The sequence below is a fragment of the Maylandia zebra genome, unplaced genomic scaffold, assembly GCF_041146795.1.
Source record: "Maylandia zebra isolate NMK-2024a unplaced genomic scaffold, Mzebra_GT3a scaffold02, whole genome shotgun sequence".
In the NCBI taxonomy this organism is placed as follows: Eukaryota; Metazoa; Chordata; class Actinopteri; order Cichliformes; family Cichlidae; genus Maylandia; species Maylandia zebra.
Genome location: NW_027490032.1, coordinates 2,829,981 through 2,901,242, shown reverse-complemented (window position 1 = coordinate 2,901,242; position 71,262 = coordinate 2,829,981). Strand labels below are relative to the sequence as shown.

At 40.2% G+C, this 71,262-nt stretch overlaps 4 protein-coding genes, 1 long non-coding RNA gene and 1 pseudogene across 6 annotated transcripts; 2 read left to right on the top strand and 4 right to left on the bottom strand.

Annotated features, from left to right (window-relative positions):
• The first annotated feature begins 13,209 nt into the window (after positions 1 to 13,209).
• Positions 13,210 to 16,249, top strand: LOC112434605 (uncharacterized). The gene is made up of 3 exons (XM_024802073.2): positions 13,210 to 13,476; positions 14,663 to 15,001; positions 15,240 to 16,249. Exons 1-3 carry the CDS (start codon positions 13,413 to 13,415, stop codon positions 15,440 to 15,442), a joined length of 606 nt encoding a protein of 201 aa, XP_024657841.2. The 5' UTR covers positions 13,210 to 13,412; the 3' UTR covers positions 15,443 to 16,249.
• A 5,908-nt stretch (positions 16,250 to 22,157) lies between these two features.
• LOC101466991 (outer mitochondrial transmembrane helix translocase) lies at positions 22,158 to 34,663 on the bottom strand. Of its 2 annotated transcripts, none has more exons than XM_014414458.4 (11): positions 34,609 to 34,659; positions 32,137 to 32,275; positions 30,922 to 31,017; positions 30,645 to 30,765; positions 27,758 to 27,958; positions 26,546 to 26,652; positions 25,652 to 25,741; positions 25,080 to 25,130; positions 23,415 to 23,539; positions 22,984 to 23,108; positions 22,158 to 22,385 (listed from the first exon to the last, which is right to left on the bottom strand). In XM_014414458.4, the coding sequence occupies exons 2-10, from the start codon at positions 32,257 to 32,259 to the stop codon at positions 22,985 to 22,987; spliced, it is 1,038 nt and encodes a 345-aa protein (XP_014269944.3). In that variant the 5' UTR covers positions 32,260 to 32,275; positions 34,609 to 34,659; the 3' UTR covers positions 22,158 to 22,385; position 22,984. The 2 variants fall into 2 exon arrangements, with proteins under 2 accessions (XP_014269944.3, XP_023011427.3); XM_023155659.3 differs by having other exon boundaries at positions 22,159 to 22,385; positions 34,613 to 34,663.
• Positions 34,664 to 39,571: 4,908 nt separating this feature from the next.
• On the bottom strand, positions 39,572 to 39,815 carry LOC101466450 (costars family protein ABRACL pseudogene; annotated as a pseudogene).
• Positions 39,816 to 43,498: 3,683 nt separating this feature from the next.
• LOC143415662 (uncharacterized) lies at positions 43,499 to 45,618 on the bottom strand. The gene is made up of 2 exons (XR_013096097.1): positions 45,488 to 45,618; positions 43,499 to 44,316 (listed from the first exon to the last, which is right to left on the bottom strand). It is a non-coding gene; the product is annotated as an uncharacterized LOC143415662 (long non-coding RNA).
• A 637-nt stretch (positions 45,619 to 46,255) lies between these two features.
• On the top strand, positions 46,256 to 48,038 carry LOC143415712 (V-set domain-containing T-cell activation inhibitor 1-like). The gene is made up of 2 exons (XM_076881103.1): positions 46,256 to 46,690; positions 46,929 to 48,038. The coding sequence occupies exons 1-2, from the start codon at positions 46,306 to 46,308 to the stop codon at positions 47,114 to 47,116; spliced, it is 573 nt and encodes a 190-aa protein (XP_076737218.1). The 5' UTR covers positions 46,256 to 46,305; the 3' UTR covers positions 47,117 to 48,038.
• A 3,864-nt stretch (positions 48,039 to 51,902) lies between these two features.
• LOC143412324 (protein NLRC3-like) lies at positions 51,903 to 70,077 on the bottom strand. Its single transcript, XM_076881075.1, has 10 exons — positions 69,917 to 70,077; positions 69,708 to 69,821; positions 67,701 to 67,779; positions 67,334 to 67,538; positions 65,389 to 67,192; positions 63,376 to 63,549; positions 62,476 to 62,649; positions 61,202 to 61,375; positions 55,654 to 55,700; positions 51,903 to 55,481 (listed from the first exon to the last, which is right to left on the bottom strand). The coding sequence occupies exons 1-10, from the start codon at positions 70,072 to 70,074 to the stop codon at positions 54,952 to 54,954; spliced, it is 3,459 nt and encodes a 1,152-aa protein (XP_076737190.1). The 5' UTR covers positions 70,075 to 70,077; the 3' UTR covers positions 51,903 to 54,951.
• Positions 70,078 to 71,262: the final 1,185 nt, after the last annotated feature.

Sequence of the window (71,262 nt, the reverse complement as noted above, 5' to 3'; positions counted from 1 at the left end):
GCAGAGCCTCTTTTCTATGGAAAGACCTGGCATTTTTTTTTAGACCGTCTTTCAGTGTTTCCACGGCTCACTCTGCTAAGCCATTGGAGGCAGGGTGGTAGGGTGCTGTGCGGATATGTCAGATCCCATTTCTCTCCATAAATTCTTGGAAAACCCCACTTGTGAACGTGGGCCCATTGTCCGTGACCACTGCCTCAGGTAATCCATGTGTTGCAAAGATTCTCCGGAGTGTGTCTGTGAAGACTGGGGCTGTGATGGTCGGTATTATGTGGACATCCAGCCATTTTGAATGCGTATCCACCAACACCAGGAACATGTGGCCCAAAAAGGGGCCGGCAAAATCTAGATGAAGCCTGGACCATGGACGGCCAGGCCACTCCAATGGGTGGAGTGGGGCAGGTGGTGGCATTTTTTGGTTTGACTGACATTGAGAACAGGTTTTTACTTTGTCTTCCAAGGCACTGTCCATTCCCGGCCACCACACGAATGACCTTGTCAGACTTTTCATTCGCGAAATCCCTGGATGAGCCTCATGCAACACTTCAATGATCTGTGACCGACCTAGAGGCGGAACAATGACTCGGGAACCCCACAGGATGCAGCCATATTGAACACTGAGCTCCTGCTGACGCTTGGCATACGGTTTGAGCTGATCCTGCTCCACTGTTGCTGGCCAGCCCTGCAACAGCCACTGTTTAACCTGAGATAACTCTGGATCCCGTTCAGTCCATGCTTTGATGTTTTTAGCACAGACCGGAGAGTTCGCTAACCTGTCCAGCAAAAACACCGTTTCTGGGGGCAAGTTCGACTGGTCGGGGACCTCAAGGGAGGGGGAGGCGGTTGAAAGCATCTGCATTCGCATTTTCAGGTCCCGCCTTATAAACAATGCGATACTGGTATGCCGACAGTGTTAATGCCCAGCGCTGAACCCGGGCTGAACCCATGGGTGGGATGCCTTTTGTTTCACTAAAGAGACTCAGGAGGGGCTTATGGTCTGTAACAACAGTAAATGGACGGCCATACAGGTACTGATGAAATCGTTTCACAGCAAAGACTATTGCTAAGCCTTCCTTCTCAAGCTGTGAATAGCCCTTTTCTGCTGCTGTGAGCGTACGTGACGCATATCCGACCGGTTTCTCTTCCCCCTCTTCCATGCGATGGGAAAGAACAGCTCCTATGCCATACGGGGAGGCATCACAGGACAGGACCACCTCCTTCTCCGGATCAAAATGCACCAGGAGCGGTGCCGATTGTAACAGTTCTTTTACCTGTCTGAAGGCCTTCTCCTGTGCTTGGGTCCACCTCCACTGACTGTCTTTGTGCAGTAGCCCATACAGGGGAGCAAGCATGCTGGAGAGGTCAGGCAAAAACTTCCCATAGTAGTTCACTAAGCCCAAGAATGATCTTAGTTCAGCTACATTCTTTGGACTCGGGGCTTCTTTTACTGCACTCACTTTCTCTTCCAGTGGGGACAGGCCCTGTGCAGAGATGCGATGACCCAGGTATGTCACGCTAGGGGCTTCGAAAACACACTTACTGCGCTTCAAACGCAACCCAGCTTCTGAGAGCTTCTTCAACACCTGCTCAAGGTTACGCATATGCTCCTCTTCTGTTTTACCTGTAACTAAAATGTCATCCAAGTAAACAGCAACACCAAGAATGTTTTGCAGAAGATTGTCCACGGTGCGCTGAAAGATAGCCGGACTGGATGCAACGCCAAACACCAGGCGGTTGTACTTGAACAGCCCCTTGTGTGTGTTTATTGTCACATATTTTTTTGATTCCTCATCCAGCAGCAACTGCTGGTAAGCATGACTCATATCCAACTTTGTGAATGTCCGACCACCCGCCAATGTGGCAAACAGGTCATCCACTCGAGGCAGAGGGTAGGCGTCGAGCTGAGAGGCTTGGTTTACTGTCAGTTTGTAATCACCGCATATACGCACCCCTCCGTCCTCCTTCAACACTGGTACAATCGGGGCTGCCCAGTCCGAGAACTCTCTTGGCTCAATGACCCCTATCTGTTGTAGTCTCTCCAACTCTTCTTCCACCTTGGCCTTCATGGCGTATGGTACAGTGCGTAGTTTGAAAAAGCGTAGCTGGGCAAAAGGGTCCATACACAGCTTCACAGTGGTGCCCCGGAGAGTGCCCAATTCATTCTTGAACACATCTGCATACTTTCCCAGTAACTCTGCTATTACCTTTACATACCTGATTTCCCTCCAGTTCAGGCGGATTTTCTGCAGAAGGTCACGACCCAGCAGACTAGGCCCCTCCCCTTTCACCACCAGTAGTGTTGCTGCAGCTTCTTGACCCTGATATGCTGCATGCACCTCTATAGCACCAAGCAGGGGAATGCATTCACCCGTGTACTGTCTCAGGCTTATCTCAGTCGCTTGGAGAGCTGGTGCCCCGCCCGAGTGCCACAAGCTGTGGTAGGTGGCTTGGCTGATCACCGAAGCTGAAGCCCTTGTATCCACCTCCATTTGTAGCTCTTTCCCATTTACCTGGATAGTGGCATAGATGGGCTCCGCACAGCACTTATTAAAGTCAACCAGATTAAACATGTTGAAAACACACTCATCCTCCTCAGGCACCATGCCCTGCAGGTGATGCGTGTTTAGTTTGTGTTTTGTCTCCCATTCCTTCTTTGATTTCTCCTTAGTGCCCCTGCATTTCTTGGCTAAGTGCCCCTTTTTCTTGCAGTTATGGCAGGTACTGTCTTTGAAAACACAGTCCTTCGCAAAGTGTGCTCCCCCACACCGGTAACACTCCAAAAGCTCCCTCGGTTTGCCCCTCACATGATGATACATGATGCACCTCGGTTGAGTGCATATTGTTGTTAGCTTTCCGAATATCTTTAGTGTGAGTTGAGCTGCCGTTTCTATTGCCTGAGCAATTTCCAAAGCTTTCTTAAAGTCCAGTGTGGGCTCCCCTAACAACCGACGCTGCATGCCATCATCATTTATACCACACACCAACCTGTTGCGGAGCATGTCATCCAGCACGCCTCCAAACTCACAGTGCTCCGATAGCTGTCTCAGCTCCGTCACATACGCAGCCACCAAAACTCCCGGCTTGCGTGAATGAGTGTGGAATTTGAACCGCTGAACAACCATGGAGGGTTTCGGGCAGTGATGATTTTGCACCAACGTCACCAGTTCTTTCCGAGGCGTCGTCAGGTTACGTATCAACTTGTAGGTCCTCGCTCCACACGCACTGAGAAGAACTGACCTTTTTTTTCCTTCGTCCGAAATGTCGTTTGCCAAGAAAAAGTGTTCCAGCCTCTCGACATATTCAATCCAGTCGCCGTCTCCCTCGGTGAACTCCGTGAGCAATCCGATCGTAGCCATAGATGCGAAGCGGTAGTCCGACTGCAAAATCCGTAGCAAAAACTCAAAACTGTCCGCGTTCGGCTTTTATCCTCGTTGCCAAAAAGGTGTTATAACCTCAGGATAAAAATGCTCGGAAACTCAAGTGCCAGTTTTAGGACGTTTACTGACCACTTTTAGAAACAACCACAGCTAGTCGCACACATACAGGAAGCTGTCCCACACATAACATTCCGGCAGGGAGAACCCTGAAAAACCTCTGAAGGTTCCGGGGTGCAACGCCCCCAAACATACATTAACAACAACACTGTCTATAACAACTAGATTTTGTTTTTTGAACATTTAATCTCTTGTCTTGACTATTTTACATGAAGTCTCTGTGATTAAAAGGTATGAAATGACCCATTCAGAATAAATTCATTGGCAATCAAGTGTAGGCCTCAAAAATGTTCTAGACAGGCAGACTCTCAAAAGTAAAGAGGCTCTCCAATCTGTGAAAGTGCATAAAAAGATTGTGAAATAATTCAGAAAGAAGTTCCTCAACATCAAATTGCAAAAGCTTTGCACGTCATCATCTACAGTGCATCTGTCATGGTCCCTGTGCCTCCCCGGCCAGCCCAGTGTGGCCACAAGTGTTTGTTGTTTCTCTCTCTCTCTCTCTCTCTCTCTCTCTCTCTCTCTCCTACCTGTCTGCCTGGGCGGCGCTCTGATTGGGCTCCCGCCCTTGGCCCACGCACCTGCAGCTAAACTCGAGTGAATTGCAGTTGATCTCTGGGTCTTTTTAAGGCTGGGGCTCTGAGCTATTCGTCGCTGGAATATTGAGTAACCCTCGTCAGTATTGCCTGGCTTCATTGTGAATCAGTTATTCCCATGCTTGCCGCCGACTTACCCTCGTCTATGTTTATAGGTTTATCTGGACCCGCCCGTTTTGACTCCTGGACCCCGTGAGTGTGAGTGGGTTGCTCTTGTGAGGAGTGTTTGGACAAGGAGCGGAGCAAGTGTGAAGAAGTGTGTTTCCCCAGCCTATTGATCCCCGGGACCCTGGTGTTCCCCCCCCCTTCACGTGTACATAGCGCACCAGAGTGATTAATAAAGTATTGTTGAACCGTGCTACCTCAGTCTGTGCCTGAGTCCGTCCACCACCGTGACAGCATAAAAATATTCAGAGAAGTTGGAGATGTCTCAGTGTGTAAGGGACAGGGCCAAAGACCTTTATTAGATTCTCATGGTCTTCGGACCCTCAGATGACACAGCATAACTCATCGGCATGATTGTATCTCTGACATTACTAAACAGTCCCGTTTACACAATCCACCGTGCCATCTGCAGATGCCAATAAAAGGCCAATCATGCAAAAAGGAAGCCATATTTGAACATGGTCTAAAAGCGCCTTCGTGTCCTGTGGGTTAAGACTCATTTGAAATGGACTGTTTCAAAGTGGGAAAGAGTTCTGTGTTCAGATGAATCTAAGTTTCTTCTTGTTGGTAATCATGGACACTCTGTCCTACAGGCTGAATAGGAGGGAGACCTTCCAGCATGTTATTGTCAAGGTCTGCGGTGGCAGACCATGGAGTTGTGGGGAAAGTAGGACACAAATGCAGGACTCGCTTATTTAATAATAATAACACAACAATAAATCCCTGTGCAACTCCCGTTCCATGTCTTCTCCCCAGTGCTTGTGCTCTGTGCTCCCCCGACGGGGCTGATCAGGTGCAAGTATGTGCCATTACGCCTCCAGGTGTGGCAGGTCCCCACAGTGGGAACAACCCTCCAGGCCCAGTGTCCAGGGAAAACCAGGACACCTCCACACACACAAGGGACAACAGCAGAATACATGGACGTCATCCTGCGACCCCCAGACAAACCCATTAAAATATAAACAAGTCAATAACTACTCATGGACCATGACAGTTATCAGCACTGAGTTCAAAAGCCAGCATTTCTGATGGTATGGAGGTGCAATAAGTGCATATAGTATGGGCAGCTTGTATGTTTGGGAGGGAACTATGAATGCTGAAAGTTTTAGAGCAACATCTGCTCCCCTCCAGATGACGTCTATTTCAGGGAAGGCCTTGTTTCTTTTGAGCAGGACAACACAAAACCACATATTGCAGCTATTACAACAGCATAACTTTGTCAGAGAAGAGTAGAACTAAGTCCTTCTTCACTGTGTTTCAAAAGAAGCTTCATGAAGGGGGGAAGGGAGCAAAGTTATGCTTCACAGCATAAACCACACTGTGAGCAAAGAGAGTTGAAAGGCCTCCCACACTGATACTGACTGTATGAGATGCATCTCATTCCAAAGACAAACATGTGACAGTCTCATGAAGTTAAAGAGCTCAGGCTCTGCTTACAAGCTGCACATCAGTTAAAAACCATAAATAAAATTTAAAAACCATACAATAAACAGACAAAGAAATAAATATAAATAACAATAAAACAAATACATAAATGAAAAAAGAAGATAAAAATAAATCAGTATATATTACAAATGTGACTGAGCCTGTGCAGACCCCTCTGTGTCAGGAAACATCTCCATCCTGCTGTGGGGTCAAGCGATCAGTTACTGAGGAATTTGCTTAGTACAGCGGAAATATGAGATTAGAAAGGAAGCACAACTCACAGTGTGCATGTGAACACACATATGTATTCAGACCACCTTCACTTTACTGGCATGAGTTATGTTGTTTGCTGAACCAGTTTCCAGTTAGCATTGTGTGCCAGTGTTTTGGTCTTGTCCCATGGGGAGGCCCTGGGGCTGACAGGCTGAGAGATTATATCTGTCAGATGGCCTGAGAACACCTTGGTGTTCCCCCGGACAAGCTGGAGGAGGTGGATGGGGAGAGGGAGGTCTAGGCTCACAGGCAGAGCACAGCGAGCTGAAATCTCTGAAACCGACTGGCCTTCACTTCCTACGAGACAGAGAAGCTCTTCTACCCCTGTATACGGGAGGAAACAGGACTGGACAACCGTGAATAGGAAGGTTAACAACAAACCTCCAAAACAACTGAATGTGAAACTGCAGAACAGATTTTGCTCCACTATCAAAGGACCCTGGATCTATATCGGACAGCCATCCATCTAAAAGTAGCGAAGTAAGGTCTGAAAATCTGTTGAAAAGTAAAAGGCCACAGGGAAAGCTAAAGGCTAGGCCTGAAACTCTGATTGTGGGTGACTCTGCCGTAAAGGATGTACAAAGGATGTGTGGTAAGAACACTAAAGTCCTCTGCTTTCCTAAGGATATGGTCCAGAACCTGAAGGAGAGAATTCCTCAAATTGCAGAGGAATATCCAACTGTGACAAACATTGTTCTGCATACAGGGTCAAACGATGTGTCCAAACAACAGTCGGAGGTTCTGAAACGGGACTTTACTGGATTATTAAACACTGTAAACTCTCTGAATGCAGCTGTATTCATCAGTGGGCCTGTACCGCTGGTCAGAGGAGGAGACGAGAGATTCAGCAGGTTGTTTACACTGAATAAATGGCTTATATCAGCATGTACTGACCACTCAGTGCATTTTATCAACAACTTTAATATTTTTTGGGAACGCAGGCATCTGTTCAAAGCAAATGGATTTAATTTTAACAAGTCAGGGGTGAAACTGTTCACCTCCAACTTGTTTTATTCCATACGTCATCCATCTGTGCTTGGTGCCAAGGCTGAGATAAGCGAGGAGTTTTCTCATAAAGAGGAACAAACAGTACTCCAAGAACAGACAAAGCCCAGCAGAAACCTTGAAGAGGAGCCTCATCTGCCCCCACCCAGGAAGAGCCTCAGAAAGGAGAGACATCTGAGGCAAGAAGAGGCAAGAAGAGGGGTCCCTATTTGCCTCCAACTCTCTCAACAACATCAACGACCAGGACCAGGGACCACGACCTTCCCCAGTCCCCCAAACCCCTGACAGGCCATCACCCTCCTCCCCCTCCCTTTCTCCTCCCTTTCTCCCTCCTCCCCACACCTGAAATTCACTGAGGAGATGATGGAGCGGGTCAATGCTGGGCTCAGATCTACCCCCCGGCCCAATCCCTTTTTGTCCCCCATAAACCCCCCACCAGAGCAGCCAAAGGTTCGCCATCGAGCCCCGCCCTCAACAGCAATCGAAGTCACATTGCCCAGCCTCGCCCCCCTTAGTTCCTCCTTACCACCTTCATGCTTTGTCTCCGCAGTCTGATGTGTGGAGGGTCCGGACTGCGAGGATTATGGCAGTGGTGACTCTTCCCAGGAGAAGCTGGGACCCTGTTTACTAGAAGGTTTTAAAATCTCTGTACTTTTAGGTGACAGAAGGAGACATGTGGCCTGGTCAAAACACAGAGAGCTGCACTCTAAAAGATCTTTAAATATAGTAAACATACCTTGTGTGCCACAGACTGCTCCCAAACACGAAGGGGCAAGTAATGCCTCTAAAACACTTAATTGGCTTTATTAAACATTAGATCTTTAGCTGGGAAAACATTTTTAATTAATGATTTAATCACTGAGCACAGCCTTGATTTTATGTTTTTAACTGAAACTTGGTTGGACCAAAGTAACAGTGGAGCTGTTCTCATCGAGACGACCCCTCCTAACTACAGTTTTATCAGTGAGGCCAGGGTGAGCAGGAGAGGAGGGGGGGTTGCTGTCTTATTTAATGAATCATTTCAATGTAAGCAGCTATCTCCTGGAAGTTTTCAGTCTTTTGAATATGTGGCTTTACAGCTGAAGGCCCCATCCAAAGTTGTGTTTCTTAATGTTTACAGGCCTCCCAAATACTGCACAGACTTTTTTAATGACCTCGGTGAACTGCTGTCTGTGATCTGTGTTGATTTTGACTGTGTAATTATTGTTGGGGATTTTAACATCCATGTGGACAACCCTCAGGACAAAGGGACTAAAGACCTGAGCAACACTCTGGGCAACTTTGGGCTGACTCAGCATGTAACAGAGGCCACACATAATACAGGACACACTCTTGACCTACTGATCTCCAAGAGCCTGAGCATTTCAAACATTACTGTGTCTGATGTGGGCGTGTCTGATCATTACTGTGTTTTCTTTGAAAGTAAAATCTCAGCCCACACAAATATATCAACAACAGTGATCACAAAACGGTGTATAACTGAACACAGTAGTGAGATCTTTAACCAGGTCTTCCCCTTAACACCTGACCTGTCCAGGGGTCCAATCAATGAGCTCGTCAATAGCTTCAATGCTAACATGTTAAATGTAATGGACACTATTGCTCCCATTAAGGTGAAGGTTATCTCTGGAAGGAAAAAGTCTCCACGGAGAAACTCCACACTGGTGAAAAATGAAAAAAGAGAGTGTAGGAAAGCTGAGCGCAGATGGAGAAAAACAAACCTCCAGGTTCATTATGACTTCTATAAAGAGAAACTTCACAATTATAATTTACAACTGAGGAGTGCAAGGAGGTCCTACTTCTCTGACATCATCACTAAAAACAGCCATAATGCTCGGGTCTTATTTTCTACAGTTGACAGGCTAACAAACCCTCCTGTGTCAGTGGCAGCTGAACTTCATTCGACCATGGCCTGCAATGACTTTGCCAAATTCTTCACAGAAAAAATCCAAAAGATTAGACAAGACAAGCAGTTGGTACATCAACAGCAGATCCAGGATATGTACTGTGTCCACCAAAAAACTGTTTAAACACCATGAAACAGTTTCACCCGATTAACAGCAAAGACCTGGAGGACATCTTAGGTCAACTGAACTCCTCCTCTTGCTGTTTAGATGTCCTGCCAACAAGTTTTTTCAAAAAGGTCTCAAAGACTTTGGAGTCAGACCTGTTACAGATCGTCCACTTTTCTTTAATGTCAGGTGTGTTTCCAGAATCACTAAAAACTCCTGTAATCAAACCTATACTGAAAAAGGACAATCTTGACAAGACACAAATGAACAACTACAGGCCGATCTCAAATCTCCCGTTTTTAAGTAAGATCATTGAAAAAGCAGTTTCTCAACAGCTCATTTACTTCTTAAAACAGAATAACTGCTATGATGCCTTCCAGTCAGGTTTTAGACAGAACCACAGCACTGAAACCGCTCTGACCAAAGTGTTTAATGACATGTCTGAATACAGACAGTGGAACAATGTCAGTCTTAGTTTTACTGGATCTCAGTGCAGCATTTGGTACAGTTGACCACAACATATTACTCAAACGACTGGAGAACTGGACAGGTCTTTCAGGAACTGTACTAAACTGGTTCAAAACATACGTAGAAAACAGGAAATACTTTGTATCAATAGGTAACTTCACATCTGAGCAGACAAGTATCACATGTGGAGTTCCCCAAGGTTCCATCTTGGGACCCCTTCTGTTTAACATTTACATGCTCCCACTGGCACAGATTATAAAGAACAACAAAAAAAAACTATCATAGCTATGCAGATGACACACAAATATATATCACAATGTCACCAGGAGACCGAGGCCCTGTACAGGCTCTTGGTAAATGCATTGAGGAAATCAATGACTGGCTGTGCCACAATTTTCTCCAGCTAAACAAAAACAAAACTGAGGTAATAGTCTTTGGCGCCAAAGAAAAACGATTACAGGTCACCAGAGAACTTCAATCTATACATCTAAAAACCACAAACCAGGCGAGAAATTTGGGTGTAGTGATGGATGCAGACCTAAACTTAGAAAAACACATTAAGACAATAACAAAGTCAGCTTACTATCACCTCAAGAATATTTCAAGGATAAAAGATCTGATGTCTCAACAGGACCTGGAAAAACTAGTCCATGCATTCATTTTTAGTAGGCTTGATTACTGTAACAGCAGCTTTACAGGTCTACCTAAAAAATCAGTCAGACAACTACAGCTCATTCAGAACTCTGCTGCTCGAGTCCTCACTAAGACCAAAAAAGTGGACCACATCAGTCCAGCTCTGAGGTCTTTACACTGGCTGCCTGTCCGTCAGAGGATAGACTTTAAAGTCCTGATGCTGGTCTATATGGTTTAGGACCAAAATACATCAGTGACCTCCTGACCCAGTATTCAAGGTTCAAGGTTCAAGGTTCTTTATTATTTGTCACATGCATAGTTATACAAGTATAACACACAGTATACTACATATATATATGTAGTATATACACTGAGTGAATGTGCAGTAGTAGCAGCAAGCAGGTGAATTCTGTACATTAATATGAATAAATATCTGACTATTTTACAGGATAGACAATATAAACATATTTAAAATTAAAGGAATTGAAATGTACATTGTGCCTTGGTTTAGTGTCTGGAAGAGTCCTGTCTCAGTCAATTATAGATGATGTGAGAGGGCGGGTGTGTGTGTTTAGGGCACGGATGGCTTGGGGATAGAAGCTCCTCTTGAGTCTCTCTGTCCTTGCCCGGAAGATGCGGAACCTTCTACCAGATTGCAGAAGTTGGAACAGTTTGTTGCCAGGATGGGACGGGTCCTTCAGTATCTGCGCTGCTCTAGTCAGTATGAACCTTCCAGATCCCTCAGGTCATCTGGATCCGGCCTTTTATCAGTTCCCAGAGTCAGAACCAGACACGGAGAAGCTGCATTCAGCTTTTATGCTCCTTATATCTGGAACAAACTCACAGAAAGCCTCAGATCAGCTGAAACACTCAGTTTATTTAAATCCAGGTTGAAGACTCACCTGTTCTCAGCTGCATTTGAATAAAGCACCAAATCCACACTCTTAACCCTTGTATGGTGTTCGGGTCTGTGAGACCCGTTTTCAGTTTTTTCAAAAGAAAAATTAAACAATTAATTATTGTTTCAACCTGAAATTCATTGGCTTTGGCTTATTTTCTGTGAAGAACATAAATCCGAGCTAATTTTCAATGACCTCATACTGTACCTCCCCCCACGCATTTACATTACATACAAGGTGTTCGGGTCCACTGGACCCAGGTCTAATAAAAGTGTTGAAAGTGTAGGTCCTGTGTTCCCACACTCTGTCTTCCTCCTTTCTGGTGCTGCTGATAGTGTTTTCTTCCCGTCCTGCTCTCGCACAAAGTTGCAACATTGTTGAAAATTCAACTATCAACACCGTCTGCTCTTACACCTCACACATTTTACCCTCTTTCTTGAGGGATCCAAATTTTATTTTCTCATACCCTGTCCCACCTGCAAATTAGGGGCATAATACTATAAATAAGACTTTGTCAGTGTGGTTCTTTATCACAACTGATCAAGATGGCAAAAGATTATCTGCTGCGAGGGCCATCCAATTGATTTTGGAAGAGAGAGGGGCTTCGGATGATGATGTTGACAAAGAGGGTTCAGAATATTTCACATTTCTGAAAATTCTGAGTCTGACAGTGACTTTGAAGAAGAGGATGAGGTTGAGCACCATTTAGTAACAAAACGAAGATGAGTACACCATCTGCAGCCAGCTCCAGGACCAGAACAAGCCCACCAGACAGCAAGTGAAGAAATATGGATGTCAATAACTGGTGAAATTGAATTTATTTATAAATATATAAATAAATATATATTTTTCACAATATACCTTTCACGTTTGAACAATATAATATCATGTTCGTACAATATAAATATTATATTGTACGAACATGAAAAGTATATTGTTAGAACAATAAACTTTTCACGTTATAACGTGATATAGCTCTATTTTTCTTTTGCCTGGCTGTCAGCGCTACGCTTACGTACTCGGATGAGCTTGCCTCATCCTACAAGTTGTGCCTCCATCTCTTGAGTCCAGATTACATGCTGCACTGCCGTGCTGCTCCTTCTCTCTTTCATTTCTGTGTTTGTGCGTGCGCAGTGTGAGAGGCTGCGTTGAGAGGCGACAGGATTTCAAACAGGTTTGATTATCATGCGACCATACAATTGATGATTGGGAGCTGGTCGTGAGGTGTTAACTGCTTTTCGTTACCCCAGGTATACTACATGATGCACGACACGCAATTAAGGCAGAACTCGGGCCGATCCCCAAAACGGTTGCGCGACCGAAAAATTGGCTCAAAATGGGCCAAAAATCGCACAGTGTATGGCCAGCTTTTGGAGGCTAGCTCCAAACAAACATCTGCAGCTTGGCAGTGTTTACAGCACTATAATGACCAGACCTAATTCTTTTGAAAACCATACATCTTTCCACAGGTCTCAACTTCATCAGACATCACCTGGATGAGGCCAGCACAAACAGCGGCCTATTGGACGAAGATGATGGCTCCATGGGGTCAGGAAAGCCAGAAGCAGGGGAGCTGGAGATGTACCTTTCATGTCCTTTCACTGGAGGTGTTGATCTATTGCACGGCTTTCCTCACATCAAGAAGCTGTCGATCAAAACCAATACAGCTCTTCCTGCATCTGGAGCTTGTTCTCAGTCATGCAGGACTCCTGTTCACTGCTTAACAGTTACAGCTTCACAGAAAGAACCTTGAAAGCAAACTGCTGCTGAAGCTTAACCTGTTGGCATCATTGTGTCCTCTATTTTTAATTAAATGCATATTTAGCTCAGGTTAATATATATATAAATTAATTAATATATATTAATATATATCTTCTAACATCTTGATCAGATGGCACGCACATTGAGTAAGACATTATGCACATAAAACACGGCATCCACAGGAGTGCACAATAAAAACAAACATAGTCAGATAAAGTTTACTTGTTGACTCTGAGTCGTGTTGGTCAGAAATCGCTTGTAATAATTTAAGACATTATCTCTTTTGGGGTTTTTTATGTTTAGAAAATAAAATAATTTAGTCTTTTGTTTAGTTGCTTTGTATTTTATTTATTTTGATAACTGTAATTAAAATCAAAGAAAATAGTTCTCATGCGCAGTCAGTGTGGGGAGCTGACGTTTCGGTATCAATCCGCAGACTGGTATAAAACCGCAGGAGCGCCAGAAACAGACTGTTGCTGTTCCGTCTGTGTTCTGTGTGTATAACTGAAGGTTGCACTAGTTTGGTCTTGAATTTTGAGTGCGTAGTCTTTTTTTCATAAAACCCGAAGCTCGTCTACAGGATCAAAGCAGGAGACATTGCCCATAAAACTATCGGACTGATTCGGAGAGTGCCTCTGTTCCACTAAATTAAGACTAAAAGGTCAACCTTCTGTGTACGCACAGAACATGGATGACATCATCCGCACAGTCTTTACGGCTGTGCTATGGACCCTTGCCTCGTCCCATGAAGGTAAGTAGAAACCACATGTTTAAGTTAGAAGGCTTTTGTTTTCTCTGTGTAAAAGTTTCTGTAAACTGCCTGCTGGTTCTTGGATTTGCAGAGTCTCTATTCACTATTTAGTCACTATTTTTGTAACTATTTTTAGCTCTCAGTAACCAGAAGGCGAGCAGAGATGTGTGAATTATCGTTGGTGACACAAAACTGCGTGAGCTGCCGTTAAGCCAGCCTCAGCTTCGAGAAGCTTTTTTGTGTGTGTGTATACTAGATATTGTGGTAAGAGAAACCCACACCATATTTCAGAATAAAAGCCCTTCAGTCTCGCCTTATTTCCCCCCCGTCTCATTTAAAAATGATATTAAAAGTGAACTTCCTGTTTCCACAAACTAATTTCACAGACAGTACACATTTTCACAGAACTATTATCAATATCAAGTCAGTTTGATTTTTAGATTTCAAAATAAGAGCCCTTGGAGCGTGCTTATGAGCTTTCTTTGAATTCAGAATGTCCTGTTTATACAGACTAATTTCACTTCAAATCAACAGTACACATCATCACAATGCTCCTGGATTAATGTCAGTCTGGTTTTGGATTTCAAAGTGAGAGCCATGTGAAATTGCCTGTATACGTATATTATATATTTATTCTCGCTCCAAATGCCATTAAAAGGAAACTTCGTGTGTGTGTGTGTGTGTGTGTGTGTGTGTGTGTGGCTAGCTTCAATCCAAGTCAATGTTGAGTGACACAACCTCAACTTAAAGAGAAAAATGCTGAAATATGCTCCAACAATAAGCAAAGAAAAACAAGAGCACTTGCCTACATCAGTTGAAACTGTCCTGAACCGCCACTGTGCCTCAGAGCAGCAACATCTTTTGCTTGTATGTTTCCGTCCTCCATTTGACTACTTTTTTCTCGTGTGTGTGTGTGTGTGTGTGTGTGTGTGTGTGTGTGTGTGTGTGTTTTTGTTTTTTTGTTTGTTTTTTTTTGTTTTCTGGGAAAATTGCCATTTTTACTCTTACTGAATTCTTGCAATGTTTTCAGCTGATACCTCTTTGAGAGTCATGTCTCTCTCTGATAACAAATTGTGCCAAACGTCACTGTCGGTGTCAACTCTGCCTCCTGTGGTTCAGCGGAGCTAGGAAGCCTTTCTATGCGAAAACCTTTCTAACCTCTGCTTTGTATTTTTCATTCTTTCAGACCACAAAAACATCACAATTAAATCTGGACAGAACATCACTCTGCCATGTCGAGCTTCAAACACGTCCTTCATAGCTGTAGAGTGGAGCAGATTTGACTTAAAGCCAGAATATGTACTTTTAAACCGCGACGGGCACTTTGACCCACACAGCCAGCATTTATCTTTTATGAATCGAGTTGACCTGCAGGAGAGAAAAATGAAGGATGGAGACGTGTCTTTGATTCTGAAGGACATGACGACTGATGACACTGGAACATACGAGTGTCGTGTCTTCATGGAAGAAACACACTCATGGAAGTCCATCAGCATCATCTACCTTCGTGTTGTTGATCCTCCAGGTGAGTGAGTAGAGTTGAGTGTGTGTGTGATCAGAGGTGAAGCTGCTTCCTGGTTGTTGATGTTTGTTTCTAAAGATGTTGTTGATGAGACTTTGTAGAAAGCAGCTGGTCTGAGTGATGTGATCAGAGTGCAGTAGATAATGTCTGACAGCAGTTTGAAGAGGAAATGGATTCTGTTCTGTTCTTCACTCATCACCTACCTGACAGCTGACACCTCACACCTGTTTCTCACCTGCAGGTCCACCAGTAGAGAATCGACCTGTGGGACTGATCATTGGAGTCATCATTGGACTGTCAGCTGTGGTGATTTTTGTGGCCTTTGTCATGTATAAAAATCCTGAAAAAAGACAAAACACATTTCTTGTTCCATCTTGTCACGAACGGATACGACATTGTTTCTGTAGACGAGCAGAGGCTCATGTAACATCGGCAGTAATATAATTTCCCTTCCTCTTCCCCTTTCATCCCCCTCCTTGAATTGCCACCTTATCGTGGTGGAGGGGTTTGTGAGCTCAGACGATCCTGGGAGCTGAGTTGTCTGGAGCGTTCAGCTCCTGGTAGGGTCTCCCATGACAAACAGGTCCCAGGTGATGAGCCAGACTGAGAGCAATTCAAAAAAACATTGTCCTGTTTGTACCAATCATGTGGACAGCTAAATCTGATTTAGTGTTACCTAAGACATGATTGTGGGTTATAAAAACCTGTGATAATGAAAGGACGATATGTAACTGTTAAATGTAATAAAATGATTTAGACTTGAAACACCAGACCACACAACTCTGTACGAACACACCAACATGTTGGCTGGTTTGGACCAGGTAAAGACAACATTGTTTTATCCTGTAAATTCAGCTGTCATATTAACAGAACACTGAAAGTATACCAGCTTTCTATAGACTGGGACACTTCAGGCTAAATTATGTGTTCACTGCATCTAAAAAACTATGATGTTGTTTATTATCAGGTGATTTGTATGTTCATGTCAGTAAGAAATGAAATCAAAATTCTTAGCATTTATGTACAGTTTTATTGTTGCTGTGCACTGAGAGCAGCAGTTTGGAAATCAGATTGTTTAAAATTTACTTGGAGAAATGTGTGTGGGGTTTTTTTTTTTTTCTTTTTTTTTTTTTTTTTTTTTCTCCCTCCTCTTCAGTACTTTGATCCTGATACTAACTGTGATCAGTGTGACTGGAGCCATGGTTGGTTTTCTGTCCTGCAGAACTGTTAATAAAAGCTGTTTGGTCTGTGTCTGGTCTCTCTGGTATCAATAACTCAGATTCTCAGTGGTTAAACCTTTGGGTGCTGGTTATTGGTGTTATTCCATCACACCAGAGAATACACGAGGGAGAGAGAACCAGGATGTTCATACTGCAGTTGAATAGAAAGATGGCACATCCAGCAAGTGCAGGGAAATGTGAGGAAGGTGTAGATTTTAATGAAGGTGAGCTAAGAGACTTTATGAACTACAAGACCTTTTAACCAGTGAATCCAGTTATTTAGTTTGACTAAAACTAGATGTGGGGAAAAAAAACCCAAAACATTTTGGTTAAAAAAGAAACTAAATTATTGGGGGGAAAAAATAAGTGATCTGTTTTCTTCTTTTTTTTTTTTTTTTTTTTTAACTTTAAAAATTAACTACAATAGAACAGGAAGTTAATTTTATTACCCTAAATTAAAAAAAAAATCTCTAATTTTGAAAATTAAGACTTTCAAATCCCATGAGCCAAACATTTTTCACAACAGAACATAAATAACAAATGTTAAAACTGAGAAATTTTACAATCCAATCATTTCAAATTTGATGCCTAATGTAAGTCTCAAAAATGCTCTTTTAGACAGGCAGAGACCTTCAAAAGACTCATTTGACGTGGACTGTTTCAAAGTGGGAAAGACTTCTGTGTTCAGACAAATCCAAGTTTGACATTCCTCTTGGTAATCGCGTATGCCACATTCTCCGAGCTAAAGAGGAGGGAGACCTAGAGTTCAGTTCAAAAGCCAGCATCTCTGATGGTGTGGAGGTGCGTAAGTGCATACGGTATGGGCAGCTTGTATGTTTGGGAAGGAACTATGAATACTGAATGTTTATAAAGGTTTTAGAGCAACATATGCTCCCCTCCAGATGACGTCTATTTCAGGGAAGGCCTTGTTTGTATTTGAGCAGGACAACACAAAACCACATATTGCAGTTACAACAGCATAACTTTGTCAGAGAAGAGTAGAACTAAGTCCTTCTTCACTGTGTTTCAAAAGAAGCTTCATGAAGGGGGGAAGGGAGCAAAGTTATGCTTCACAGCATAAACCACACTGTGAGCAAAGAGAGTTGAAAGGCCTCCCACACTGATACTGACTGTATGAGATGCATCTCATTCCAAAGACAAACATGTGACAGTCTCATGAAGTTAAAGAGCTCAGGCTCTGCTTACAAGCTGCACATCAATTAAAAACCATAAATAAAATTTAAAAACCATACAATAAACAGACAAAGAAATAAATAACAATAAAACAAATACATGAATGAAAACAGAAGATAAAAATAAATCAGTATATATTACAAATGTGACTGAAACCTTTATCAAAGCAACACCAAAACTCCAGCAAGTCATAAGTTTGATGCTCAGACACCTTCAAACTGATATGAAAAGAAGAGGAGATGCTACACCCTGGTAAACAGGCCCCTGTCCCAACTATTCTGAGACCTGTAGCAGGCTATTTGAAATGAGCTCATTCAGTGGATGATGATGTAAAATATCTCACTTTAAATGTAGTATGTTATTTGTGTTCTGATAAATGTTGGTTCATGTAATTTGAATGTCTTTTAGTTTTCATTTTGTTCAAATTTAAAGAATGACCCAACTTTTGTGGGTTTCAGGTTGTAGTTTAGTTTGGTAAAAATGTTTTCGCTGCCTGATGAGGCACTGATAAGAGTTTTTTATGACTTATTACAACTGCAAGTCAGACTGAGCCTGTGCAGATGCCTCTGTGTCAGGAAACATCTTCATCCTGCTGTGGGGTCAAGTGATCAGTTACTGATAAATTTGCTTAATACAGCTTAGAAAGGAAACACAACTCACAGTCTGCATGTGAACACACACATATTCCACCTTCACTTTATTCTCATTAGTTATGTTGTTTGCTGAATCAGCTACAAGCTTGGATCCAGGAGACTGACACTATCTCTACTTTTAAGACTAGTTTTAAAACTTTCATTTGTGATAAAGCATATAGTTAGGGCTGGATCAGCTGTCCCTGAATCCTCCCTTAGTTATGCTGCAAAAGGCTGCTGGGGGATTCCCATGATGCACTGAGTGTTTCTTCTGCAGTCAAATGTTTCACTCTGTTCTTACACACAACTCTGCATTTAATTATTAGTTATTATTGATACTTGTTTCTCTTACACACTGTGTCTTTGTCTTGTCTTCCTCCCCTCACTGCCAACCAGTTGCAGTTTTTCTCACTTTCTTCGAATCTACACCCACTACGCCATATTGACAAAGTCTAATATAGGGTGCGGTTGATTAATCATTCACTCATTTGACTTTAGAGATACCTGAAGCTTTAAAATAGGAAAGGATAAAGTGGATCAGCAGGGAGAGGAAAACACAAGTGTGTATTTTTTTAACCTCTATAGAGACATTATATTATAGATACATGTTTATATGATGTGCAAGAAACAGCACAGTTTGTGTATCAGTGAATTATGAGTAGTTCAACTTCAGGAAGTTTCATCCTGGTTAAACCTCATAAAAAACGTCCACCACCACTTTATGAAGCAGCTGGCTAAGAAAAAACAAACAAACAACTTTTCTTCAAAGTCAAGGAAAAATGATTAATCAAAGACAAAGGAAGGATGTTTTTGTTTTGTGGCATTTTAACCACAGCTCAGGCCTGAGATTTGAAATAATGTGCCAGTTGTTGCATGTCTTGTTCTGTTTAATTTCATAAAAGTATTTCTTGTCATGATGCATAGTATGAAATAATTTAGTTCAGCCAAACAGGAAACAGATGGTTCTTGTGAAGAGAAATTGTAGAAGGCAAAGGAACTCAGACTCAAGATATCTTAATACATGTGCACACATGGACGACCCCCCCTCATCGCCCAGATCCATCCCGCAGCAACGTGTGCAGGGCAGATATGAGTGAGAGGGAAGACCGCCCAGGAAATCCAGAACTTGCTTTATTTATACAAGTTTTCAAGGAAGTAGGAGTGGCAAAAACATTTCCATAAAAGGAAAAAGAGACCGTTAGCTTGTCAGTAGCTGAAACAAAGGAGGTAGTATGTATAGAAATGCAGACATTCAATAAAAGGGAAGAGAGAGAGAGGGGGAGCGCCAGTCTGTCTTGTTTAAAACCGGATGTCACCACATTCCTCTAAACATATGGCTTCAATCTCTCTCTCTCTGTGTTGGCTCCAATTCACAAACTCCTCTTCTTTAATGAAGCTACAACTAAGCATAATTCACAAAATTAAAATCTTTCATCAGTTCTTCTTAAAAGAAAAGGGAAAAACTGCTGCTGATAAAAGAAGCTGCATCATTAATTTAACAGGAGAAGAATAGATATCAAATCAGCTCTCTGACCGGTCAGAACCGGCTCTGTACATATGTTAGTGCCAAGTTCCTGCTCTCATGTGAAATGTGCACAGTCTCCTCAGTGTGTTGCTACTGTATAGATAAACTAAGAGCAAACACACAAAATGAGTTACGCTGAGGCTGTTTTGGATTCAGATGATTTCATTTATTAATAAGTTGTTGTTCATTAACAACATTCAAGAGAGACAAAGAAAGTCAAACTGTTTCACTGTTTTGCTGCGACATAGCAGTCTAACAGCCGGGTGGGAAGCTCCCAACACTTCCTGTCTGCTTTCAGTCATTATAAACATTTTAATGAGATAAAGATCCCTGTGTGTGTGGCTCTGATGGATTAACAGAAGCTTTGCTGCTGAACTGTGTTTGGAGCCTCATGTTGATGCCACTAACAAAGAAGTTCACCAAAGTCTGTTCTTTTTAAGGAAAATGAGATCTTTTAATGTATCATCTGACACGTTGTCCTTGTTTTTCAGAAGTTTTATTGAACCTATTATTTCTTTCTGTATTGCTGCTTGGTTTGGTAACAAGAATCTGAAGAACAAGACTTGGTTTGGACTTTTGGTAAAAACTGCCAGCAAAGTCTCAGGGCATCGGCAAGATTTTTGCATTTCTAACATGATTAAAGTCAATTTTGATTTTCTTTAGGTGCATTTAATCAAAGCAGAGAACTAACCGACAGGAATGTCTGAGCTGGTGTGTACTGTGAGCTGGGCTGGGAGCTCCTGGCTTTTTACTTCTTGTACTCATTGTTGTGATTGCTGCTCTTTTGGTTTGTAGAAAACTGTAAATAGACAAATTCATTCCAACATCTCCCAAATGGACCAGCTGGCAGCTTTTCTGAAACCTCAGTATTTTTTCTTCTTCTGTGATTAAGACGATGAAAGCACCAGCCTCATGTGACCTCAAGTATTAACAACAACAGCACAGCTTTTAACACTCCATTGTCACCAAGCCTTTAATCTAGACCTCCTGAGACATTTCCAACATCGTGTGATGCTGGAAGCTCCTGTGCTGCCACCTGCTGGATGATTTATAAAACAGCGGTCACTGTGAGTGAACATTAAAGCTCAGTTGACAAGTTCAGATGTAGGAGTAAGTGAGGAGGCTTCCGAATGAAAGACTCAAAGTTTTTGTGAGTGTAGGAACACTGGGTTGTTTTTTTGTTTCATTTGCACTAAAGTAAAATTGTTGAGGGCTTTCTGAACTAAAGTTAAAATGAAATTTATCACAAATATAAACATATGAAGAGAAAAAAACTGAAACAAATCTGCAAAGATACACAGAAAAGAAGGTCAGACATCAACTAAGGAGAAACACAAGGACAAATGGAACAATATTATCATCCCTTATGTAGCAGGTTTATCAGAGAAACTCAGGAGAATCTTCTCCAAGCATGACATCCCAGTGTACTGGAGACTCAGCAACACACTCAGACAAAAACTGGTTTGTTCTAAGGGCAAAACTCCCAAACACAAACTTAACAACGTAGTATGTGCTGTACAGTGTGGCGAGGAATGCTCAGACCTCTACCTTGGAGAAACCAAACAGCCGCTCCTCAAAAAGTTGATTCTCTTCATCTGGACGTAGCGTTTTCAGTGGGAGAAATTTTTTGTCACTAATCCAAGTGACTTCTTCAGTCTCAGCTGACTGGAGGTTTCCCCACTCTTATGAACAGTACATTTGCACAATGACTGAAACCAGCCCACTGAAGGAACAATGGGCTGGGAGGTCATTTCCTTGATTATTAATATACAAATTCTCATGACCATTGATCAACAACCACTGATCAAAGCTCATTGATCAATGACCATGAGTACCATTCACAGAGAGTTGGGGAATGGCTGCAATCACAGCATTGTCAGATGGTGACAGATGTACCCTTAGGCCCCCTCCTTGATTCAGAGATGGTCTTTCCCTTTTCATGTAAATAGCCTCCTTGACTCCGAGCTCAAACCAGCGTTCCTCCCTGTCGAGGATGTGTACATCCTCATCACTGAAAGAGTGTCCACTGGCCTGTAGGTGTAAATAGACTGCAGAGTCCTGGTCTGATATGTTAGCTCTTCTTGCCTTTCACAAATATCAAAGCTTTGACTAAAGTCCAGCTGGGATAACCACATTTACTCAGGGCCTTCTTGATGTGATGTTCTTGTTCTGGCCGCTGAGGACACACTCCATATTTTGCTGTGGCTTTCCAATGGACAACAAGGAAGTCAAACTAATGTAGCGTAGCTCATGTCACATTCAATTGTTTGATTGTTCAACTGGTCAATGGTATGAAGTGGAAAAGAGGGTTTTTCCATTTGATACGAGACAATAATATAAACCACTGCAGCACAGTACCTGTTATACCTATAGCATGTAATCACTTTAATAAAATATTATGGTCAACAGTATTGTTCGCTGCACTGTCTATCAGGACAAGCAGAGATGAGTCCACTGTCAGAGGCCATAAGATCATTTGTAACCTTCACTAATGCTGTTTCTGTTAGTCTCATTCATGAGCAGTATTAGTTTTCTTTTAAGATCCAGAAGTCTGTGATGTGTTTCATAGTCTGTAGCAAGTGTTTTACAATTAAAGGACCAAATAAATAAATCCACCCCACACAAATCAGATGTTACTCTGATTTTATTTTTGAGTAAACTCCAAAAATTCTAACAGAGAGCTGGTGCTTAGAATACAGTTGAATAAATATTAAAAAGAGATGATTTAATCATTTATGTACAGGCTGGAGTCTTCATGATCAACATGCTGGTTCAGATGCTGATCCTCTCAGTGGAATCGCACTCTCTCTTTCCTCCTTGTATAAAAAAAGATTTTTAATGTTAATTTAAATTCAAAATTCACAGTTTAAAAAGAAATCCAGCATAAATGAACATGTTATAATAAAGAAAAGTAAATGGTTGAGTCTAACATGTGCTCCAGTGAGACATTAAACGTCAGTAAAACTATGCAGTTATGAAACGTAACTTTAATCTGAGCAAAAACAAATTTGCTCAGTTGTAAATAAAACAGTGAAGTAAACGTGACCTGACAGACAGAACCTGAGTGAATGAAGTCCAGTGTTTAACCGATGAGAGCTGAAACTCAGCAGAGGTTTTAAACCTGTGTGCCGGTGATTGGACATCAGCCGCTGATAAAGTGCTCTGTAGTTTTCTAAGACTTGCAGGTCAGGTTGAATGACATTAGTTAGGCACTGCCTACAAAGGAAAGGGCTGCCAAACTCCATATCTAGAAAATCTTTTTTTTTAAACCCTCTCCTGTCTGGAAGCTTTTGGAATCAGAATTGGGATCTGAATGCTGTGGTTCTGAACACATTTTACTTTTGCAAGAGCAGCTATATAGTCTAGGTTCCCCTTGTTTATTTATTCATTTCTATGTGTTGTTTCAGTTATTACATTATGAATAGTATGACAATGCCTCATCCAGTGTCAGGCCACCCGGACTCTTGGACTCCTTCATCTTTGTTGTGGCCTTCTGGAGGTCATCCTGACTAATTGGACGGATGCAGTCATCTGAAAGGCTGAGAGAAAGAAATCAGACGTTTAGCAAACAGCAAGTGAACTTCTGAACTTTATAAGAGCAGCTCTGCATCACTCAGTTCAATCATAAAAAATGCCTGCACACTGAGAGAGTGAAAAGGAAAAAAAGATGATTTTCACTTGTGCTGTATTTGTCCTAATTAGCATGAAAAAGTGAATATCATCAGAATATTTATTTTATTAGTAATTGATAATACCTATTTGTCAAAATATTGACTTTGATCATTTTAAAACATTTAACGTCCTGTCACTCTACCCACTCTGACCTGGAAATACCAAACACCTACGTGTCAGAATCCATGATTTCTCGGACACACAGCAGTGCTGCCTCACGACAAATCTCTTTGAGGTCACTTCCTGAGAAACCTTCAGTTTCCCTGGCGATGTGGCTGAGGTTAGTCAGTGGATCCACCTACAGAGGCAGAATCAGTCTATCAATGAATCTAGGTATCATTGTAAATCCGAATTTACCATTTAAAACTCACATTCAAAGGCTTGTGTCTAAGTTAAAACTAAAACTAAGTTTAGAAATCAATCCTGTGTGTGCCTCCAGGTGAGAAACACTTGATTCGTGCAACTGTTTTACCTTTATTGGATTATGGTGAGCTGCTTTTTCTGAATGCACCAGCCCACTAACTAAAGGGGTTATGGAAATCGTCTACATTATTGTTCTGTGTATGCTGCTGCTCCATGTCCTTCTCTTATATTTGCAGGCTTTCCCATTGGTTGGTCTTTATCTATAAATCTCTCCCTCTTATTTATGTGTTTATATGCATAAAAATCATAACAATGCAGCCCTTGTTCTCACAATATCATACAGTTGATTGTCCCACAAATCAAAACACAATTAGGAGTTAGGCTTTGAAATACGCCGCCTCTGTCTCCTGGAATAATCTGCAAAAGGAACTGAAATTGTCAGAAATGGTTACCTTCAGTAAAAGAATGAGAGAACAACTCTTTTAGTCAGCGTGATTTTTTAATGCCACTCTTAACTGATCTGTTAAGAGTGGAAAAGTGTCTTGAAGTTCTCCAGAGGCCTGGTAATGAGCTAATTCATTTAATTCAGGTGTGTTGACTTTAGGCCCGCCCCTATTTTCTCATATTAAGTGAGAAGAAGAAGAAGAAAATCTCAATGTATCATGGGAACCCCCCAGCAGCCTACACCTACTGCAGCATAACTAAGGGAGGATTCAGGGTCACCTGGTCCAGCCCTAACTATATGCTTTAGCAAAAAGAAACGTTTGAAGCCTAATCTTAAAAGTAGAGATCGTGTCTGTCTCCCGAATCCAAACTGGAAGCTGGTTTAATAGAAAAGGGGTCTGAAAACTGAAGGCTCTGCCAGGAAATTAAAGGCCATCCAGGTCTTTATGTCTTTAAGACATTCCTGCAGTTTAACTAATTGGTGTGTGTTATCTCACTTCATAGATAGACAGACCTGGGTGTCATCTGCATGGCAGTGGAAATGTATGCTAGGTCTTCTAATGATGCTGCCTAAGGGAAGCATGTATAATGTAAACAGAATTGGTCCTAGCACTGAACCCTGTGGAACTCCATAATTAACCTCAGTGTGAGAAGAGGACTCTCCATTTACATGCACAAATTCGAGTATTTTAGATAGATCTGATACATTACGGTACCTGTAATACCTACAGCATGCTCTAATCGCTCTAATAGGATATTATGGTCGACAGTATCGAATGCTGCACTGAGGTCTAGCAGGACAAGCACAGACACGAGTCCACTGTCAGAGGCCATAAGAAGATCATTTGTAACCTTCACTAAAGCTTTCCTTTTCTTCACTCATTTTTATTATTGTGGATTTAATGTTTCTTTGGCTTCATGTACTAACTACATTAAAAGAGCAGAAGAAGAACCATGTTGGTAAAATAATGTAAGATCATAAGGATTAATATCTCAGTCACATGACTTTTTCCCTTTTGCTGTGAACTTACCGTCTCATTCTCCAGGATCAGTCTGAGTATCTGCTTGCGCTGCTCAATGTTCTGCAGAAACAAACACACTGTCAGACTAGTTTTATCCTCACACACCCCTGTCTGACAGTGGTGTGAGCCATAGATTATGTCTCATATGCTGGTACATGCCGCCTTTACGGTATCACTTCAGCTGGTCATGCACCACTCTGTTTTTGTAACCTAGCACATTGTTTCATGGCCACCACCGCAGATGAAGACATGACTGTTAGAGCTTTGTCAGTTTTTGCTGCATTTTAATGATGTATCATTAGAGAAACACAAGACTTCTTGGGATGCTTTTCTTTAGGTTTGACGTCTTCACTGCTTTATTCCTTCTAATGTGGTGATATTATCTGAGTAGTGACACCTGCCATTCAGGAGAATACATCAGCACCCTGTGCCTTAACAGGATAAATAGAAATGAATGTGTGATGATGTTGCCACGGCACGCAAACCGACCAATGCAGAGGGTACACTGCTGCGTTCAGTATGCTTTTTGTTTGTTGGTTTGTTTTTAAAAAAACAGTCAGACTTATTTTAAAAGGACATACAGGCAGCTTGATGTGGATCTTGGTGGGCATCCTCCTCAAGATGGCAGGGTCTATGTCCTCAGGACGATTGGTGGCTCCCATAATGATCACCTGACAAAGTACACTTTCAATCAGATTTACATACAGACCGAATCTTCGAAGAACATTTTATTGATTATCTGATCGTTTATGTTCAGGATTCACATATATTGCATAGATTATGGAGAGAAATTGGGTTCTAAAGGGTTGCAAATAGGGGTGGTTTTAAAAAAATAAAAACCCAATTCTAATCGATTTTAGGTCTTTAGGGTCTTTCTGTGTGGAGTCAGCTGACATCTGGGATAGGCTCCAAAGCCCCCCGCAACCCTGAAAAAGATAAGTGGAAGCAAATAGATGGATGGATAATTGATTTTAATTTGAATAATCCAATACTGATTCATTAAATCCTAAAATCAATTTTTAAATATAAATGTATTTTAGCAGAATCTCAGCTTAAAGCTCACAAAACTATTTTAACAACCTCCAAACTGTTAAAAGAGCAAACGATTAAAGAGCAGGTAAATGGATTGATTCTCTAAAAAGATGTAACCATAAAACGCAAATCATTTACTCGTACACGCTGTTGGCATGAAAGCAAACATCTTATTCTGAAACTGCAAAAAGTTGATGCAAATTTAACTGAACTAGGAGCAAAAATGGCTAAAAACTACAGTTTTGCTTTATGGCCTATGGAAGTGAGTCCTCAAACGTTACACACAAATTCCTGTAAACATTTGTGAATCAATTTATGCTTGCGGATCACCCTGTATGCATTTGCAACCCTTTTGAGACAAATTCCTCTCCATAATACGTCCACAGCTCAGTGAATTTCTTGAGACTCCATATTGAACCTAAACATTTCAGACGTGTGCATACCTGGCACTGGTGGTCTGTTTCGAGTCCATCCCACAAACTCATAAACTGAGCCTTCATCATAGCTGTGACTTCATGATCTCTGCTGGATCGACTCCTCAGAAAGGAATCTGTTCATACACACAGTTTTATCATCTCAGTTATGATTTCATTGTTTGAAAATGTTTTGCCTCTTTTTTTGCTTCTATGGTATTTGTCAAAATGTATACAGTTAAGACCAAATATTAAAATACATTCACGTCTCTCTTTGAACCGTTTGTGCAGACCAAATTCACTGAAAGCAGAATCAGTTTCTTTATATGTTTAATTTATGTTTAAGAAAATTCTACATTTTAAGGTAGTACATGGAAAATATCGCCACTAAATGTTAGCAGGTTGTAGTCAAGTGAATTTTGTTTTCTTTCCCTTCCCAATTAAATTGTATAATCCTACAGTGTCATGGTCCTGGCTCATTTGAACCAGTGTTTTGTGTTTTTGTATTTTCGTGTTATTTTGTGTTATACTTTATGGTTAAGTTTCTTTAGTTAGTCTTGAGTTAATTCCTATATTGCCAAGGTTTTTCTGTTTAGCTCCTTCATTACATGTTATTTATTTATTTGTCTTTGCCCTCTGTGCCACTCTCCATCTCTGTCTGTCTTTATATATGTTGTGTGAGCCTCTCTAGGAGCAACTTGTTTCCTTCCTTGTGTTCCATTCTATGTTTTCCCGTCATGTCTCCTCTCGCTCGTGTCCCATCGCTCCCTCTCGTCTGCCTCTCCTCTCCATCATGTTCCTCTATTTCCTGTTTTATTGTGAAGGCCCTTTGTCCCTGTAGCTGTGTCCCAAAACCTAGGCCACATCCTCCCGAGGCCGCATTTGAAGGCTGATTACTTCACAGCCAGCGATGAAGCCTGTCCCAATTCAAAGGCCACTCCAAATGCAGCCGACAAATGCGTCCTTCATTTCCCTGGATTTGAAGGATGGGTTATTTTCGTTTCAGCTAATAAAACTTTATATAATAAAGCTGTTTTGAGTTAACATCCTGCCTACGGGCCTGCATTTGGATCCTTTCCTTCCTGCACTACACAGTCGATTCATGACATAAAGTGGGCATTGTAAGCAAAGCACACAGTTTAACAAAAACAAAAACTATTTTTCAAACTTAATTTGTCAAACTGATTTCCACTTTAACAGAGAGAGATAAACTGTATGTGTGTATGTGTGTGTCTTTCTCACCTATCTCGTCGATGAAGATGATTGTTGGGCCCAGTTTGGAGGCCAGTGAGAACACAGCAGCAGTCAGTTTCTGGGACTCTCCGTACCATTTATCTGTCAGCGTGCTCGGCTTCAAGTTGATGAAAGCAAAGCCCGCCTCTTTTGCTGTTGCCTTGGCGATGAGTGTTTTACCACATCCTGGGGGTCCATACAGCAGCACACCTGTGTGAAGACAGTGGGATTTTGTATTATTTTGCCGATTGCTAGAAATCAAACTACCATGAAAGTAACAGCTTGTTGCTCGCCTACGGACTCAAATGTCCCATCGATGGCAATAGCTCATCTCTCTCACACACACTGTGGACACATAGGGCTGGGTATCAGCTCTGATTTCTATGACTGATTTGATTTCGATTCACAAGGTCCCGATTTATCCCATTTCCTGATTCAGTTTGATTAGATTCAATTCATTTCAGGTTGACTCAGACAGTGAGAGATATTATAATTCTGATCATTTATTAGTACATATCAGAATCAGAATACTTTATTAATCCCTAAGGAAAATATGTGGGTTGCCGTTGCTCCAAGACAGTAACAGACTAGACTATTTAACAATAAGTTACAGATACAGATTTAAGAAATATCTTTTTTTTTTATATATAAGAACAAAGCTGGCACTTGTGAGTTTTCATCAGGGGTGTGAGAATCACAGCAGAAGCCTTTGTGTCAAAGTAACTGAGGATAAAACACAGATAAACATGAAATTATGTTCATCCACCTCCTTCTCCCTGGTGTCCTAGACCTCCTTCTCCTTCTCCTCAACCTCTTCCTTTGCATGTCTTTGGATCCATTGTTTCAAACCTGAATGAGCTGACTTTGGCCCTTTTGTCCATCAAAGTTTCTGATTGGTGTGTGATACATTTTGACTTCGTAATTGTGTAGTAACTGAGCTAAAGCTGTGCTGATTCGAGTTAACATTACTGACTGCTTTCTAAGTGACAACATGGTGTCAGCACTGACAAATGTACGAATATGTGTGTAGAGTTTTACAGTAACAGTTCACCATATCTGACTCATGTGGTAAAGCAGCGGCATAGTGTTTATAGTTCAGGGAAATGGCTGTGCTTTTTGGGAAGTGGCATTAAGGTTTTGAAATTTGGGTTCACAAGATTGGTTGTAGTGTTTAAGCAATTGAGAAAACCGTTATTATTATTATTATTATTATTATTATTATTATTATTATTATTATTATTATTATTATTATTATTATTGTTATTATTATTATTATGTTTTTGTTGTTTTTAATAGTTTTTTTTTTTCCCTCTGTCTGAACTTATGCCTTAACAAAGTGACAAAGTCCACACCACTATAATAAATACGTTTATGTTTGTGTCTTATTCACACACCCAGGGTTCTTAGCCAAACTTACTTCTGGTTCTCTTATTACAGATTACGCTGCATTCAGGAGCCCTAGTCCTTTACTGCATATATCAGGGAGTCAAGTAGTTTTTTCAGAGCACAGTATTAAGAGTTGTACACAGCAAACACACAAAATGCAAGACACACTAATTTGCTAAGCTATGATAAAATGAAACTATCAATTATAGTTACCAGAGTACTAAAGAAAGTTTAATTATTTGTTAAACAAATACTTTCACAATCAACACACACAAGCAAACAATAGCAAAACCAAGCGGCAATCCCAACACTTCTAATTTTAACCTGCACAGTCTTGAGCCTTTTGTCAAATCACATGCCAAACATTTGGGGGTTATATTTGACAGCAATTTCACCTTTGAAAAACAAATTAGCTCAGTCGTACAGCGGTCTTTCTTCAAACTGAGGCTTTTACCTAAGGTGAGATCATTTTTATCTTTTAAAAACTTTGAACGAGCGATTCATGCTTTCATTATATCCCAGCTGGACTATTGTAACTCCTTATATGCTGGAGTCAGCCAGACCTGCCTGGCAAGGCTGCAGTTGGTCCAGAATGCTGCAGCTCATCTTCTGACACGTACTAAAAGATGTGAACACATTTCCCTGGTACTTGCCTCCCTTCATTGGCTCCCTGCCCGCTTCAGAATTAATTTTAAAATTTTATTGTTGACTTACAAAGCCCTGAATGGACAGGCTCCCGGGTATTTGTCTGACCTCTTGCAGACTTATACCCCCCTTAGATCTCTTAGATCAAGTGATCTTTTGCTTTTAGCTGTACCGAGGTCGAGGCTGGTTCATAGAGGTGATCGAGCATTTGCAGTCATAGCGCTTAAGCTGTGGAATAATTTACCCCTATACATCAGACAGGCTCATACTGTCAATCTTTTTAAATCTTATCTTAAAACGCAATTTTATTTACTGGCTTTTAATACAGCATGAGAGTTATTTGTTAATTCATATTTGTTGTTTGCTTTTAATACTCTAAGTTGTTTTATTATGCATGTTGTATTCTTGTACAGCACTTTGGTCAACGCTCCTGTTGTAATTAAATGTGCTATATAAATAATTAAACTATTAACTATTAAGGTGCATTAAACTCTGTCGGAAACTGAAAACTCATTCACAACCTGTATGCTTTAAATAAACAGTGACAAACACTTCCATTTCTCTGGACACGCATACAGAGAATCAACCAATTACAAACAGACTAAAGTAAAAGAATTTAAATGGTATATATATATATAATCAAAATAGAAATTACAGCAAACAAGAAATGGTTATTGTTGATCGATTATATCTAATACAGATGTAATGTAATGGTTAAAAGCTGTGCATCCTTTGTAGATTTTGATTAAAGTTTCTGTGGGTGTCCTGATTAAGGCAATTTTCTATCCCATCTCAGAATAACTAAGGCAAAGGCTGATGCTAATGGGGATCCTGAACGACAACAAAAAAGTGAATGATTGCTGACCTTTGGGCGGCTGCAGCAGCCGGGATTTCCTGAACAGATGTCTTTTCTGAACGGGGAAGATCATTTTCTCCTTTAGCTCGTTGATCACCTCCTCCAGACCTGCGATATCCCTCCATGTGATCTGCACACAGGAAGAAATCTGGATGGATATTGGCTGCAAGTGCTGATGCACGAAGACAAACCCCACGCTTCCTGTTTCTGTCAGTACTGTGTGCTGTCAGTTCTTTGTGGTTTATATTTACAGCTTCAGTTTAAACAACATGTAAAGTGGCATTACCTGCATGGTCCGCGGGTCAACCCGGTGGGTGACAATGCGCTGTTCATACACAGAGAGTTTAACATTTTTAGATTTATTTTGACCTGTCCTCGTTGTCTGAAAAACACAAAAGCAGAAACAAATCAAAGGCTCAGCCTGTGCTCTACCTCAGGATCATACTGTCCTCATCAGCAGGAGACAATTTTCTCAAATAAAACATTCAGGATGAAAGATGTATGTGTAGGTTCTCTGTCATCTGGGTCATGGCAATCTAAGAAGCTTGGAAAGAAAAGTAGCTGGAAGAGCAGTTGTGCCATAGTCTATAGGATGATAGTTAAAATGTGACCATAAAGAAAAGACAGAATTATAGTCGAGAATAAGCAATAAGCTTCTCCCGGATGGCCGAACTCCTCACCCCATCTCTAACGGAGAGGCCAGCCAGCCTTCGGAGAAAGCTCATTGTTGCTGCTTTTATCCGCAATTTCGTTCTTTTGGTCACTATCCAAAGCTCGTCACCATAGGTGAAGGTAGGGACGTAGATCGGCCAGTAAACTGAAAATTCTGCTTTTACGCTCAGCTCTCTTTTCACCATACGGACCAGTACAGTGTCCACATCACTACAGTCATAGCATCAATCCGACAGACTCTCAGTGCAGGACTCACTGCCTACGTCCTCACAAATTCTCCTACCCTCTTCCTTTACATCTGATGCGTTCATCGAGGTGAAAGAAAAAAAGGTTAGGAAAAGGAGATGAAACAGATTTCGGGAACCTACAGATTTTTGGTTACATCCTGTTAGAAATGTTCATCCTACTGTAAAACCTGCCTAGCAGATCTGATTATGAGCAGCTTCAATCCATTCAGTTTGGGTGTTTGTGCTCAGACTGATTTTTATGTGCATCTGCTGACTGTGGAAAATTATATCATTAATCTCTTGTCTTCTTTCTTGTTTGCACAAAAGCTTGTTTTGTATAGTTATTAATCGGGATGTTTTTAAAGTTTCTAAAAATGTCATTATCTTTACAAATGAAAAGAAAGGCAAAATTAATATATTCTCTGAAATTATCAGGTAATATCTGCACATCAGCAAATCTGAGATTAAACATGAGAAAGAATCAGAATTAATCCACATTAAGGTGAGACAAAAAAAAACAAACATCTGAAGACAAAACCTGTTGCAATAAATCTTGATTCCCCTCCCACCTGCCTGTGAGGCTTCTCCTGCTGATTCCTTACCTGGTATAACTGGTATATGATGCCTAGGCTTAGGCCTAGGCCTACGCCTAGACCCTGGCCTAGACCTTGGCCTAGGCCGAGAAAAAGAGCGATGCCTCCAGCTCGCACAAAGCTCAGTCCCATTGTCACGTCACAGATTCTGAGACACAAACAGGTTTACACAGCGATTAATGTATAAAATGCTATCAAGGAGATGAATACAAACAGCAGGAGCATAACAACTCACCACCTCGCAACACTCTCTCACTCACTGCTTGTTATTACTGTGCGGAATACAAATGTTTTATGAAGGACAGAAGTCTAAAAAATGCCCAATCATCTAGTTTTAGAAAGTTCAGGAAGAAACTGAGACAATGCAAAAAGTCAAAAATATCTAAAGCTCGCTCAGAATTGGGGATGGGATACTTGATACTGACATTTTGACACTGTGTTTAGCTGACAAAGTGCAAATTTTTCAAAACACTGGCTGCGTTCCAAACCTCCCTCTTGTCTCCTCTTCCTAACCTCTTTTCCTTGATCTTGATGGAAATGTCACTGAGGTCATGTAAAGGCTGATGGGAAGATTGATACTAAGAAAAGAGAAGAGCAATGCTCTGAAATTTGGAACATCACTAACAATGTGATGCTGAATGTTGGCTATGTTGAACTTACAATATGCAAAACATGGACTACAAAATCCATATCATACAAATCCATATCTTTACTCCAGTGACTTCTAAAATGAGAATATCCTATGAAAAATATATTTTATTAGAAAGGTTTGAATTTTAAAGTAATGTTTAGGTCCAGATTTAAATTATTTTGATATTAAAAAGCTTTTAGATTTACTAAAGAGACACAGTGCCAGTTTTGTGACAGCAAGTTATGAACAGGAGAATTTTTGAGGCTGGTCTTATTGCATATCCTTTTGTAGGAGTTTCCCTTTCAGGAGGAGAATATTTAAATGAGTAGCACAAATGTGAACGTCTATGGCACACAATTTACTGGAAATGTCATTAATTGAAAAATCATATCTTGTGCTTGTTGTGGTTGTGATAGATGCTACAAGGAGTTTTAATTTTTAGGAGGAGAGATGCAATCAGAAGAAGTGTGTAATCGATAGTGATGATCGGATTTTGAGCGGATGGCTCAAAACTGTGGGGACATTACCAAAAACTCTTCTCTCCTCATACTGAGTGTTTAGAAGTGAGCCCCACCAATCGTTCCTCAAAAATAATGAGAATTTACTCAAATGGATCTCATATTAACTGAATATTAACTTAAGTTAATTCTCTAATTAACATATTAACTCCTTGGAGGGCATTTCTATTCGATTCAATTATTAAAGAGAGACAATCTCCTGATTTCCCTCTGAAAAATTTGAACACGACAATAGCGCCAAGTCACAGTTGCCTAAAGTCGCCTGCTATTTTTGTGCAAAGCTAACTGAACAGTCTGACTTTTGGTTCTAATCATGAGCTTGAATCCGTTAAGTTGAAGATGAGCAGACGATAATAACAATGAAATATCTCTTCTTCCTCCTACATTCGAAAGAAAGTGAAACATAATTAACCAGGATGACAACTGAGATCAAAATTGGGTTAAGAGATGAAAATCATCCCAGAAGTCCTTGTAAATTCTCCTTAAATACAGTAACTAAGTACTTAAACCTCTGGCATTACAGAATGCTAACATCTGAGTAGCTCATGGTTGCGAGTAATTTTAACAATTACCGTAATAGTCTTTGTCACTTTGTTTTGCCTTTGGCATCGTTTGAAGAAAAAAAAACCACAACAGCCCTTCGATATCGTACTATGTGAATGGACAACAAAGATTGAAGAAACACTTCATTTATAGCTGGAAAAATGCAACATTTGGACAGACTTATGGGGAAATCTTCATGAGATTCAGTCCTTACGATCCTCACATAATTAACGATTATTTTCAAACAACAAATTCACAAAGTATTTTTATAACATTTCATCCCCTGTTAGAGACAGATTGCTATTCTGAAAGTGAAACTTTTACAAATACATACTCCATAAAGCTAAGACCTAGTTCAAACTAACTGTCAGTCACAAAACTGACACTGAATCTCTTCACTATAGCTAAACCAAGACAACAAGCTGTGGCGAAGTAACAGTGTAGTCAAACTTTAAGGTCGTTCTCAGGTGCTCCTCTTTTCCTAAGTCCATATCTATCCTCATCCACAAACAAAGTGAGTAGGAACATGAGACAGGAGGGACTTTGAAAAAAAATAATCCTGGAGCTGGAGTCAAACGCACAAAAACTTTAAATCAGCCAACGTGACATGTGTGTTTTGAATCACACCTCGGAGTACCTGCGCTTCATAAACCCGCCACACAAGCATCCATTATCCACATACTCATACATACTGAATCAATATAAAAAAATATAATGTATAGGCTACCACTTCTTCAAACAAAATTTAAATATATATTCTGTTTTATAAAAAAATAAAATAAATCTCACCTACAGAAGGACAACACGAAGACGGCAACAAACAAGTCAGGTAGAGTAAAGCAGCAGAAATCGTTTTAGGAGAAATCACGTGGTGACACAGCTGAGTTGCGGTGGTGCCAAACTGCATGGGAAGAGCCAACTTTCGTCATATTTGCTGTTCGTGGTGAGAGGAGGAGACTAAATACAAAGCACAACAGACAACCAACATAAAACAGGGAAACAAAACGCAAGAACACTTTTCAAAGTGACACGAACTCAACAACAACATAACACACGGGAGGAATAAAGCGAATCAAGGAATATAAACCAAGTATAACAATAGACAGAAACTAGATAGTAAAACTAAGTAAGTAAAAAAACTAAGAAAGCACGTGAATATAAACATAAACCAACCACAAAATATCTGCTGAAGGAAAAGAACCTAAAACTGAAAAAAAAAAACAAAAAAGAAAAACCAACCAAATCACGAGTCCGTGAAAGCTATATAATGGTTAAAAAAAACCTCAAGCAAACAAACAAAAAAAAAATTAATGTCCAAATTTATTCTTCCTCTATAATAACTTGTTTGCGCTGATTTTCAGTTCAGATTTCAGTCCATCATGACTCAGCTCTTTCTCCCTCGGTAATAATCAATAATCATATGACCCAAAACACCATGAACATATTGCAATGCAATATAATGTGTGTGATAGAAATGAAAACTATTAAATGAATTTATTATTTTGCGCCCTTTTTAATTTTAGACAAAAAGTGCAGTTTTTCTGACAAAAATGCCCCATTTTTAGAGATGGAAAAGGTTATTCTTAAAAACAGCTGCTTCTTAACAACAGAGAGCAGGATGGGGGAGATGGAGGCTGCACGCCCCGTTAAGCATTATTTCGTTTTATTTGCTTTTGCTTAATCCGAAACAAGGAACATAGGAAGCACAGGTACACGCCACACCTCTGCATGAGTCGGTCGCACAGGAGCAAGAGTCCACGCGATGGTGTGTTTCGTCTCGCACATCAGCCAGTGTGGGTACAATGACAATCTCTCGAACTCCTCCCAGACCCGTCAATAAAATCATTAAGATATTTTTTGATAAACTGCCAAAGAGCCATTTTTACCCCCCAGTTCAGACGCCTCTGCATTAGGATCTGATCCAGCAAACCCGAGGAGAGCAGCGGACACGAACCACTGTTGAACCATGTGTGAAATAAAATTAAATGAAAAAATGATTGTGAAGAAGTGACGGACATTTGATGGCAGGTCTTAGATAATCGTGAGTTATTGTGTCTGATTGTAAGATTGTAAAATTGCAAAATTGTAAAAAACACAAAACTCTGGAAGAGGTGTACACGCACTGTGGAAAAGTAAAGGCGTGTTGCATTCTCTAAAACTGTTTTGTGAACAGTTGTCCAAGTATATGTTCCTTTTAAAATGTGACACATGTAATATGATCATCAAAGAACGTGATTTTTATAAAACATGTATTCTTCTGTTTTGAAAGTGTCAGATTTTCATAAAACATTTATTAGTGTAGCGGCAATCTTCGGTCCTTCGTCGCTTCTGCTGGACGTAAAGTTTCTGACTCGTGCTTGGCTGTAGGCCTTTCGGTAGCAAAAACGAGGTGAATGTAAAAAAGAAAAAAAGGAAAACGTTTATTTACTCCACACAAACCGAAAACTCCAAAACAAATGCCTCCAGTGGAGCTCCGTTTACATCTATTTTATGTCATAAACGATAAACAACTGTTGCTCCACAACATTGCGGCCTAACACACCCGCTTTGTCAATGAGAACGTGTTGATGACACCTACCACCACTTTACAACAACCCAATAGATTAAGAAAGCAGGACAAATTTAGAGCATATGGACCATAGTATATTGTATTACAACATAAAATAATCCAGATTGTAACTAGAAACTCAGATTACAGATCATAACAAAATACTCAAATACTGTCCGATATTTGAGTAAAATATTGGCCTGGACTGTCTAAGCTCCAATAATTAGTATGTTGTAATTTGTTTAGACTGTGTGTAATTTTTATAGAAACCTTGTCCATTGTATGTGTAATCATGAAAACATGTAAAACTCCACAGCAGTGATACTTGTTCTTACATATTTATTCTTTGTTGTGGTACTTTACTGTTCCAATGAAACACCATCTGATTTCTTTTCTTTTTCTTTTTTGGTAAAGCAAAGTCACTCTCACAGCACTGATTTTAGAGGAATGTTCAACAATTGTTCCAGACTGCCTTTTCTCCAGTGAGGGTTACGGTGAAATTTAGGTTGTTATTTTCTGTGATTGCACACTGCCTCTCAGTAAGCTGTACACCAGACGTTTTAATTCAGTTTTATCTATATATCACCAAATTACAACAACAGTCACCTGGACGTGAAACTGTTAGTCACACAAATGGTGAACAGAAAGTAATTTTCCAATTGTGAAATCCACATTTTTCCAGTTAACACAAAGGCCTAAACAGAGGCACTCATGCTCAAAGTGACACATTTTCTTTGCAAAAGGCTCTAATAATGCCAAAACATTTAAAATATGAAACAAAAGCAAATTTTGTTTTCAAACATCAGAACTTGTAAACAAGTGTATGAGCTTGTCCGATCAATCATTACACAAAACACAGTACTGAATCCGTGCACCACTGCTCATCATTGTAGCCCATTACACAGCCTTTGTCATTTGTTGTCTTTCTACATAGGCTGTGTCAAATTTGCTTTCTTGCAATGATTTAGATTCAGAATCAGAAATAGTTTGATGCTACTTTTAGTCAATGACTTTTTTTCAAACTGTGACTGAATATTGAAACACTGGAAATATTACAAAAAAATACATATAAACCAAAATAAAATCTATTACAGTATAAGAAATTGCCACTTTTGATACTCAATCGCTCACCTTAGACCTCCTCAACTGATGCTGGTAAAGAACTACACAGATGTGGCATCTTTGAAGGCCTGCAGACTGATTGCGAAATGAAAGTTTGTGTTAAGGACTTCAAAAACAGGTGATTTATTGATTTCATACTGATCTTGGTAGTTTCTAATAGTTAGAAATAGGTGATTTCTGTTTGGTTACCACAGCTAAAACAATGGGGTTTGGACTGCTTGAATGAGATTAATTGTTTTGCAAAAAGGTGGGGAAAAGTTGTCAAGCCAATGAGAAAGGGTTAACACATTTCCAAGAAATGTCTCCTGCTCTGCTCAGATAGTGATGATGAAAACTGAGGGGATCCAGTCTCTGTAGGCCGGTCAAAGCAATTAAGAAAAACTGTAACGTCTTGATGCATGCTCAATCACCCAGGTAAGTAAATCTCCAAAAGTTGATTCTGTTCATCTGGACGTGGCGTTTTCAGTGGGAGAAACGTTTCGTCGCTCATCCAAGTGACTTCTTCAGTCTCAGCTGACTGCAGGTTTCCCCAATCTTATAAACAGTACATTTGCATAATGACTGAAACCAGCCCACTTAAGGAACATTAGCTGGGAGGTCAGACTGAAGAAGTCACTTGGATGAGTGACGAAACGTTTTTCCCACAGAAAACGTTACGTCCAGATGAACAGAATCAACTTATGTGCCACTGACATGAGTGTCATGTTACTCCATACAGAACCCCATTAAAACAAAATAATAGAAAAATAAATAACAAAATTATCTTTAAATGTCTGACTTGTGCCATTGAAACCTTCTTTTTAGTTAGTTAACCAGTTTCAATTTCTAAAAATATCATTTGTGCAGGAATAGAAAGGTGAACCATGAGTCCTGCTTTCTTATCTAAAAATGTCCTGAAATAACATGTTGACCTTTTTTTACTGTCTTAAAAAGAAGGTGAACATGATGAATGTAACATGATTTGGCTTCCATGCTAAAGACTGAAGTTACTGGAGAAAAGACTGTTTTTATGCTGACCCTATGCTCGATTAGGGCTGTCACAATGGTAGGTTTTCATGACATTACTGTAACCAAATGAGATCACTTTAAGCATATTAGCCCCACATGTTACAAGTAATGGATCACTATGGATTATTGTAGGGTCTACCTTACAATATAAAATGCATTGAGGCAACTGTTTATTGTGATTTGGTGCTGTATAAATAAAATTATATTGACTACATTGAATTGAACATTTTACAAAAAAAGAAGAAAAAGAAAACAAACAAAAACAAAAAAAAACAAACAGCAGTTTCACATTTAGGTGCTGATCCCATGATTTCAGCATGGCCCTATTGTCTTTGTGGCTGTGGATCATGTGACACTGACTCACATGGAAAGTGCAGTGTGCCGTGTAACCCAATGAAAGTAAAATGGAAAAATAAAGAAATGGCTCTTTGATAATGATTTAAAGAGCAAAAGTGAGGAAGCTCAACTGCGTTCGGATCCTGGGGTTTGTTCCCAGTGTTTTGTGGACTTCTGAATCAATGTAGTACTGTGTTTTGAAAAGTGGGGTATGTTTCTAATTTTTAGTGTTTTGTTCATTTATTAAGTTCTTTTTGTGTTCAGGCTGTCCTGAAAGTGAAGTTGAGCATTGCTCATATACATATATCCTTCATGTAAGTAGGAGACATGCTCTACAGTAACCCCAAGCTTACAGCACCTGGTATTCCCAGGCAAATTCCCATCCAAGTGCTAACCAGGCCCAACCCTGCTTAGCTTTTAGGATCACACAAGTTTAGGTGTGCTCAGGGTGGTAAAGCTGTAAGTTATGTCCTGTGGGGGTCTGGGGTCATGATAATAAACTGTAGAGGCAAGTGAATGCATTAGCAAAAAGTATTATATTCCTGATCTGTGGTCCAAATCATTGAAGCATAAAATACTTAATTTGTCACACTGAAAGCAAAAAGCAAAAAAAATCCTATGCAGAAATGCCAGCTGAGTCTGGCGGTGTACTGTTAAGTCAAATCCGATTGGTGATTGGAGTTCAGTTCTAAAACTGAGTGTTGTGAAGGAAAGCTGTCCTATCCCAGCACCGGCTTCTCATTCTTGGAGCCGGATGATGTCAACGTTGTTGTGGACACTTTGCAGAACCAGCTCTCCCTGGAAGGCAATCACCTTCTTCCTAGTGGCCGTCAGAGTGGCCGTCAGAGTGGCCACCAGCGCTTCATAAGATGTTGGCACAGCGCTCGTGATTAAACAAGACACAGAACTTTGTGATAAATTTACCTTTAGCATTTTCACTGCCCAGTTGCTGGATCCCCAGAACCAGCAAATCAAGAGACATTTAATTTTATATTTTAATCATATATTTTTTATATTTTAATTGTTGCTGATTACTTTGACTTGTTTTTGCTTGTAATGACGTGAAGGACGACTTTCTGATGAATCGTCACCGGTGGAAAATGATGCTGCGCTCAGAGAACTCCCTTTAGAAATGCAGACACCTGCACTGTACCTCTGAAAACAAAAATGCAAATAACAACAAACTATCCAAGAAAATCTTTCTGATGCATAAGGAACAAACTGTTTGAGATTATCACATTTTTTCTTCTTATTTCTTCTTAGATTCCAAATTTCTTAACATGAATCACAATTTATAACCACAGATATGCGAGGTCAGAAATTCAAAACTATTTCACAGCACACTTTTATTTTCAGAACAACTCACATGTACTTTACACACAAACTAAAACGCCATTTGCTTGAAATATAGGAAGCTTTTACTATTCATTTTTGTTTATGTAATATTCATAACTTATGGTTAGACGTCCAGTAGTAGAAGTACCTGTGCTGTGATGTTTAAAGTAGATTAAAGCATTTAACTATGGTGGCCCTGAGAGGCCAAATCCACTGCAAGCTGAGAAAAGCAAAAGGTCAACAAACATATGAATCTCAGATTTAGAAAACACATTATCTGCATCTTTTTCTCCCTCGCAACACAAACAAATCCCCGGCTTCTTTTCAGTGAGCCTCTCTGCTCCTTCACATGTTTCAGTTTTTTGTCACTTGCACAGCTGTTCCACTACGTTATTGTCTCCCCTAAATAACTTCACTTGTGTCTTTATGGAGCATTTTTTTGTTTTTCTATTTGCTTATGTTTTCTTGCGTTGCTGTGCATTTCATCTCTCAGGGCCACCGTGTCAAACAGGTGTAGGTCCCAAACAGATGCTGCAGAAATGAGGGAACTAAAAGCAGCTACAACAACAATTAAGATGAGGTTTGCATTCATAAAATTGTTTAAAAAAAAAAAAGGAGCTTTTGAAGAAGTTGTGGTTTCTTATTAAAATAATAATAAACACAAAAATCAAGATTGAGCTTCTGTTTCTCTTTTTCCTTAACTAGCCTACATTTCATATAAAACCTAATCTCAGCTTTAACAAACTGGGCTTTCGGTTTTCACACGCACTCTGGATAAATAATATGACTGGTTCAGTAACATCATCGTTACAGTGCACGGGATTGGTCTGCTTTACTTTGGGCTTTTGTGTCATGAGTCGTAAAACCAAAGAAAAAATTCTGCGCAGATTAGAATCACTCTACCGTAAATACAAGAAAAGCTGCGCCGAGTGAAAAAGAAACGATCTGCATCCGCATCCAGATCTCGGTTCGGCTGTTCATGACCTGGGTTGTGGAAGGAAGGAAGTGGAAGATGCACTTTTCCCACATGAGTAGAACAAATTGGGTTCCCAGTACACACTGAGCCAATACCAATAATAACTGCCAGATGGGTCAGACGTGCACATACTCACAAGGGTCAGAAATGCAACATGACACCCACTGGAGGCTTCACCAGTAAGACCTACAGCAGATCAGCAGATGACTGAAAAGAAGAAACTCTTCAAAGCTCTGATGAAACTCTTAAAAAATATAAAATTACACATTTCTGGAGTCGTACGGTCAACAAAACGCACCACCAACGCCGGCTGCTCTGGGCATTAGCACCACTGGAGTCCAATACGACATCATCATGGACTACAAAAGACATTTCATATGATAAAGAGGATTTTATTTCATCCGCACAATGAATCATAAATCAATTTTAATGTGGATTTTCCTGACGTGTGCTTATCCACTCTTCTCATCTGCAGCAGGGGAAAAAGCTCTTAAAGGTACAACGGAATAAGGAAGACGAGACTACAGAACAAAGCACAGCCCAAAAATGAAAATGGAGACATCCAGTACCCAGAGGTCGCCACTCCTTCCCTCTAAACTATGGACCAAGTGTCCAAACACTGCAGTGAGGTACACAATTCACATAAGAAAGTTCAAAATTGGAAAAAATTAGACAGGATAAACCTTTAATTCAAATACATGAGAATCAAATGTTTTTGGATTAAAATTCAAAGTCACGTGCATGAATTATTTTGTAGTCAAAGAGGCTGTCCACTTACAAAGTAGTTAATCAGTAAAACCAGGAATTAAAAACTTTTGAAGTCTAAAACCTGAGTGCACATGTAAAGTATCAGCCACTCTGTCTACCACTTTAAAGACTTTACATTATTTTAATGCAGATTAACCTCTAATAATAATAGCAACTCTCTTCTGTCCTGAATCAGGCCTTCTAGCACTGAGAAGGATTTAAGACGTGTACTACAACATAGGTGTACTATGTTGTCATTGACAGAGATGTAACCTCTGCAGGGTTGTGAGATGGAGGGAGGAGGACAATTAATGAATCAGGAAGTGCAGAGGATTAGTCAGGAGGAAATAAGGGTAGCAATGAAGTGGATGAGGACTGGAAAGGTTCAGATGACATAAGTGTGGAGGTTTGAATATGTCTGGGAGAGAGGGCAGTGGACCTTTAGCAGATTATTTAAACATGATCCTGCAGAGTGAGTGAAGGCCTGAGAAATGGAGAATAGGTCTGAAGGGCAGACAGATGAAGGATGGAGACGTGTCTTTGATTCTGAAGGATGTGACGATTAAGGAAACTATATAAAAATATACGAGTGCCGTGTTGTCCAGGGAGTGGAAGGACCTATGATTCTAATCAGCATCATCACCGTGAGTTGTTTAGTACTTTTCTGTTTAATAATTTCTTATATTTTCAGACTATCTTTCTACTATATTTCGAAGTTGGATTGATCATTGGTCGGCAGTTCTGAAGGCAAAAGGGAGTGCAACTCAGTACTAGCAAAGTGTACCTAATAAAGTGGCCAATAATGTATATTACTATGGATAGATCAAAAAAATTGAACCTATAGTTGTGCTTTTATTTGTTGTTGCATTCAGTGTCTATAAAATTCATGTGTAGCAGGCTTTTATTTTAAAGAGCTGAGCACTCCTGATCCGTGTGATGTCACTGAGCAGGTTGGACTTTATGTGAAACCAGCTGTGAACAGCAGGTGTGAACAAACCTATAAAAAGTATTTACAGAAGACATTTTATAAAACTTGTATTAGTATGAAGTTTCCTCCATATCAGATGCAAAATAGCTGATGCACATTCATAAAGTGGAGTTTTTACATTTTCAGTGGTGAAGACTCAGAGTTGAAGGGTGTTGTAGCACTCCAGTGCCAGTAGAGGGCAGCAACCGAACAGTTTATTCTATTAACAATTGGTCAGAAGATTAAGAGGGGGTCAGCTTAAGTGCACTAATTTGAAACTAACTTTTTTGCTAAATCAGCTTCTGATTGAAGAACAGGCTTTAAAAAAAAGAAGAAAAGACTATTTGAACTATCAGCTGCTGTCAGGTGCCTTCACACCTGTTACCACATCTTCTAATGTAAACACACCAAATCAATACTTATTACAGTGTTATGAATTTAAATCCATGGAGGTTTGTGAAAGTGTGATGTGTTTTTATGTGACATCGTGATTTAAAGTTCAGTGAAGACAAACACTAATGAGCATGTGGAGTGGGCTACATACTGCAGAAACAGTTCTGATTTAGTCTATTGTTCATGTGTCACAATACAGCATTATAGTTCAAGGCCAGTGTCATAGTAATGAATGTTAAAACAGAAGTGTTTTTGAGGTGTTTAATGTCAGCTTAATGTCAGGAAAATGCATCACCAGAGTTCATGTGAGAAAACCAAACACATTGTACATAAAGGAAGTTTATTAGTGCTGCAAATAATTTTGTTTACATAAAAAATGATTTGCATTTATTAAAATAAGTTTGACCTTGAAATGTGAATTTGTATGATACTAAGCTGTGTAACAAATCCAAACGACCACATGATTACAAATGACCTGTACTGCTGCTTCACATGAAAAAAATCATGTTAATTTCTTTGTTTATTACATTGCACAGTGAAACAGACAGTGTTAAGAGCGTACAGGCAAACATCACATTCATTAAAAGTACTAATTCGTTTCTAAACTTTAAATGAGCACATTAAAGATTTTCTTAAACATGGTGTCTGTTCTGAATCGCTTTACGAATTAGAGTCACTTTTTACTTTATTCTTTATGGAAACTTGCTGCTGAACACTTTAGTCATGAAGCAGATGTTTTAAATAATATTTTACTGTAATTTGTGATCCATCCTGTAGATGCAGGAAAATCTGTTCCTGAACTTCAGATTCACAGGTTTTAGATTTCTGTCCATAAAACCTGTTCCTATAAAATGTGTAGCTGTTTGATAAGCAGACGACTCTCAGCTCTGCTTGTACTTAACTTCATGAGAAGAACAAACAGAATATAAACCAGTGTGTTTACAGTGAATGTGTCAGGTCTGAGCTGCTGTGTGGACCAGTTAGAGAGCAGCAGCTGGATCCCAGTGGTTGGACTGGTGGACGACTTCAGTGAGGAGTAGATGACATTTGGCTCTGGTAGAAACTCTGCACACAAACACACAGGAGGAGAATATAAGCACAAAGCAGAGCCTCTCTGTTCTCTTTATAAACAGCAAAGTGAAAGAAGGAGAACATGTCAGTGAACGCGTCACAGTGTTTTTTTTACACCAGTCTTATAACAAAGTAAAAATCTCTAAAATCTGTTTGTGAGACACAAACTCAGCTCTTCCATGTTTTGCTGTTGCTAATTCAACGCCCATTCTCACTCCCGAGGCGTAACATGCTGGCGTTGCCATAGTTTTGTCACGTCCCGCGGCAAAGGGGACCATCGGCGTTTTTATGGTACGCGGCGGGTTATGGCTGAAATGCAGTGCAATGACGCCCCCGCGGTAATAAACGTTCCAGCCCTGCTGACTAAAATCGCCCCTGGTTTTAGATGAGGTGTTGATTTTAATTAATACCAACATTTTGCTGCATTTTTGTTATAAGAATATGAACATTCAGTGCATATTTGTACTGCGCATTGTTCTCCTGGCACGCCAGAGTGTCACGTATTTTAAAACGTTGTCAAATCTACTTAAACTGTGTCAGGTCCTTCACTGTCACTGATGACACCTGGTCTAAGTCATGCTTAGAAGCTGATTGTTTATGACAGCTGCGTGCTGATACAACGACTCAGAGATAGCATTAGCAACGGGTGGTATTGACCATACTACTACCAGAGCCTTGGGATCCATGTTTGGCTACGATCCCGCGGCTGTTACACTCCTCGCTGTGTCGAGGGTAGACAGTAGCATAACCAACTCCTCTAAACTACTGTCCTGTCGGTAGCTAGCTCTGTCTGTTAGCTCTACGGTGGTGTCTGGGATTAGCAGGTTTCTACTAAACCACTGCAGCTGAGGATAAAGTTGTTCGATCAGCAGCTCCAGTCCTTCGAGTTTACGTTTTGTGTGCGTGTGTGTTTTCTACAGTCATTGGTGTGGAGTGGTAGTACTCTTTAATGGGCAGGGATAGCTCAGTAGGTAAAGTGGTGGCCCCATGATCGGAAGGTCGGCGGTTCGAATCCACTTAACGGCTACCCTGAGGTACCCCTGAGCAAGGTACCGTCCCTACACACTGCTCCCCGGGCGCCTGCTTAGTGGGCTGCCCACTGCTTCACTGAGTGAATGGGTCAAATGCAGAGAAAAACAAGTAGTACTCTTTAGCCTAGCCTCACTCTTCATCAGTTTCCCACTTCCGCTATTTCCGCGCGTGCACCGCCGGTGTTTACTCGACGTCCGGACAAGCGATAAAACGTGAACTGTGTGTGACGTAATCCAGGACCCAAGTGCATCACACACAAACACATCACACGTAAAAAAAAATTAAAGCCACGCCCACTAACATCAGCAGCTTCAGGCAAACGGGGCTTGACCAATCAGCACCTCATCTGATGATCAGCGTGTGTGAACTTTAATAACACTACAGTACCAAAGAGTCACACTCTGACTTCTACATCTTTGCCTCAGCATTACAAAGACTCCTCAAGAGGCTTTTAATCCATTCACACAATGGCTGAAAACAAAGGTAATATCTTTAAAAAATAATTTTATATATATATATATATATATATATATATATATATATATATATATATATATATATATATATATATGACACTTTCACAAAGGCGTTTAAAGACAGGAAACTTCGTAACACTTTCCTGTCTGTATTGTTTTTACACATTCTTATATCTAGAGTGCATACTAAAAAACAAGTCCTCATTAAGGTTTATGAAGCTACTTCGTTTGGCCTGAAATATGTATTTTTTACATTAGTTTTACTGCAGACTTCAGGAGCTATTTTGGAGCTCAATGTCATTCATCTGTGTTCTGTACTTAGTATACAAGATTGTGGTCAGCATCAGGTCTGATGGTCAAGTTTAAAGGATTCAACCACTATAAACCAGAGACTAGTGCTCTCTTTCTCTGTGATCCTCACTGTGACTTTCTGCTGTAGAAGTGAACACTTGATCCCTTTAACCTCTCTGCTTGTATGGTGTTCCTGCTTTCAGACCAGAAAGTCATCCCAGCTGAGTCTGGAGGGAATGTCACTCTGCCATGTCAAGCTCCAGACAAGGGCATCTCCGTTATAGTTGTAGAGTGGAGCAGAGCTGATATAGAAGATGAATATGTCCTTTCCTATCGGGATGGGCAGTTTGATCCTGAGGACCAGCATCCATCTTTTAAGAACCGGGTGGATCTGCAGGACAGACAGATGAAGGATGGAGATGTGTCTTTGATTCTGAACAATGTGACGATTAATGACACTGGAACATACGAGTGTCGTGTTGTCCAGAGAAGAACAAGCCGCAGGAAGAGAGCTCATCTGAAGACTGACCCCATCAGCGTCATCACCCTGAGTGTTGTTGATCCTCCAGGTGAGTGAGTAGAGTTGAGTGTGTGTGTGATCAGAGGTGAAGCTGCTTCCTGGTTGTTGATGTTTGTTTCTAAAGATGTTGTTGATGAGACTTTGTAGAAAGCAGCTGGTCTGAATGATGTGATCAGAGTGCAGTAGATAATGTCTGACAGCAGTTTGAAGAGGAAATGGATTCTGTTCTGTTCTTCACTCATCACCTACCTGACAGCTGACACCTCACACCTGTTTCTCACCTGCAGGTCAGACAGGAGGACTCACAGAGGATGGAGGGAAGGAGGCTGGAGGGAAGGAGGCTGGAGGGAAGGAGGCAGGATTTGTTGGACTGAAAGTTGGTCTGTCAGTTTCTGCTTTGCTTCTTGTTACTGCTCTTGTTGGTTTTTTGATGTACAGAAGACGGCAACAGAGAAATTATCCTAATGAATTGTAGCATGTTTGAAATGTCCCAGAGATTTTTACACCTTAATGGTGGTTCAACCTCTCAGTGTTGACTGAAATTATCCATCACATTGTGTATTTGGTGTTCAGCATCTTTGTGAAAGACTTCAACCTGTTCTTTAAGGCACGCTAAAGAACTTAAACTAAGGATTTGTTCATCCGAAAAGAAAATTTAAATAATTGCTTAACGTTTCTTTTTTCTTTGGTGCAAAACATCAACGATCTGTCCAGCAAACATTTTCAGATTTAAAATTTGAACATTCAATAACAGCATTATTTGTAAAATATCTGAAAAACAGTCCAAAAAAACTGTCTGCTCGATGAGCTTCATGAACACCAGCTGGAAATCCTCATATTTGAAAAAGAATGCTGTGAGGTGGAGCTGTACTTACAGTTTAAATAGTTTCAATTCAGAGTATTGAAAGTTTATTGTATGTAGCTATTATTTATAGATGTTTTCTAAGCACTACTTGTACTGTTAAAGAGCACATCAGCATCTCCTTCTTTAAGCTGCTCCTGTTCACCACAGCGGATCATCTACCTCCATCTCCTGCTGCATGCCCCCCTAAACTATATCCATGAATCTCTCTGAGGTCTTTTCCTCCTCTCTGACAGCTCCATATTCAACATCTTTGGCCCAGTATATTCCCATTCCCTCCTCTGCACATGTCCACTTTGAATGTAATGTTAGCAATGATGAAGATGACTCAGAATTTTTTCTGTACTCATGAGCCTTCTTTTATCAGAATCTTTCTGATCTGTTGATGCTGTTTCTACTGGAGCTCTCCCCCTTCACATCCCTGTTTTTACTCCACAAGTGTTTTTATACCACAAAAATCACATGCCTTGATATGACTGTTATTGTTGTTATATAAACCCTATATAATGAAACCTATAAATTAAAGAAAATCAATCTCGAACTTTTCTTTTCTGTTTTTGTGCTCATAAAGTGTTTACATTTAATTTGATTTATTATCTGTGTGCATAAAACACTGAATGAAAAATGAGCCAGAGAACCTGATTGAGGAAGTGGATGCTGGGTTTCCGATTCACACTCTGATTGGCTGAGAGGTATAGCCTCACCTCAAAAGAGGGTTACTCCAAGTCATTGACACTGAGATTTGAATGATGGCATCAATGAGAACCTACAAACCCTACAAAGACATGCCATTCTCATAAACAACAGTCCTTCTGTGCAAATGTTTACTCAGTATAACTGTCTTGCCTTTTCATCATGAATCATCAAAAAGTGGATCATGAAGTGGAAACGGTGACTTATTTCCATCAAAACACATTAAGGATTAAAAAATTAAAAAAAGATACTGTAACATTTTTATATATTTCAAAAGAACGATCAAAGAAAGTGTGATGTACCATGCTCTTATGTTTTACAGATAACTTCCCTCTCAGTTCCTATTCAGGCCCTCAAAGGAAAGTAATCACTTGGAAAACCTCACTAAGGGACATTAACATCAGCGTTTAAGCTGAATTCATTTGCAGGTTTATACATGTCCCTTCTCTGTCTAGCTGAAGTAGTCTCCATGGCACTTTTAAACTTATTTCTCCATCAAAATAATTTTTAATCTCAAATATACAGAAAGAAATGGAGCCTGACTTTAGTGTTTGAGAAAGAAGTTCAACAATGACTCACTGATGGCTGAGCTTCAGACTGAATCTGTTGTCCTCTCTGATCTTTACGGGGTTTTTAGCTGTCATTGTGCACAGAGTATAAAATAACAGTTGGTTTCAAAAATTAAAAACACTCAGCTGCTTTTGAACCACTCACTGATGCTACTTCTTCATCCAGGACTTTCAGGACTGCTCTCGAGTAAATTGTTTGTTTGACAATGGATATCTTATAGTTTTATTGGTTTTTCACTTTTTTAAAATCAAGATTTAGGCTGAGCTCATAATTTATATTTTTCAAAGATTTGTGTTGCTCAGAGGACCAGCAAGTATATTATATGATTTATAAAACATATATATATTTAAAAAAAAATATATATATATATATATATTTATGTTTCTGTAGACTGTCTGTAGACTGATCACAATATTATCAGCAGTCGACTTGGGGATGAGGGAGTTCTTATAATGTTTACTTTGTGAATGAACGACTAGCTTACACCATACAATAATTAAAAAAAAAAAAAACACTCAAAAGACACAAAGACAAAAGCTTTAGGAGAAATATTGTCCGTGTAGGTTGTCAGTCATCCAAGTCATGGTAATCTAAAAAACATGGAAACTCCTCAGGACAACTTTAGGAGAAAAAATAATTTCATGAATGGCAAAACCCAAAACATGGCAACTAGTGCTGCCAGTGATAAAAACACTGACACTGACACACTACAAAAGTGCTGATTGGCTGAGGGCAGAGAGCCTGATTTTAGAACAACTGTGATTGGCCCAGAGGTATGGCCTCAGTTCAAAAGAGGGTTACTCCAGGTCACTGACACAAAGAATTTTCATGTGCATGTTGGTGTGGATGACTACAAAGCGATGCCATTCTGGGCATAATTGAACATTACATAACTGTATTAAAAATAAAATAACATAAAATTAAATTAAAAATCTTACTTGAGACCTTAGAGACTTTAGACTTTACTACTGAAGAGAACCGGCTAGCAAGCTAGTATTTGAACATAATGCAGTGTATGTTTTTGAATAACATACATTTTCATAACTACAGATCAAATGGTTTTGTTTTTTTTAAAACACATTTTAAATAAAAAAGAGTTTAGAAAAAGGTGTTATTAAGACATGTTAGACACTGACATCCTACTTGTCTAAACAACCGTATGCACTTTTCACTGTTTGGTGAACTTTGTAAGAAGTTCATCAGTCTCTAAACCCACTCAAAGTTGGCCTCTTCATGGTATGTGGACTATCCCAAAACTATTTTGCTAGTATACTGAGATAAATATAATACAATGTGAAACACCCTGTTTAAATTAGTAGCTGTGATGCATCTCCTTATTGGGCAATGCAGCACTCTGCTTTGTCTGACTTGATCGCCTCTAAATGTGATCATTACAAGAAAATACAGCAGCAAAGGTGGAGCCTGATGAGGGGAGAATTGCCTGAGGATGGAGCAGCAGCAGTTTAAAGTGAGATGTGCATACAACAGTATGAGACACATCTATGTACTAATATGTATTTGTGCATTTTCATTTATAATAAAGAGCCCGGCACCTCTAAATGAGGCCAGATGCTCAAGTCTATTACTAACATTTTTCACTTTATAGGTGCTTCCAGTAGGTTATCCTACCAACCTCCTGTCTGTGTAAACAGGAAGTCCAATTCAATGGTCTGTGAAGCCCAACAAGATGACTGTGAGCCTACAAGAGACCTTGCTAACAGTATATTTGTTCCTTCCACAGTCAACTCTCAAGTAATTCACTGCACACACAATGCCAGGATTATATTTCACCCAAGTCTCAGTCATGTAATGTCTGCTCATTCAGTTGGTGCCTGAAACAAAACCTCCACCTCTCCATGTGCTGGACTCCTAAGACCTTTAACTATGCACCCTTCCCACTGTCCTACATCACCTTGGAGTTTGTTCGGACTGCCATCCTATAACAGAACTGATTTGTAACACAGCATCTCCAACTTCTGAAAATCTTTCTTTGGGCTATGAGTTACATGAAACCTAACTTTAACACAAATCAATTCAATGACAAACTAGTAAAAATGTTTATATTTACAGTTATAATGCAGGTTCTCTGATGTAACACCCAGGATTATTAGAAGATTGAAACAGACACTGGTTCATTCAAGACAATTTCAAGCTTCACTCGGATATTTAATATGCAGGTAAAACAATACTAGCTACTTGGGATGTTTTTTTTTTATTTTTACTTTGAAAATTAAAAAAATTATCAATAAAAAATTCATTTATTTACCATGTCAGCTGCTGCTCACTGGTTGTGCAGTGCAGAAATAAAGAGATTAAACTCTTCAGTTTCAAACACACACATATCCTGTACTGAAACTTTTCTGTGCATCGTACAGCCAGTGAATGATGCCCCTGCTGTTTTTAGTCTGCATGCACCTGTGTTTCAATGTTCATCGTTTTCTGCACTGAAGAGTGTCATGTGTTGGTTAGCCACACCCAAACTGTAACATATCAAGTTTTTCATTTGAGAGCTTTTTGAAACCCACAGAACCATGTGAGAAAAGCAAGGGAGATCCTGCAGAAATCAAGAAAACAAAAACAAAATAAAAGGTTCTCACAACATGAAGACTGTTATTAGCCAAACCAGAGCACAGTGCGGTGACAACGTTCAGCTGTTTCACATGAAACTGAATAACAGGGAGTCGATGCTGTGGATTTACATGCAGAACTTAAATAAAACAGTCAAGATTATTAATTATATTAAAAAACAATGTTCAGTCTGTTTCTTTAAATGTTTCATAGAGAGAATAAAATAATGTGTACCAAGAAAAAAAGACGTTAGACACATGCTGGCCTAATCAGGGCTGCTATTGCTCAGTTATGACTTTGCAAGTTCCATGGTAAGACAGTGTATACATGACTTTATAGTCATTGATAACTATGGCCTGTGGTGAGTGATGTTTTTGATGTGTTTTGATCCACTTAATCAATATAAATAAAGCGCGGTTTGTGTCTGTGTTTTGCTTTTTTATTTTGTGGGACAAGCAAACATGTTGGTGCTTGTATCTACTTTTGATCTGCTTCACTGTGAGCTGATGGTGACCGTTAAAAAAACAAAAAAAAAACTGAGTCAAATATGATTAGACCATAGGAAAAGTCTGAGTTTAAACACATGAATATATTTTATTGATTATTTAATTGTCTGTTGCTGTCCAACATCAACCTTTGAGATTTGAAGTAAGCTTTAACTGAAGTTCATCATCGTTCCACAGAGTGGCGCTGCAACACAGAGATAACTATAAAATGCAGGTTGAGGAAATAATAAACACGTATTTAATATGTTTGCTGTACATGTACTTTTCTTTTTAGTCACACAATACTTAAATATTTGTTGGTCACAGACTGAATTTTGCTGACAAATGTCTGTCAAATCTTGTACAGTCTTATACTTTAACCAAACACACATATAAAAAACAATTTTAAACGTTTTAAAAGTGATAAAAAATAATAAACAAAAAAACACAGAGCATCCAGAAAGTATTCAAAGCACTTCGCTTGTTCCACATATTGTCATGTTACAGCCTTATTACAAAATGGATTCATTTAATTGTTCACAGGCGAGTATGTAAAGCCTTTGCTGTGGCACTAAAAACTGAGCTCACATGCATCCTGTTTTGGTGCATCTATTGATCATCTCTCAGATCTTTCCCAACTTGATAAGAGTCCACCTGTGGAAAATTCATTTGATTGGTGATGGTTTTTTATAACTTAGGATTTGATAAGATCATATGGTTGACGGTGCATGCCAGAGCACCATGAAGTCCAAGGAATTACAGTATTAATTATGTCGACTGCTGAGACAGAACTGTATCTAGGAAAAAAATCTGGGGAAGAGTAAAGAAATTTCTGCAGCACTGAAAGACCCAGAGAGTACAGCAGTTGCCATCATCTGTGAATAGAAGAAGTCTGGAAGGATTCTTCCTAGAGCTGGCTGCCAAACCAATGTGAGCAATGGTAGAAGATGAGCTGAGTGTAGGTGACCAAGAATCCAATGGTCACTCTGACAGAGCTCCAGCCTTGCTCTATGGAGAGAAAAGAGATTTCCAGAAGGACAACTATTTCTGAAGCTCTCCACCAACAAGGCCTGTATGGTAGAGTGGTCAGATGGAAGCCACACCTCAGGAAAAGACACATGATAGCCTGTCTACAGTTTGTCAAAAGGGAACTGAATGACTTGCAAAAGATATCAAGGGAGTGATTTTGAGACCAATCTGTGAATGTCCTTTTTAAAAAAAAAATCTATATATATCATTAATCATTTATTTATCCAGGTAAAATCTCACTGAGATTCAGTGGCTGTGCACTAATGCTCTCAATTAACCTGGTGGAACTTAAGAGGTCCGGCAAGGAATGATAGGAGAAAGGGCCTAAAAACATAGCTGTACCAAGTTTAAAGCATCACACTCAAAAATACTAGAGGCTGTAAGTGCTGCCATTTAACTGCAGGTAACAAACTGCACTCCAGGTAAAATTTAATACATCTGTCATAGATTATCACCAAACACATTTCCTTATTCATCATCCCTTATTATTACAGTACATTGCATTGCAAATATAAAACATAAGTAGTAACATCACTGACAGTTTTGTTGGGAGTGATTATGTCAAAATGTTCCTGTAGAGATGGAAATCTACCTTTTATGCCAGACTGCATGGATGAAGAAGCAGTTCATTAAATTTCCAATCTCTGTCAATCTCAAATACACAAAACACCAACGATACACCACGAGCAGTGAGAGGATTCACTCTGGTTTATATCTGGTAATAAATATCTTCTCAAAAAAGCAAAGTAGTATTGCAACATGGCATTTGGGTCTTCTAACTAAAATAGGAAATTAGGAACATAACTAGTGCCATCATAGCCAGACCTGGCCCACATCTGGTTGACATACACCCTGCCAGGACACCAGACAGTCAGAAGTGCCAGCTTGATGCCGGATTTGGGCCAGACCTGTTTTCTATGAAGCTGGGCAACATAAACCAAACCACAATTGGGCCAGATGTGACATGCCATCACATAAACGGTTTATCTACACCAGGTCTGGCCCATATCTGGATGACATATCACTTATCATGCCAGAAGTCAGCCAGCAGTGCTGGCTTGACACCAGATCCAGGCCAGACCTGTCTGCTATGTGGGTTAATATCCAAACATGCATATGGTAGTGTCTGGGTTATAGTAAGGGTTCGTGGGCAGGTCGGCCAATGAGGATGCAGCCTTTTGTTAGCCCTGAGCCAAATATCTGAAACATGTTGCTAGCATCAAAAATCAAAAAATAACTTTTCAACAATCAGAGAAATTTCCGGTTTGAACATTTGATCTGCTGACTTTGAACTGTTTTCATTAAACATCAGATTGAAGTGATTTCATTCATTTCATTCTGTTTGTTGTTGTTGTTTTTTCTTTGTTTTCTTGACAGTGGGAACACATTGAGGCCACCTACAGGGCAGGTGGGGGACAGCAGGGATCTGAAATCATATGAGAAGTTAGTGAGTGAGAAGTGGAAAAAATTGACTTAAGATGGCTCTAAGTGCTAAAAGTTGTTCTCAAACAGAAGATAAATCCACTGATTCTTTTGTAAAGTTCATCTGGTGCTCACATGAATCCTGTGAAGGAAACTTTACTTCACTGAATGTTTCTTCAACGCTCATTTCAACATGTTGAAGTCATGAATGATCCACTCTCAGTCTGCACTCAGAGTGGATCATTCATGACATCTAAGGTGTGTCGTGTGACATGTTCAGTATTGTCACACATGTCTAGATTGTCCCTGATATCATAACTGCTCAAACGCTTATCTTGTTTTATCTCTGTTGTGGCCAGTGCTATCCTCTATGCTGTTGCATGCTGGGGCAGCAGATTGAGGCCAGTAATGTTGTGGGGATGGAGCTGGACTCCCTTAGGGTGGTGTCTGAGAGGCAGATGTTGTCCAAGATAAAGACAATGTGGGATAATACCTCCCACCCACTCCAGCACCACTGAACGACACAGGAAATCATTCTTGCCCATGGCCATCTCCCTCTAAAACTCCTCCATCTAACACACTTTAAACACTGCAATAGTTACACGCTGTTTGCACACGCTCTTTTCTACTCAACAGTCAGAGTGTTTCTCCAACAGGAGGACTTTCTTTACACTCAACTCATCACAGACACACTGACGAACCAGGAGATCTGAACCAAAACCCAGGATAGAGAGTTTGAGTGAATGTGGTGTTGAAGGTGTGGAGGTGGATCAGAGTGTCAGAGGAGACTCTGTAGAAGGACAGAGTGCCAGCAGGACAGTCCACATACACCGCTACTCTGTTAGAGACAGAGTAGGACGAGGAGGTGATGGATCTTTCTGTCTTATTTTGCCTGACAGAACGAGGACGATCATCAGAGCAGATGAGACTCCAGGACTGATCATTCCATCCAAACAAACAGTCAGTACTGTCTCCTTTCCTTCTGATTTTTCTGGAACTCACTGATATCTCAACGTCTCCTGTCCACTCGACCTCCCAGTAAGAGCGACCAGTCAGACCATCTCTACACAGCAGCTGTTCATAAACATCAAATCTGTCTGGATGATCAGGATATGACTGAACCTCCTCAGCATGTGTCACCTTCCTGTTGTTGTCAGACAGTTTGAGGTTTGTGTGTACTGTGTTTGTGTCGATTGTGAGTTGACAGAAATCTGATGGAGAGAACAAACACAATCCAGCTGCAGTTATTGATCCATCATCTGTTCATTGATTGACACTTTGATGACTCCTGACACCAGAGATGTGAATGAGTGATGTGACAGTTTGAAGATGGTTGAATGTGTGCTGCTTTGTTTTCATGAATCACATTAAAAACACACTTACACTTCTTCAGACCAGGTCTCAACCATCGGACTCCAGCAGGCTCCACCCTGAAAGGAGGAGGGGGATCAGACCAGCACAGTCTCTTTCAGCATGAACACATGGACATTACATGGCTGTCATACACACACTGTTAGACACTGATAAAGGAGCAGTTCAACACTGTGGTCTTTTCCTGTTTCATATGTTAGGCTATGCCCTCTCTAATTTTGGTAATTCCACGCCAGTGGAAACTAGGGCAGGGCCATATCATACCATTCACGGTAATAGCGGTATAACGTTGGGCAACGATAAGAAAATGAAATATCGCGACAGAATATGGGTAAAACGCGCATGCCTTTGTTTTCATACGCACATTTCGGAAAAAGCATGGCGGCGACAGAGAATTAGGAGAGCGAAAGCGGATCATTGAATGAAACAGATGAACCAGAATTGGTTTGTAAAAATGCTGCAACTTCCGTGGTGTGGAACTGGTTTGGCTTTCGTCCGTCAGATACACAACAAAGCACTATTTTTGGTGGAGCATGCTAGTGTAACCCGTTCAAGTGTTACGCCTGTTGTTGCTGCGTTGTGTTCTGGCGTGAAAGTAAGAGGCAGGAGACAGTACTGGGTCTTTGGCTCTTTACTGCACATCTGCAACACAGAAATATGTGTCTGATCTGTGTGTGTCACGCGCCTGGCAGTACACCTCTCCCCCAGCCATGCTGAAAGGAGCTGTGACCGGGGCACAAATGCACGCGCCTACGTCACCACGCAGCGCGCACACACTCGAACGCACACAGACTCAGATCACACAGGTAGGAGACCGAGATGCAAAAATGACATATTTAATCCAAAAAAAATGTGTTTTGGGTGAAATTCACAAGTATTTAACACATATGTTACACTAGCGGGCCGTTGTTATTACCGTGTTTTTAGGAAAATATGGCACACTTAAAATCAATCCCTTGATTTTTCTGAAAATCGACAGAGCCCCTTATAATCCCGTGTGCCTTATGTATGAATTCTGGTTGTGTTTACTGACCTCGAAACGATTTTATGTCATACATGGCGCTCGAAAATCTGTCAAATATTTTAGTGCGACTTTGCTAAGCTACGAACTCACACCGCTTGATGGATTGTCAGAGCATTACAGCAATCGTAGGCAGGAGCCTTGCGGAGTTATACGTACTGTGCTTCAACATAATATTACTGTATTGTGTGTGTGTAACCTCTTTTTAAGTTTTGTGGATATTATACATGGTTATGCTGAGGATATGTCGGCCAATTTCCACTGGAAGTTAAACTGTCAGCAAGGAATTTGCATTTGCACTGTTATTTTTTTATATAACTTTAATGCACATAAAAAACAGCTGCTTGTTTAAGTGAAAATACATTGATGGGGTTTTGTTGCACTAATAAAGTTGTGGAGTTGTAAAGTATTTTGTCTAGCATCAATTATATCGTCAGTTATATCGTTATTGCAAATTTTCAAATGTATATCGTGATAAATATTTTTGGTCATATCGCCCTGCTCTAGTGGAAACCCAAACAACGTCCATGTCACCTCTACTTGCAGCCCACATAATGATGTGATGAAATATTTTTTTTAATTATTATTCAAAAATTATAATTAACACTACATAGCATAGCATAGAATGTATGAAGCATGTAAAAATAATAATAACCACTGCAGCCAAAAAGAGTGCCTGACGAGCCCAGTCGTAAGTAAGCTATTAAGACTCGACTGTACACTGTGTTCGTGTTTTCCTCCGAAACAACAAGTTCCACTGGAGCAGCCTTTCAACGCCTCTCTCTAGACAACACAGTAAAGCTAGTTTTTATGGCTACGACCCTGACACGGAACCCTATATATTACCCAGAGGTCCCTGTACTATGGTACTATCTCTAATAATCGGCTGTAGTTAAACCTTTACTTAAAAAGCCATCCCTAGTCTCAGCTGTCTTAGCTAATTATAGGCCAATCTCCAACTTTCCTTTCATATCAAAAATCCTTGAAAGAGTAGTTGTCAAACAGCTAACAGATCATCTGCAGAGGAATGGTTTATTTGAAGAGTTTCAGTCAGGTTTCAGAGCTCATCACAGCACAGAAACAGCTTTAGTGAAGGTTACAAATGATTTTCTTATGGCCTCTGACAGTGGACTCATCTCTGTGCTTGTCCTGCTAAACCTCAGTGCAGCATTCGATACTGTTGACCATAATATCCTATTAGAGCGATTAGAACATGCTGTAGGCATTACAGGTACTGTAATGTATCAGATCTATCTAATAGACTCCAATTTGTACATGTAAATGGAGAGTCCTCTTCACACACTGAGGTTATTTATGGAGTTCCACAGGGTTCAGTGCTAGGACCAATTCTGTTTACATTATACATGCTTCCCTTAGGCAGCATCATTAGAAGACATTGCATAAATTTTCACTGCTATGCAGATGACACCCAGCTTTATCTATCTTTGAAGCCAGATAACACACACCAATTGACTATGTGCACGTTAGCATATGCTACTTCCGGTGCGGAAACTCCTGTGGGGAGCTTTGTTTCCGGTGTCCTATTCGCGACTGGTTTACGGTCCAAAACAAGTTAAGCAAGTGAATGAATCAAGCGGCGATTTACATTTCTATAGATGTTTTGGGCATTTACCCAATATATCTGTAAATGATGTTCATCGACTTGTCGATATTTTTCCCTGCGCCTCAGGGCAAAAGAGAAAATGGATTCAAATGTTATATTTCTCAGCTGTCCCTCGTTTATCGCGGGTGTTATGTTCTAACAATAACCAGCGATAGGTGAAATCAAGTAGCCAATTTTATTTTTTGACGGTGCAAAACATTTCGTGGACATCGTGGATATACAGTACTGCACTTCAGAGTCACACTACTAGCGATCGATGCAGCGATTCTGTACTGTACAGGAGAGACGTCACGGAGGAGATTGTCTGCAGCGATCAGGACGCAGGACACAATGTGACGTAAAAAAAAGCATGCAAACTTGAAAGGTGAACCGCGTTATAGCGAAGGACCGCTGTAATTTTTAAGGTAAGTCACAACATACCCTTCATACATACTAATGTATAGAAACCATTACCAGCAATCATTCATTTTTTGTGTGGCTTTTTTCACGGTTTGTTAACATGCTGTGTAGGTGTGTACTTGACTAGCTGATCTCGACATAACGGGGGAAACATCTGGTTTGACTATTCTTCACCTGTAGTTTGAATGCTGAACATTTGCCTGTTTAAATCATAAGACCAGTCACTATACAGAGATGTGCTTCTGAATGTGGATGATGTGTCTTCTGCTGCAGTGATGCAGTTCTGCTTGTGTTGAGTGATAAACAACTGATCGATCTAAACTCTTTAAACTCAAAATTGATCATTAGATTTTTTTTTATGACACAACAGTGGTGAGTGTTCCCACCTTCTCCTCTTTGTAACTTAACGCGATCTTTCCGTTTTCAAGTTTTGGACATGATTTTGGAGTATATCTTCGGAGTAGCGATTGACCGCAAAGTAAAGCTACCGGAAATGTACAACCCCACATCCGGTCTCAAAGCAGGAAGTTAGCATTTTCTCGTGCACATGGTTAATTAGTTAAACTGCAGGAATGTCTTAAAGACATAAAGACCTGGATGGCCGCTAACTTTCTGCTTCTTAATTCAGATAAAACTGAGGTTATTGTACTCGGCCCTGAAAATCTTAGAAATATGGTATCTAACCAGATTCTTACCCTGGATGGCATTACCTTGGCCTCCAGTAACGCTGTGAGGAACCTTGGAGTTATTTTTGACCAGGACATGTCCTTCAACGCACATATTAAACAAATATGTAAGACTGCTTTCTTCCATTTGCGCAACATCTCTAAAGTTAGAATTATCCTGTCTCAGAGTGACGCTGAAAAACTAGTTCATGCATTTATTACTTCCAGGCTGGACTACTGCAATTCATTATTATCAGGATGTCAAAAAAACTCACTGAAAAGCCTTCAACTAATCCAAAATGCTGCAGCAAGAGTCCTGACAGGGACTAGAAAGAGAGCATATTTCTCCTGTTTTGGCTTCCCGTCATTGGCTTCCTGTTAAATCCAGAACTGAATTCAAAATCCTGCTCCTCACATACAAGGTCTTAAATAATCAGGCCCCATCTTATCTTAATGTCCTTGTAGTACCATATCACCCTATTAGAGCACTTCGCTCTCGCTCTGCAGGCCTACTTGTTGTTCCTAGAGTATTTAAAAGTAGAATGGGAGGGAGGGCCTTCATTTTTCAGGCCCCTCTTCTGTGGAACCAGCTTCCAGTTTGGATTTGGGAGACAGACACTATCTCTACTTTTAAGATTAGGCTTAAAACTTTCCTTTTTGCTAAAGCATATAGTTAGGGCTGGACCAGGTGACCCTGAATTCTCCCTTAGTTATGCTGCAATAGATGTAGGCTGCCGGGGATTCCCATGATGCATTGAGTTTTTCCTTTCCAGTCACCTTTCTCACTCACTATGTGTTAATAGACCTCTCTGCATTGAATCATATCTGTTATTAACCTCTGTCTCTCTTCCACAGCATGTCTTTATCCTGTTTTCCTTCTCTCACCCCAACCGGTCGCAGCAGATGCCCCCGCCCCTCCCTGAGCCTGGCTCTGCCAGAGGTTTCTTCCTGTTAAAAGAGAGTTTTTCTTTCCCACTGTCGCCAAAGTGCTGCTCATAGCACTTTGTCATATGATTGTTGGGGTTTTGTATTTTGTATTATTGTAGTGTCTACCTTACAATACAAAGCACCTTGAGGTGACTGTTGTTGTGATTTGGCGCTATATAAATAAAATTGAATTGAATTGTTCCCACCTTGTGTTTCCCGATTTTGTAGTTTTTCCTTTTGGCTATTTAAGGCTTCTTTTCATCACTTCCTCACCTGGAATTAATTTTTAAATCCTCAGCATTTAATTCAGAGCATTTTACAATCAGGCTCCTGTGTATGTAGTCCATCTCCACCATCACTCTTTATCTCACTCACTCTGTGTTTCATAAAACTGCATAAGGTCATCAAACAAGTTAATTATCTTAATTAAATTTACAATAACACTTATCATTATCCTGTTCTTTTTAGGTTCAACTAGAGTTAGCTTTATTAACACTTTACAAATGATTCATTTTTCAACTTTTGGTCAAGCTAGGTAAACAACTTCCCCTGCTTCCAGTCATTTTACGAAGCTAGGCAGACCTCATCAGAGAAATGCTTCTGTAGGGAGATTAATCTAATTTGAATCAGGTCGAACAGAAGACGATTTTTCTTAAAAATGACTGAACTAGTATAAACATGCAGATATCTCTGCAAATTGTGAATATGTGAAGAGCAAAAGACAGTTATTGTTGGTGAAAAATGTCTCCTTGTAAACTCCCCTACATTAATATCTTAATCATTCAGATAGATTAGTGTTTCTGTTCCTGAAAATTTTTCTTCAGTGTTATTATTCATGTCACATCCATATGAAAACAAACAAAGAGTGAAGGACACAGGAAATGTTTCCAGCTCTTCCACCTCTATCAGACATTCTCTCAATACCTCAGAGTGTCCAGTCTCCAGCGTGGAGCCTTCCGTCCAGCCGAAAAGAGCTTCATTTCCGAGTTGCCTGGATGATTGTAGCTCAGGTCCAGCTCTCTCAGATAGGAGGGGTTGGAGCTCAGAGCTGTGGCCAGAGAAGTACAGCATTCCTCTGTGATCAGGCAGCCTGACAGACTGCAGACACACAAAACAATCTATCTTTGAACACTTCATAGGAGGGAAGGATGTGAAAGATGAAGACTAAAACTAAATGGTGGTGGCTGTAGCTCAGGTGGCAGAGCAGGTCAGCCACTAATCAGAAGGTCGGTGGTTTGATCCCAGGCTGCCTCCTGGCTGCATGCCAAGTATCCATGGGCAAGATACTAACCCCATGTTTGCCTACTGGTGGTGGTCAGAGGGCCCGGTGGTGCCAGTGTCCGGCAGCCTCGCCTCTGCCAGTGCGCCCCAGGGTGGCTGTGGCTACAATGTAGCTTGCCATCACCAGTGTGTGAATGTGTGTGTGAATGGGTGAATGACTGAATGTAGTGTAAAGCGCTTTGGGGTCCTTAGGGACTAGAAAAGTGCTATACAAATGCAGGCCATTAACCATTTTAAAGGATCCATAATGCTCATAGAATGTCTTGACATGTGGCAGCTTGCAACAAAAAAAAAAGTCACATCTGCTGGAGCACACTGCTGTTTTTGTTTGGCTTGGTGAAGCTTTACAGACAGTTCAGAGTCTTATTAGACTCTAACAAAGGGAAACTAAAATATCTGACAATTCTATAAGCGTTAGTAATTCATTTGGTAATGCAATACTGAGTGGAAGTGATTTAATCCTGACCTGAGAGTTTCTAGTTTACAGTATGGACTTTTCACTCCAGCAGACAGAACATTCACTCCTGAGTCATGTAGGTTGTTATCACTCAGATCCAGCACTCTTAGACTGCAGGGCTGGGAGCTAAGAATTGAAGACAGACTTTCACAGCTTTTCTTTGTGAGGTTACAGCCAATCAGTCTAGAAATAAAGAGCAAAAGACCAAAAATGGGTTAAAGTGAATTGATAGAGTACTAAGGAGTTGGGAGTTTTATAATAATAATAATCTTTCATATCTAGCTGGAATTGTTATTCCTTTATTTCAAACACATCAGAACTGTGGCAATTTAATGTAATTAATAAATAAAGACAAATAATAAAATACAAATGATGAAACCGATCATTAGTAACTATGATTTTTAAAAAAAATAATAATAATAATTTCATTTGATAAAAAATAAACAGTCCTTGATTTGACCTCAAAGTTTCCAGTGCACAATGTGGACTCTGTAGTCCAACAGAAAGAAGCTTCACTCCTGAATCCTGCAGGTTGTTGTTGTTTGCATCCAGCTCTCTCAAACTAGACGACTGGGAGCTGAGGACTGAGGACAGAGCTTCACAGCTTCTCTCTGAGAGGTTACAGGCACTCAGTCTAAAAAATGAACACAAAAACAAAAACAATGAAATTAAAGTGTATTGATGGTGCAATGATGACTTATTAGATTTGATAATAGTTACTATTATTTCAGGACAGGCTTGAATTATTACTTCTTTATTTTAAACACAGAAATGTGTTAATTTAGTATTTAGAACTTGTGAAAAATACAAAACTACACCAACGGATTGCTGATGGTGACCATTATTTGCTGTGCTTTTTATAAAACAGGAAATTATATAATTTGATGAAAAATAAAACATTATTTGATCTGACCTCAGAGTTTGCAGCATACAACTTGGATTTAGCAATGCAGCTAACAGAAGCTTCACTCCTGAATCCTGGAGGTTGTTGTTATTCAGGTCCAGCACTCTCATGCTAGAGAACGGAGAGCTAAGAACCGAGGACAGATATTCACAGCTTTTCTCTGAGAGGGAACAGCCTCCCAATCTTGAAAAATAAAGAAAACAAAAAGACTGGATGCAAAATGTACCAATAGTTCAGTGAAAAAATTAGTACATTTAGCCATATTCATTGTCATTTCAGAGGCAGCAAGAATTGCGATCATCTAATTTTACACATTAGAAATTTGGCAATTTACTTGAAAGACAAATAATACAAATTACTGAATTACAAAACCAAGTAGATTAATTTGACCTTTATTAGCTGAGTTTTAATTGTTTCATTATAATTTGATGAAAAATAACTATCCTTTAATCTGACCTCAGAATTTCCAGTGTACAGTGTGGACTCTGCAGTCCAACAGACAGAAGCTTCACCCCCGAATCCTGCAGGTTGTTGTTGCTTGCATCCAGCTCTCTCAAACTAGACGACTGGGAGCTGAGGACTGAGGACAGAGCTTCACAGCTTCTCTCTGAGAGGAAACATTCACTAAACCTGGAAAACAAACAGTTAAAAAAACAACTTCAAACAATTTTAATGTTTAACCTAAATAACAAAAACAAAATCTATTATGCAGTACAATTCATAGTTAAGTCGGGAACAAATAGAAAAATTGCTCAGATGAAACCAATGTAACGCTCTCAAATTACAACCACAAACTTATATGTTTTTTATCAAGATTTTCTGTTATAGACCAACACAAAGTTGCACATAATTGTGAAGCGGTACAAAAATGATACATGGTTTTCAAAATTTTAAGCAAATAAAAATCTGAAACCGTTAGCATACATTTGTATACATTTGTCTTGTTCTGGCCTCCTTAGACTGGCTTCCAACTGAATTTAGAATCTATTTTAAAATCCTATTACTGTTTTTTAAATCCTTAATTGGTCTGGAGTCTGTATATTTGTCCGATCTGCTGAAGCACTATGTCCCCCCTCGTTTACTCTTGTCAGCTGAGCAGCTGTTGCTCTCAGTTCCTAAATCATGGCTGAATCTTAGAAGAGACCAAACATTCTCGATTGTGGCCTCAAAGCTTTGGAATGATATTTGTCTTCCTATTAGGCAATCTACATCAGTGGTAGTTTTTTAAGCTGGTTAACCTCCTAAGACCCAAACTCTTTGATGCCATGCATTTTTAATTTCTATTTGCTATTTGGGCTGATTGGGACCTGATGAATGTAAGAACAAAGAATTATCTTTTTACCTGATTTTGCTCTACAAGGGCATATATATCATATCATATATCATATATCCACATATGAGAACATTCATTTAAAATTTCGATAGAACAGTGGCTTGTGTGTGTTTGTCTGTGAATGACTTGGCCCTCAAACAATGATCAGGTGACTCTTTCGTTTCAGTTTATTTAACTTCCACACAATATTTCCAGCTGACGTTTTCCATGACTGATCAGTTTTCCACTGAACCCACTCTCCATATTCCACAGCCCAATTGCCGGCATCACTAAAAGCGGAAATTTCATTAGTCTGATTACCTCCACCTGGACCTAAGCTTCCCTGGTACTGGCCCTTGAGCCCGCTGCACCACCTCATGCTGAAATCTGTTCCTTCTGCTCCCTGTGACTCTTCACCTGTTCCTGTTTGAAATTACAGTATTTTGCTGCAATAGGACATGGTCTCCAGCCACCAGTTTGGATATCTATGACAGTCTCTTTTATTTGTTTTTCATTTTCTCCATTCTCAGTTAGAGACTTGATGGAATTCTTCATCATTCACCCTTCTTCATAACTATCTGTGAAGCATCAGTTGATGTAATCTTTGAGTGTTTAATTCTGAGCTAAAATTCTGTTTTGTTTCCCGCGAACTCTCTGGTATCTGATGTAACCTACAGCATTTTCTTTTCTATCACTTAACTTTCCATCACTTCTGTCACTTACCTCACTTTCTCTTTGGATGTGTCCTTAAACAATTAATGGCTAAATAAAATAAAAAAACTCTCCAAAGAAGATTAATTCAAAATTCCTCCACAGTAATGTGAAAGCACCATTGCCAGTTTTCAAGAGTGCATGTTGGATTACTTTTTGCATACAGGGCCAACAAAGTTTTGATATATTTTATTAGGAAATAGAAGCCATCATAATTTAAAAAATGAATTTTGGATTTACTTGAGTAATTTTTGTCTAATATTGCAATGCGTTTAATGACGCAAAACATTTAAGTGTGAAAAATATACAAAAAAACAAACCAAAAATTTGTCTGCAACTGTTGACAATCATTCACTTCATTTTTTTAAGGTTAAGGTTGCACATGATTTTTTTTTTCAAGTTGAATTTAAGGGATGAAGGGAAAAAAAGTAAACCACATGACTCACAGAGCTTTGTTGGAGGCTTTGACCACTGGCAGCAGCCTCAGAAGAGCCTCCTCTGAAGCAGAGTATTTCTTCAGGTCAAACACATCCAGATCTTTTTCTGATGACAGTAAGATGAAGACCAGAGCTGACCACTGAGCAGGAGACAGTTCATCTGTGGAGAGACTTCCTGAACTAAGGGACTGTTGGATCTCCTCCACTAGAGAACGATCATTCAGTTCATTCAGACAGTGGAGCAGATTGATACTCTTATCTGCACTCAGGTTCTCGCTGAGCTTCTTCTTGATGTACAGGAGTGTTTTCTGATTGGTCCGTGAGTTACTTCCTGTCTTTGGCAACAGGCCCCGTAGGAGAGTCTGATTGGTCTTAAGACAAAGACCCAGGAGGAAGCGGAGGAACAAGTCCAGCTGTCCATGTTGGCTCTGTAAGGCCTTGTCCACAGCACTCCGGTAGAAAGATTTAAAATTTCTTTTTTTCCCAAATAAATTAGACTTCTTGGAGGTTGTTTGTTGTTCTTCCAGCAGATTGATGCCAGAGTTGATGAAGGTCAGATGGACATGAAGAGCAGCCAGAAACTCCTGAACACTCAGATGGATGAAGCAGTACACCTTGTCCTGGTACAGTCCTTTCTCCTCTTTAAAGATCTGTGTGAACATTCCTGAGTACACTGAGGTTGCTCTGATATCGATGCCACAGTCTGTCAGGTCTGATTCATAGAAGATCAGGTTTCCTTTATGCAGCTGATCAAAAGCAAGTTTCCCCAGAGACTCAATCATCTTCCTGCTCTCTGGACTCCAGTGTGAATCTCTCTCAGCCCCTCCATCATACTTGACCTTCTTCACTTTGGCCTGAACCACCAGGAAGTGGATGTACATATCAGTCAGGGTCTTGGGCAGCTGTCCTCCCTCTCTGGTTTTCAGCACATCCTCCAGAACTGTAGCAGTGATCCAGCAGAAGACTGGGATGTGGCACATGATGTGGAGGCTTCGTGATGTCTTGATGTGGGAGATGATCCTGCTGGCCTGCTCCTCATCTCTGAATCTCTTCCTGAAGTACTCCTCCTTCTGTGGGTCAGTGAACCCTCTGACCTCAGTCACAATGTCAACACACTGTGGAGGGATCTGATTGGCTGCTGCAGGTCGTGTGGTTATCCAGAGGTGAGCAGATGGAAGCAGTTTCCCCCTGATGAGATTTATCAGCAGCACATCCACTGAGCTGGACTTTCTAGGGTCAGTCAAGATTGTAGTTTTGTGGAAGTCCAGAGGAAGTCGACACTCATCCAGACCATCAAAGATGAACACAACCTGGAAGTCTTCAAATCTGCAGATTCCTGCTTCTTTGGTTTCAGTAAAGAAGTGATGAACAAGTTCCACCAAGCTGAACGTTTCCTCTTTCACCACATTCAGCTCTCTGAAAGTTAATGGAAATATAAACCGGATGTCCTTGTTGGCTTTGTCTTCAGCCCAATCGAGGGTGTATTTCTGTGTTAAGACTGTTTTCCCAATGCCAGCCACTCCCTTTGTCAGCACTGTTCTGATTGGTTCATCTTTTTCAAGTGAGGCTTTAAAGATGTCTTCCTGTCTGATTGTTCTTTCTGGTCTGTCTGGTTTCCTGGATGCTTTTTCAATCTGTCTGACCTCATGTTCATCATTGACCTCTGCAGTCCCTCCCTCTGTGATGTAGAGCTCTGTGTAGATCTGATTCAGAAGGGTTGGGTTTCCTGCTTTAGCGATCCCCTCAAACACACACTCGAACTTCTTCTTCAGCTCAGATTTAAGTTTACGATGACAAACTTCAGCAAGGCTTTCTGAATAAAGAAAGAATATCAGTTCATCTTTTACATAGTCCATATCAGAATGTGGTCTTTTTAAATACATGTTGGTTCATCTCTTGAAATTTTAGTTAATGTTATAACCAGCAGCTTAAATCTTTAGAGAAATCATTTTACTTCTCTGCAGACGGTCAGCCAGGTCCTCCTGCTTCATTCTCCTCAGGAAGTCCACTGTGATCTTCACAAATGCCTCTCTGCTGCTCCTCCTCTGCTCATCATCCTCCCTCTTACTCTCTAAGCATTCTGGGTAATCTGGACTCAGAACCTTCTGGATCTTCTGCAGCTCGTTCTTCACAAAAGTGATGATGTTGTCCTCCAACAGCTGGAACAGAATACTTTATGAATGACCTAATCAGACTGGAATCATGGAGCCACACATCAAATCTGTGTTGGACACACTGGCAATCCACTGGTCTACAAAGAGCAGCATGGAGATGACTGTGAACAGAGTAGATGTAAAGGTAGTTGTTGTACATGTACAGACCATAAATATGGAGTCCAGGTGTGTTTGATGCTGCTGGGCAGGCTGACCACTGGGAACCTCTGAGCTCTCCTGGTCCACTCTGTGGAGGAGCCATGAAGATTTAATCCACAAAAAAAGCCTTCACCATAAAACAAACAAACAAAAAACACACACATCTTGACATGAATTAGATCATCTGTTGGTTGTTGGAATTTGTGGGTGAAAGATGTGGGCATAGTCATTTCTGCACAGGGCCTTATTTGCATTTGTACTTGTATGAGTTTCCCTTTCAGATAATAAGATGATGAACAAAAAAATCAAATATACAAATCATATTCAAGTGTCCTACCATTCATATCGTGATTAATGACAGTATGTTCTGTTTAGTATTGAAAAAAACTCCAAAATCTTTATTCCTTAAATAACTTCAAGTTTGTTTTGGATAACACTGATCACATTTTAAGCTGTATCATCTTACATGTTGGAGAACTCCCAACCAACCTAGAGTAGTCTGATAGAAATCTGAACATTATGTAGCATCTGAAATTCAACCAACTCTAGTTCAGTCTTTCTTCATAAAGATTAGAAAAACTTCCCAGTGCTTGTAAATGCCTTATCCACACCCTCATTTCCTCCTGATCAGACATTTGCAGCTGATTGTAAATGAGCCTCAAGGATGCAGCAGTGTTGCATCTAAGGTCAGTATGAAACTGTGTCACACTGAATAATGGGGAGCTGCAGTTGTAGCAGGAAGCCCTCAAAATGACTACAGCTAACAACTCCAACTAGAAATCAAAACTGGCACAAAAATCAAACACAATCAGTATAACTGAACCCTTCAAGTACCACAAACCCCACAGGCTGCAAAAGCAGAGCTGCACAGTTACAGTCTCAAACAACAACACTGAGCATTAGCTACATTAGCTGCTGGCTAGCCTCATTTAGAGCTACAAGGGTCAACAACTGAACATGACTCTGATCTGAATGCACAACATTAAAACCCCCAATTGCATTTATCCAAAGCTCACATACACAAAGCAGCTTTACACAGGTCGTCATTACTACCACACGCTGCCCTTGACAGCAGTTTGACACGTTGGCCATCTTACTCTAGAGCTTTCTCAGTTTCCTGCCCACCTTAAAAGTTTGTCTAACTTTAAGCTGTTTATCTGCAGTGGACTCTGCAGCAGCCACCAGCTACTGTAACTCAGCAAGTTAAACAGCACAGCCTGTGTGGACAGATGGATGCTGGAAGTCTCCAAACATTTAGAACAAAAAGCTTCAAATTTCTCTTTCTGTCAACAGTTCAGTGAGCAGAAGATGAACTGATATTCAAAAGGCACAAACAAAGAGAGAAAACTTTACCTTTTTTTAGCAGATTTTGCACATGTCTCAACAACTCTGTATATTTTTATATATTTTATTTATTGTTTACTCTATTTAATTTGTAAAATATGTATACACACACACACACACACACAGAGAGATTTAGCGATTCTTATATTTTTCTTGTTTTACGTTATTGTATTTTTGCACAACTCTGTTGCTTGTGAAGCTCGCACACAAGAATTTCACCCACATGTACACTGTACCAGTGTACCTGCACATGTGATGTGACAATAAAAGTGATTTGATTTGATTACAGTTTGATTTTTATTTGATGGATTTTCCGAAACGTGGCAAAAAGTGGAGAATGACTTTACTTTTTAGAAGTTAAAATAATAGCCAGTGTTTGAGTCATTATGATGCTCTGAGTTTTATGAGTAAAAGTGAAATCTGTGCAGCAAAGTTAGTGTTACCTCCTCTAACGTCCTACAACATACAGCACAATATGACTGATGGAAGAAAACACAAGCACGAGCATTATTTCCTGTTTGCTGAAGTTCAATAGCTTAGAAACCAAAGGCTTGTTTATAAGAGACAGTTTAATTGGGATTGAGGGAATGACATGTTTGCACTGCAGTTTATATCCAACAAGATCAAGCAGTTTAATCTGTTCTCAAAGAGTTCATGTTACTAACAACTCACCTCTCTGCAGAAGATTCCTGCTGGAGTTTAAAATTAATGGGTTGACTTTTAGACCGGTCACTTGCTAAAGACACACAGCTGGGTTCAGGTTCAGTTTTGAGTTTCTGAAGGATCCTGACAATTGAAGCACAAATCTTTAATCAAGGACTCATCACATAAAATAAAACGCTGACAGAATTTTAGACATTATAATAGTGACTTTAAGTTACATCTTTCTTGATGACTGTTTTTGTTGAAATCTATTAATGACATGATTCAACACAGTGTGTGCCGGTCCAGATTCAGGTTCAGGTCCAGGTCCAGGTCCAGATTCAGGTCTACCATTGATCCTGTGAGTGAAGAAAAAGTGTTTTTCATTTGCAGTCATAGAAGCTGATGAAGACTTAGAATACCTTCATCATGCCAAAGAGAAACTGATTTGCAGGCTGACCATGAGCAGAAGGAAACTCTAAACTAGTGACGGTAAGGTAAAAACAGAGCGCCACCCAGAGGTAAACACAGTCATTTACACTGTGCAGGACTAGTGATGGTCCAATGAGCAGCAGTTTATGTTGGACATTTTTTATAGAATAAAGGAATTCCTCACTCAGTGACCTTCTTTGAGATGCAGTTTAGAGGCCAGGAAACAACATCAAATCAGACACCAAACTGACATCAAGGAGTTCATGTCACTAATAGCTCACCTCTCTGCAGCAGACGCCTGCTGGTCTTTAAAATTAATGAAATGTTCATGAGACCGGTCACTCTTTAAGGACACACAGCTGGGTGGAGGTCCAGGTTGGTTCCTGTGGATAATGATGGAGCAGTGATGTGAGTGCTGAGCTGTGACATGGAGAAAAGTCATGGACAGTTAGAGATGGTCATCTCACCTCTGAGCTTTGGTCTGACTCTCATGTTCCCCACACAGAGTAGTTTCAGAGGGAGGGACTCCCTCCTCTCTGTCCTCACACTGATCCATGCTGCTGAATTCACATCCACATCAGCTCACACACACTTTCTACCTTCACCTGCAGAGAAAATACAAATCATTCATGTGCACATCGACTGTCAGGATCAGGTGTCTCCACTGTGTAGTACTCATTTGATGTTTGGAAACTCACCTTAGGATTTAGTTTAAGGAAAGGCATCAGGTGTAAAACTCACAGTTAAATTAAAATTTGGTGGGTGCACTTATTTTGGCAGAAGTCAATTGATTTCAATAACAACTTAATTGCAGTGTTTAGGCTGTCATTTCTAGCATCTACAGGGATGTTAGCATCACCTAGTATGATTATTCTGAACTCACCACTAAATCAGATTAAAAACTGAGCATGAGCCGGGTGGATGATACATAACAAATAGATTTTTTAACTTTCACAGTTAGGGTGCAAAAGGCAAAGATTCAAGCTTTTCGTATGCTGTATCCAAGTTTTTGTAAGGCATAGTGAATATAAAGTAAATATGTTGATCAGTGTAGTGTAGTGAGGGTGTGCTGGGAATGCCTAGCAGCAATGTTCCCTCTAAGCTGTGTGCGTGCACAATCGCGCACTGCTGACACGTGCACAGAAAATCAGCG

Bases quoted from the DNA above. Each gene is read 5' to 3' on its own strand.
- LOC143412324 (XM_076881075.1), bottom strand. From the start codon at position 70,074: ATGACTGCAAATGAAAAACACTTTTTCTTCACTCACAGGATCAATGGT. The intron at 63,550-65,388 runs GTGAGTCATGTG...TTTGTTTTCCAG, and splicing joins AAAGCCTCCAACAAAGCTCT to GTTTAGTGAATGTTTCCTCT. The intron at 55,701-61,201 runs GTATTGAGAGAA...TCCTCCTTTCAG, and splicing joins TGGAGACTGGACACTCTGAG to GGTGGAGCCTGCTGGAGTCC.
- LOC143415712 (XM_076881103.1), top strand. From the start codon at position 46,306: ATGGTGTTCCTGCTTTCAGACCAGAAAGTCATCCCAGCTGAGTCTGGA. The intron at 46,691-46,928 runs GTGAGTGAGTAG...TCTCACCTGCAG, and splicing joins GAGTGTTGTTGATCCTCCAG to GTCAGACAGGAGGACTCACA.
- LOC112434605 (XM_024802073.2), top strand. From the start codon at position 13,413: ATGGATGACATCATCCGCACAGTCTTTACGGCTGTGCTATGGACCCTT. The intron at 13,477-14,662 runs GTAAGTAGAAAC...TCATTCTTTCAG, and splicing joins CCTTGCCTCGTCCCATGAAG to ACCACAAAAACATCACAATT. The intron at 15,002-15,239 runs GTGAGTGAGTAG...TCTCACCTGCAG, and splicing joins TCGTGTTGTTGATCCTCCAG to GTCCACCAGTAGAGAATCGA.
- LOC101466991 (XM_023155659.3), bottom strand. From the start codon at position 32,259: ATGGGACTGAGCTTTGTGCGAGCTGGAGGCATCGCTCTTTTTCTCGGC. The intron at 27,959-30,644 runs GTCAGCAATCAT...GTCTTCACACAG, and splicing joins GCTGCTGCAGCCGCCCAAAG to GTGTGCTGCTGTATGGACCC. The intron at 25,131-25,651 runs GTATGTCCTTTT...TTGTTTCTGCAG, and splicing joins AGATCCACATCAAGCTGCCT to AACATTGAGCAGCGCAAGCA.